This window comes from Tiliqua scincoides, chromosome 4 (assembly GCF_035046505.1).
Source record: "Tiliqua scincoides isolate rTilSci1 chromosome 4, rTilSci1.hap2, whole genome shotgun sequence".
Taxonomy (NCBI): Eukaryota; Metazoa; Chordata; class Lepidosauria; order Squamata; family Scincidae; genus Tiliqua; species Tiliqua scincoides.
In genome coordinates, this window is record NC_089824.1 from 9,391,362 (window position 1) to 9,459,378 (window position 68,017).

The 68,017-nt window shown below is 44.2% G+C and overlaps 1 long non-coding RNA gene across 3 annotated transcripts; it reads left to right on the forward strand.

Annotated features, from left to right (window-relative positions):
- Positions 1-31,296: 31,296 nt before the first annotated feature.
- LOC136649381 (uncharacterized) lies at positions 31,297-58,729 on the forward strand. 3 transcript variants are annotated; one of them, XR_010794392.1, is made up of 5 exons: positions 31,297-31,412; positions 42,012-42,090; positions 45,575-45,691; positions 51,101-51,189; positions 52,667-58,729. It is a non-coding gene; the product is annotated as an uncharacterized lncRNA (long non-coding RNA). The 3 variants fall into 3 exon arrangements; XR_010794391.1 differs by lacking the exon at positions 52,667-58,729 and having other exon boundaries at positions 31,301-31,412; positions 51,101-51,882; XR_010794390.1 differs by lacking the exons at positions 51,101-51,189; positions 52,667-58,729 and having other exon boundaries at positions 31,304-31,412; positions 45,575-45,831.
- The last annotated feature ends 9,288 nt before the right edge of the window (positions 58,730-68,017 follow it).

Genomic DNA, 68,017 nt, shown 5'->3' on the forward strand with positions numbered 1-68,017 from the left:
TTGCAGCAACATCTGTTTTGCAACTGCACCAAAAATCACACCAAGATACAAACATATTGTGATAGACTGTTGATTAATTTTCAGAGTCCTCTGATGTAACGGTTATTGTGCATGAGACTCCACAGCTCTAATTCCTATATTAATTCAAAGCTTTGTAGCACACTTTACAGTAACCTTTGCATTTGTCTCCAGCAACTGGTAATCGCCATGGAAGGAAGTCAGGATGAAGTTTGAAATCCAGCCACTGCATACTAAAAACTGTCCTCTTGGAAGCCATCTTCAAAATGTGGTTTCAGATACAGCCTTACACAGAACCGCCTGCCTGACACCAAGATGTGAGCAGATTTGCTTTCTGGCAAGTAGGAACTTTCCAAAGGTGGGAAAGCATCACTTTCTGGTTCCAGAAAGTGCAAGGAGCAGATGAGCAGCAAGAGTTTCTGCAATCTAGAGAAGAGACAACCCTCATCTGCAGCTTTTATGCATGGGAGAAGTCAGGAAGGAGGGTGAGAGACCCAGCACTCTGTACATCCAGCAGGAACAAGCAATCACACTTGCAAAATTTACACAAGCATGACCCAAAAACATGCTTGTCTTGATATGTGTTAAATGCAATAGTAGCAGGTAGGGATGAAAACAGATGTTTCAAGTTTGTACGTATATTGCTCAACATCTCAATGAGCCTTGCTTTGCAAACGCCACTGGCAGACCTTGGAAATCATGCAGGGACATTAGGCTGGTTGCTGGGGTGGAGCTGAGAAAAAGGTGGAGCTGGGAAAGGGCATAAGGAAGTTTTCCTTGTCTTCTGCTTCTTCTCTACTCCAGTGGCCACAAGAACAGATCGTGCTCTTGCAGCAGCAGGTCAAAAATCCACTGCTTGAATATATTTTAATCACAGTTTCCCTGACTTTCCAGAAAGTGGCAACCCTGAAGGTGGTTCCTGGGCAGAAAAGCACATGGATGCAGTGGGGGGGGGGGGGGAATCATTCCTAGCATCTCTCTCTCTGGCTCAGCCCTCCTGATTCCCCCCTTTTTCCAAGCCGCTAGCTGGGCCTTCTCCTCCTCCCCCTTCGGGGTCAGAGTCCCTGCAAGGACCTGTTGGGAAATGTGGTCCCTGCACCCTGCAGGTGCATTTCACATCATTCACAACCCTGTATCTGCCATTCGTCTCCTCTCCCCCTTTTCTCCATCTCTCCTGCACAGAGTGTCCTTCTCATTGCTCAGACCAGAAGTTTTCTCTCCTGGGATTGGGTGCCCCAGCACAGCCCTGCTCCATGACCTCTGCCAGCAAAGTCCTTCAGCCTGACTCACTGCTTGCTGCCTGCCTGCCTGCTCTTCCACTTTCAGACTTCAATTTCTGGCTGCTGCTGCAAATCCCCTATGCCCTACTGGGTCTCCAAGAGAAGTTTTATGGGGAGGGGGGGAGTACAATGTCAGGATGATCAGGTGTCCTCTTTCTCCAGGGCATGTCCTCTTTTTTAGCCTCGTGTCCTGGAAAAGAACTTCAATGTCTTCCATTCTCCTGCAGTCAGGCATTGCGTGCCTTCTTACAATTAAGAACATAAGAACAGCCCCACTGGATCAGGCCATAGGCCCATCTAGTCCAGCTTCCTGTATCTCACAGCGGCCCACCAAATGCCCCAGGGAGCACACCAGATAACAAGAGACCTCATCCTGGTGCCCTCCCTTGCATATGGCCTTCTGACATAGCCCATTTCTAAAATCAGGAGGTTGCGCATACACATCATGGCTTGTACCCCGTAATGGATTTTTCCTCCAGAAACTTGTCCAGTCCCCTTTTAAAGGCGTCTAGGCTAGACGCCAGCACCACATCCTGCGGCAAGGAGTTCCACAGACTCCTTACATTAATTACATAATTTTAAATTTGATAATATAGTGTTTACGTTAACCCCATGGAATCAATATATGAGTGTTCTTAGCTTTTATTTTGTCATGTCCTGCATTTTTCACGGATGTACAACATTTTGGGGTGCCTGGTCCTCTTCTGCTGTTATGTCATCTGGTTGCCCTGTACAAAGTTTCTTTCAGGCCCCTTCCCAAAGAAACAGGGAGAAACAAGGCAGGTGGGTTGGAGACAGGGAAGGGGTGAAACAGGGAACAGGAAAGGTGGAGCCGGAAAAGTCTCTGGGGCCTGGATCTACCTGCCCAGTAAACCCGGCCTCTCGGCTGCACACAGTTTTGCTCTCCTTGAGGCCAGCTGAGATCCTAGGAAATGTCCAGGTATCAAAACTTACTTCTGCAGCAGCTGTAGTCCCACCGCTGTCTCTGAGCTCATGCACACTCCTTCATGTTAAGTAGATCCCCAAGCCAAATAGCTTCTGTAGCAGTGTCTGCCATGTGTGGCCTGCAGTAGCCCCCAGCATGACTTGCAGCAGTCAGGATCACAGACGGCATGGTGTTGCCAGTAGTCACACAGCGAAAGCTGAAGGTATCATGTGTGTGCTACATGTTTGGGTGAGATCAGAAAATACAAGATCCCAGGAAATTTCTTTTGCCCCCCCTTTGGTTCCTAGGCCCCCACTTTGACCATGGGCTCAAGTACAATTTACCCACTATATCCCCTCTCACATGGACCTTGCCATGCCAAGGTCCCTTATCTGAGCATCAGGGCATCACCACACGTATACAGATCATGCTGTCAATGCATGGATGTTCCACACTGAGAACCTTGAAGAACAGGGACTAGTGTGCATCCTGAGGTTAGCCGATGGTTTAAAGGGGACCCATGACCGATCCCAGAAGTATTTGCAGGTTGGAATGCTGGATGCAGCCCCTCTGGGCAAAGATTGCAGAGTCAGGCCCAAAGGCTTTGCTGCTTGGTCTGTATCTGCAATCTATAGCTTCTTTCATCCCCTCCCTTTGTCATGGGGCGAAGACACTGAGAAGCTGGGGATGGTCATTCAGCGATCCTTGGCTTTGAGATATGGTGTGAATACCCTAGACCAGAGGTGCCCAAACCCCGGCCCTGGGGCCACTTGTGGCCCTCGAGGCCTCTCAATGCGGCCCTCAGGGAGCCCCCAGTCTCCAATGAGCCTCTGGCCCTCTGGAGATTTGTTGGAGCCCACACTGGCCCACCACAACTGCTCTCAGCTTGAGGGGGATTGTTTGACCTCTCGCGTGAGCTGTGGCATGAGGGCTCCCTCCACTGCTTGTTTTTTCACATCTGTGATGCAGTAGCGGCAGCAAAGGAAAGGCCAGCCTTGCTTTGTGCAAAGCCTTTTATAGACCTTGAGCTATTGCAAGACCTTCATTCATTCATATAAGTTCATCTTTAATATATTCATTTATGTAAACTTATGTAAATTTATTCAAATTTTAAATGTAAATTAATTCTTTTTTCCCCCCAACACAGTGTTTGAGACACTGTGCCCCCAACACAGTGTCTGAGAGACGATGTGGCCCTCCTGCCAAAAACTTTGGACACCCCTGCTCTAGACAAACATAGACAAATTTCGCGGGGGGGGGGGTTATGGAATTAACAGTGCGATAAGGCAAGCAGCAGACCAGAGAGAATAAGGAAAACAAATCAGACCAGAGAAAGAGAAGGTGCAAACTTGTAAAAGGAAATCATGTTGGCATCCTTCAGTCTCGGAAGACCATGGTGTCATGCTCTGAATGGTGGCTCTAGAACAGAGTGTCCTCTCCAGTGCGCGAAGCCTGGGTAAAGTAGGTATGGAGGATAGGCTGTTACCCATGCAGCAAATCCCCCCTCTCCACGTCGCTGAAATGGTCCAGTGGAAAGGCAGAGGCCAATACGGTTGGTTCCAGTGGTGTCGCAGGAGTTGCCAGAACGTGACTGTGTTCAGCCATGAACTGCCTCAGGGACTCCGGCTCCGGATTTTGCCTCGAGGTTGACTCCTGAAGCCTTTTCCACAACTGGATGTAGCCACAAGGCAGTGGAGGTTTGGGATCAGAATTTTCCTTCTCTCAGATGAGCTGCCTTCCCAGGCTGACGAGTCCCATCTACCCGGTGGCTGTTCAGTCGCCTCTTACGACAAGTAAAAGGAAAACAGGTCTTCTTAACTCTCCGAGAAGGGGGGGAATAAAGATGTACATTGGCGAGCATACAGAACTGGGAAAACCATAACAAGTTCCAACTTTGGAGAGCAGCAATTAATAACCAAAAAGTCAAAATGAGTGGTAGAAGCTTAAATAAGAAGATAGGAAAGCTGTGGCTGTGTCCAGGGTTGCTACAGCTTCTGTTGTATGAGCCCAGTTCTGCTGCTGTGCTGATCGCTGCTGCTGTTGTGATGTTGATACTGATACTACTTGCCCCTTTTCTTTCTTCTCTTCCCGTTTCCCTTGTTGTTCTTTTCCCAATCTTCTTAGTGACTATTCCCCTTCCATCACCAATTTGGTGGTGGAATTTTTAGCGGTAGTTTCTATGGCAAAGGCCAGAAGCTAATGTTTGGTAAAGTTGCATCTATTTGCTATGTTATATTCGTTATTGTCTGTGGATTCCAATAAAGGTTTACCAAAGTAAGTACTGATGCTCCTGAGTGAACCAGGCGGTGCTGCAGCAGGTAGAATCAGCGCTCCTTTAAGGTCTCGGTCCTTGCTGGTGACAGCAGTGTGGCAGTGAGAGAAGGAGTGCGCTGGGTTTGTGAATAATGCATACGACAGATGCTTATCCACAGCTATTAGCTATGATATTCAAAGGAAGCTTCCACAGTCGAAGACCTCTGATTGCCAGTTGATGGGCACAAGCAACCAGTAAAGACCATTGCCTTGGTGCCCTTTTTGTGAGCTTCCCGGAGTCATCCAAATGGCCACAGCTGGATTCAGAATTCTTGAGCAACTAATCCTTTGGTCTGGTCCAGCAGAGCTCTTATTACATAACATTAGTCTCTTGAAGACGTTGGTGATTCATACACAGTAGTTGTTTCTTGTCCAGAAGAGATGGCAGGTCTAGGCAGTTAAAATGTAAAGGTTATCTGCACATTGGCTCCAGATCATACCCCAAGGATCACACCCCCAGCAACCTGTCCTATTTAAAACCGTCAACGCAGGCTTATAATGAATGACCTTTCACTGGCTGGAGCCATGTGAGCCTTTTGAATGCATGTAGACAATGAGCTGTAAAAGGACGGTGCTATTTTCAGGAGAGTAGGAGACAGTTCCAGCTCCTCCACTACAACTAATCACTAGTAGCTCGCTTTTGTTCTGTCGGCCTTTTTGAATGGAGTCACACCCAGTCATAATGGACTCATTCATTCCGTCATGTGAAGCACATTCACAGGCCTGCTAATTGCAAGTTACTCTGTCTCTCTGGCTTCCTTCTACAGGTAGGAATCAAAGCTAAAATTGTTCTCAACTGAGCCAAAATAGCATGCACCAATATCATTGTAAGCCGCATTGCATGTACAATGGCCCTATTTTACACCACCACATGGAGTGTAAAATGCATGTGGAGTTTAGAGAGTGCTCTGAATCACACCCAGGGCGGCCGACTTCCTGTCCATGGTGGATTGTTCATATTTCGGAAGCTCTTTTCAGCATAAGGGAAAAGCCAATTAGGGACAAAGTTTATTTGTGCTTTTATATTTATTTTTGTCAAGGCTGGCTTGTGTGTTTAAGCCAGTAATTCCCAAACCGATTGCCAAGAGAGATCTACTACAGTGCATCATGAGATAAATACTAATTAGAAACTTCAGTGAGCCCAAAGTCTCCACCCACAGAATGCTGCTTGGATTCTTCAGCTCCCTTCAGGTCTTGGTGACCGGGGCAGGGGATGGCGTTGAGTCTGGCAGAAGGACATGAAATCAGCTTGCTGCATCATTGAGCCAACATTCATGCCATGGGCAAGTCACAGGTGGCAGTGTGGCATTGTTTAAGGTGGTGGCGGCTGATCATCTTTGGACCCCATTCGACACCCATTCTCCTGTCCTCTTTCAATATGAGATCTTCCTGTCACCTTTGGGCCAAGTAGGAATTTTCTTCAGACATTATTAGAGGCTGCTCCACACTGATACAGGCATTTATAGTGCATGATTTTCCAGACTCACAAAGAGAGTCTGGTCCAACAAGAAGCTGACGGAACGTACCAAGATCCAGGTCTACAGAGCTTGCGTCCTGAGTACACTTCTGTACTGCAGCGAGTCATGGACTCTTTGCTCACAACAGGAGAGGAAACTGAACGCTTTCCACATGCGCTGCCTCCGACGCATTCTCAGCATCACCTGGCAGGACAAAGTTCCAAACAACACAGTCCTGGAACGAGGTGGAATCCCTAGCATGTATGCACTGCTGAAACAGAGACGCCTGCGTTGGTTCGGTCATGTCGTGAGAATGGATGATGGCTAGATCCCAAAGGATCTCCTCTATGGAGAACTCGTGCAAGGAAAGTGCCCTACAGGTAGACCACAGCTGCGATACAAGGACATCTGCAAGAGGGATCTGAAGGCCTTAGGAGTGGACCTCAACAAGTGGGAAACCCTGGCCTCTGAGCGGCCCGCTTGGAGGCAGGCTGTGCAGCATGGCCTTTCCCAGTTTGAAGAGACACTTGGCCAACAGTCTGAGGCTAAGAGGCAAAAACTAAGAGGCATAGCCAGGGAGACAGACCAGGGACAGGCTGCATTTGCTCCCAGTGTGGAAGGGATTGTCACTCCCAAATCGGTCTTTTCAGCCACACTAGACGCTGTTCCAGAACCACCTTTCAGAGTGTGATACCAGAGTCTTTCAAGACTGAAGGTTGCCAACCAGTACATGGTGCTTTAATTAGTATAGTCTCTGATCACAACAGCATGTGAATGTGGGTGGAGGGGAATACAAGAAGACAAAGTTAGAACCCCATTGCTGTGCATCGGAAGACACTGTTGGGGTGAAAGGGAGATTTCATGAAACAGCCCCTCGGGACTGAAACCACTTGAGGGAATTGCCTGTCCCACCCCCTCAAGGCTTGGAGGGATTGTTTTTCAGGCAGTTGTCTCCCTCAACACAATTGTCTGGGCAGCTTTGAGGAGGTGGAAGCGGTTGTGTGACGGTTCCTGGTCTCTGAGCCTGGGTGCCTCAGCCAAGGGGAGGGGGGCAGGCTTCACAGGGATGGAATTGCATAGCCTCCAGGATTTGTTCCAAAACTGGAGGTGAGCAATAATTGGGTTATTATGCTGCAAATCTTTGTTACATTTAATTCATAAGTCATGGTCTGAGTTTAACCCAACATAGGGCCCAATCCTATCCAACTTTCCAGCACCAGTGCTGCCATAATGGAGCCCTGAGATAAGGGAACGAATATTCCCATACCTTGAGGAGGCCTCTATGACTGTCTCCCCACCACAGGATGCAGCATATGCCCTATTGGCATGGCTGCACCAGCACTGGAAAATTGGATAGGATTGGGCCCATAGTTGTCTCCACTCTTATTAAGAACATAAGAACAGCCCCACTGGATCAGGCCATAGGCCCATCTAGTCCAGCTTCCTGTATCTCACAGCAGCCCACCAAATGCCCCAGGGAGCACACCAGATATTTCTGCTTGTGGTTGTAATGGATCCTGAAACCTATACCACCATCACCAACCAGCAGGCAGAACTCTGAACTCTGAGGATGCTGTCTAGGCTGCAGTAGCAGTTTACCTGAGCACTCAATCTGCTGACATCCAAGAGCCAATCCCTGTTTACCAGACCCTGTAAAGCTGTAGCTTCAGCACTCACACCTCAGTCTGTGTGTGGGTGCAGCTTAAATATGCATTCCCTTCCCTACCCTTGGAGAAGAAGGGCCATAGCTTGGGATATGACTTTGACCAAAGAGATAAATGCATTTGATTTGACAACAGAAGAATGTCATTGCTGAAAGAGTCATTTATTTTCAAATGCCTGCCTTTGGGAGTTCAGGGTATGCAAAATACCATAATAAATAAATGGCTAGAAATGCTTTTAACTGGGGGGGGGGGGGTCATTGAAAACAGCAGTTTAGATTTTGCTTCTTAAGTACTGCAATATTGTGCTAGCGGCTAAAAGCCCAAAGGCAAAACATGCCTGTAAACAAAACTCTCACACAGCATGGTCTCGTTGTGTAGCCTATGCAAAAAGTCAGACCATGTGAAATGACTCTTTAGGTGCATAGGTAATCCTGGCCATGTTGCCAGTTCTACCCACTGCATGATAATTGTTTTACGTTCTATAATTAAAAGAGCCTATGATCTAGACATGCATGCCAAAGGCACATTCCATGCTTCCAGGTTGCCCTGTGCAACCTAGTTATCAGAGTTGGCAGTGGCAAGAGTGGAGGGCAACCTGGTAGCGGTTGCTGCTTGGGCAATGAGTTGTACAGGCTTTGAAGCCAGATACAGCAGTACAGCAGGGGTGGGCAGATAGCAGATCATGACCCATTAGTGAATCACTGACCAATTTCTGGCAAACACATGTCTGCTGATTGCTGAGGTTCTTGTAAGGAAGCTGGACCAAGCACTCAGGAGTGCATGCTCAGGGTCACCTATCAGTTGAAGAGATCTTGAATGTGAGCACTCTTGCTTCGTAATTTTAACACACCCCAGAAGATTTTAGTTTTGGGAAAAATGGTCCACACGCATCTGAAGTTGGCCCACACCTTCTCTAGAAGACCAGCTGGAACATTGTGGGCTGTGTGTGCCATCAGCTAAGCTGGTAGTTGCCATTTGTGGTAGAGGATTGCAGGGAGCAAAGGTTGAGGAACAGCCCCAGGTGAGACACTACTTCCACCAGCTAATGGACAGACCGGAGGCAGGGGAATTTACTGTGATCATCATCAGGGATCCGGCCTCATGACTGATTGAAACTGGAGATCAAGTTAGGCCTTACCAGTTGTGATGCCAGGTTATGGAACTTTTCCCCTTCAAAGATCTGACTGACGTCCCTCTTGATTGGCGTTCTAGTGTCTTGCCAAACCCTTTTTGTTTCAGCCTGACCTTCATTTGTTTTAGTTTCCTTCTACCCCTTCTATGACTGGGCTTCTGGTTCTTAGTTCAGCTCCTTGTTTAATGTTGTTGTCTGATGGATGGCATATTGCTTAACTTTTAGTGGATATTCATGAGCCATCTCACAGGCCCTCTGAGGGTCCACAAGGTCTGATATACATACTTTAATGCACGGCACAAGGGCTCAGCAAGCCCAGACGAGCAGCTCTGCCATTCCCCATCCAGCGCATGGCAAACTGGGTAGGAGGCTTTGCATCCCAGGCTGAGCTCCGTGCAGCCATTTCTGGGTGCTCAGCAACTTGGACGTTTAGTGGTGATGTCACAGCCAAACATTCTACCCCTGTAAACAAAAAGGGTTTGGCAAGGGTTGCTGATCCCTGGTCTAGCCCAATATTCTCTACATTGATTATAGCCCTCTAGGGTTTCAAACCTTCTTGGAGATGGCAGGGATTGAACAGAGAAACCTTCTACATACAAAACATTGCGTCTGCATTGAGTTATACCCTGAGCTACAGATGTTTTCCTCTGTGGAGGGGGGGGTAGCAGTGAGTGCTTGCCATCTTTCACAAAGCCTGTGACATCCTTTTGTTGTCCTTCAAAGCTGTTTTGATCATGGCATCCTTTATGCATGTATTACAATGCATAAGCTTGTTAAGAAACATCCAAGTAATTAATTTAAAAGCCTGTAATATATAAAATGCTATCTATTTTTAAAATTGGCAGGCAGCCAATTTGCAAGGGAAATAAAAAGCAACTTCTAAATCAAATAATATCAGTTGCTTAAGAGGGAGGGAAAGAGATTAAAATCATACATGAAGCAGATGACGTTTCTATATAACGATGATCATTCTATATCCATAACATTTTAGTTTCTACAGCTGCATTCATTCAAACAAAGGCAAACAGGTACTCCTGCAAAGGTTATTGAGAGGGTTGTGCCTTATTGCTGCTTATAGCCATGGTACAAAACAACCATAATACTAGATTCATGTAATTCCAGTGGTTTAAGAAACCTGGGAACTGTAGTTTTGGTGTGGATTATGAGAAAGTCTGTTATTTTATTAATTCTCTTATGTGCAGTAGTTAGCTATACAGCACCATCAGTGAACATGATACTCTGCATTGAATAAAAAGACAGGTCCCTAATAATATTGTATTTAGCCACCTTTCTACAGAATGTACCCAGGGCACAGTGGAAAACCAGCACTGGATACAGTATACTGTATAAAACCATCCTGCTGTTAAGAAAATCAAGCCCCATCAGATAATTACAATTCCCACAATTTTCTGGGGCAAACCTTAACAGTTAAACCCATGGAAAACCAGTATTTTTATAATGTAGGCATATCTTTTAAGCAAAGGTGTTCAGGTGTTTCATCTCCATCTCTAAGGAGGCTCATTTTTTTGTGAAGTCAGGGCAAGGGTATCTCAGTGCCCTTGTCTGCGCTCTCTCTCTCTCTCTCTCTCTCTCTCTCTCTCTCTCTCTCTCTCTCTCTGTGTGTGTGTGTGTGTGTGTATGTGTGTCAAAGAAGTAGACTTTTTGAGAACAGGAATTACTCTGAGCTAAGATCAGATCTATTAATGAGACTTTAGATCTACCTATTCATGTTTAGCAAAATTCATTTCAGCCAAGCTGAGGTCTTCAAGGAGTTCTACCATAGTCGAACAGGACAGTTTTCACAACACTTAGGTACCATTTCAGAGCATGGGATGCTGCTTTATGTCCCCTTTGCTGGGGTTTCATCTCACAGTGCTGTTGTAACTAGGCTCACCATGTTACAGGCCCACCATCCCATAGGCAGGACCAATCACAAAGGTCGTTATCGCCACCAAGTCATTGCTCTCAGTCCCAGTTAGGTGCCAATTGCATTGTGCAGACCTCTGTCATTGGTCCTGGCTGAATGGTGACAGATCTTCCAATATTATAACTACAGGATGAACCCATGCAGAAGCGGCTCCTACATTTGTGAGCAAGTAGGAGGGAGCTGGTGAGCTTTTTTCTAGTTTGGATTAAAGTTTGAGATGAAGAAGAACTTAAGGGGCTGCAATGCTCACCTCAGCTTAAGGTCAGAACTACAGGTTGCAAATGCTCTCATTCCAAGCCAAGGAATATGAGTTCCAGGCCACATCTCTATACTTGGTATAAATAAATTAAAATTGAGCTGAATGGATGTATTTATCCACCTTGGGACCATGTGACATGACAGACAGGATATAAATGGACTAAATAAAGAAAGAAATTTAGATTTATTTAAAGCTAGTCTTTTTCAGTCTGAGAGGTTAAGGTGTTATAAATAGATCTCCAGGATTTATATACTGAAAACAAAAGGTAAAACTGGAGTTGGAATTAACCACCTTTTGTGAATCTGTTTGTGTGTGTGTGTGTGTGTGTGTGTGTGTGTGTGTGTGTGTGTGTGTGTGTAAGAGTGAGTGAGTAAAGTTTTCAAGCTTCTAGATAAAGAAAGTTGCCACTGAAATGAAACTCAGATAGTTACCTTGGCATTAATTATTGAGCATTTTCTTATGACATTGTACAGCTTCCACCTCGCCTAAGCCGTGTTCATTCCGCTGAATAATGTATCATGATACAGTCTCTGAGCAATAAGCACATGGAATACGTGGAGTAATAGCACAGCCCAGTGGCAAATTGAATGCATAAATCCCCAAAGCTGGACAGATGAAGCTGTCGATTGGCAGAGGAAAAACAAGGCTGGGTGACCACAGCATATAAGTCTAAATAGGGCCTACAGAACTTGTGACTCCCCACAGTGAATGCAGCCCACCTGCCAGCCAGGTGCTGTGACCTGCCAGGACAGTACTTGACATCCATCCCTTCCATAACCTGCCCTCCATTTTGCAGTGTTAGGGAAAGTTGCTTCTCTTCTTTTGGTAGCAGTTTTCATCAGGAGATGCAGGGGCAACAGCAGTGGCATAGCTAGAGGGGGTGCAAAGCACTGAGTTTTGCAGGGAGCCTCATCACAGCATGCAAGCGGCCCCTCCCCTTTGGAGCCATTCCAGGCAGTGGGAGCAAAATGCCTTTGGGGTGGGAAGGGGCAAAACAGCTGGATAAGACTTTGTAGCAGAGGGGCTTCCCAATGTGGAGCCCAGGTCTACCTGCCTGCATGCTGTTGGCAGCTAGATACATTAATACAAAAAATCCAACACACTCTTAAGTCTCTCTAAAATCTTTAAAATATAGACAATCATTGCAGAAAATTAGCATCATCATATTTAGGCTCACACAAGAATGGAAAGTGTCCTATGCATACCAAAACTTACTTCTGCAGCAGCTGCAGTCCTGCAGCTGTGTCCCTGAGCTCCTGTACACTCCTTTGTGGTGAGTGAACCCACAAGCCAAAGAGCTACTGTAGCAGGCCAGTTTCCTCCCAGATCTGACACCATGCTGAGGACTGGCATGTATGCATTCCTCTGTCTGGTGCGTATGGCGTGCAAAAGTGGCCAGCACTGTGCACTTGCAGTAGTGCCCCTAGCATCCGCATAGGCAGTGAGTTTGGATGAGATAGGAAAATGTAAGATCCCAGGAAATTCTGTGGCCTTCTCCTTTGGCTCATGGACCCCCCTTTTTGACCCTGAGCCTGGGTAAAAATTACCCTCTGTACCACCCACTCCGTACCCCTCTCTGAAGGGCTCTGAGTTTCTCAGTTGAGGGCGCAATCCTAACCCCTTATGTCAGTACTTTCCAGCACTGGCAAAGCCATCCCAATGGGACATGTGCTGCATCCTGCAGTTGGGTGTCACTCACTGAGGCCTCCTCAAAGTAAGGGAATGTTTGTTCCCTTACCTCAGAGCTGCATTGCCCTTATGTCAGTGCTGGAAAGCACTGATATAAGGGGTTAGGATTGCACCCTGAGTGTAGCAAGGGAGTGAACTGTTTGTGGTGGTGCTTACTTCCTCATCACTTCCCCTCTGGTTCTTTCTGCTTCCACACAATCAACTTCACGTCTTCTATAAAAGAGGACCAACACAATGCGAAACAATTGCTAACTGTGCTCATGAGAGAGAGAACTAGCATTTCTCCAGCAATTCAAGTATGCTGGAGATCGGAACAGTTGTCAAGATCAGCAGGGAAGTTATGAAGGACAGTGGATATGTCCCGGCAGACAGATCTAATTGGATTGATCTCTGTGAGCATCTAATAAGATACCTGGAATTTTGCCTGTTTCTTCACACATTGCATTTTTAGGTTCATACCTAAAGAAATTTAAGGACCTGACATAGTTGCAAACAGGTCGGACACTTAATGGAGAGCCAGGACGGCATAACTGGTTATTTTGAGGTGCTTTTTTTAAAATTGTGAATAGGTGTTAGATGAGTTTCTATGTATATTTTTCTGCAAAAAATAAAAATAAAAAAAAAATGGCAGAAGCAGACTGAGAGATTCTGACATGGATGAAGTTGATCTGAGAATGTCCACCTTCAGGCAAAGTATAAGACTTCAAACTGACCTTGCTTGGCCTTCATGTATCCCCTGTCCATCAGTTGTACCCTAACATCAATCGTACCATAACATCATGGCACCAAGGCTGACCAGAGACTAGAGAGGGTAAGGTCATAGTAGATGACCAGTCAGGTTGGAGGGTCATCAAACTATCCAAGGAAGAAGGAAATGATTACACTGGATTGCAGATTGATGGCATCCAGGAAGAGGAGAGAATGATGCAAGGAGTAAGAAAACAAGAATTGGCCCAAAGGGGCAAAACAGAATCCATGAGGACAATTCATGAGAGACAGCTAACCAAAGGAATGAGGTGACTCATGGATGTCAGGAACTCCCACCTCAGAGACTGAGCTGGCTACTCTGGTCATGTGCTTGTCTAAGTGTGCTTGGATAAGGATGAGATTAGCAAATTAATATGGGGACTAATTAGTAAAGCCAACATAATTAGTTATATGCCTTTTGCAATCAAAACAAAGCTTTCAGAACCTCTGTATTTATGTCTCAAGCCTCATTCTGGAGCACTGACCAAAACCCCCTTAGAAAAGAAGGCTGTGCTGTGCTGTGCTGTGCTGTGCTGTGCTGTGCTGCCCTGGAGTTTGACCACCAATGGACCAGTACCAGCAGCAGAACCAGGTTTGACCTGTGCCATGTTATCACTATTGGTTCTTCATTGGATATTGTTGTCACCCCTGCACAGGCCTTGACTTCAATGTCAGGTGGAAGCCAATGGGCTCCTTGGGTGGGCATTGTTAGCATGGAACCAAAGGTTCACTGGAGTCCAGGAAAAATTCATTCATTTAAAGAATTTATATCCCATCTTTCTCCCAGTGAGGGCAATCTAGGCGGCTTACAACATTAAAACAAAATAATAAAACATTAAAAACAGTTAAGACAATAAAAATGAAACAAAACCCAATGGATCACATAAACTGTTAAAATTACATTTATTTAAAATGAAGTCCCATCTACTGGATCTGGTAACTTGCCACCGAAGGTAGAGTCCAGAAGTCCCGAGTTCCAGACCCAGCAGCTCTTGTAAGTATATAAAACATCTCCCAAATATAGCATCCCAATTTTCAAAGAAGCACAAAACACCTTTTTAGAAGACGAGGTGAGCGCAAGCATTTCTTTTTATCCTCAGTATAAAAATGGAGTGTCTAATGGCCATGCTGATAGATGGTTATCTCTAAACTACATGAACAGAGCACTTTAGTAACGTAGAGCCCCACAAAAATGACAGAAAGGGGTACCAAAGTGAACTGGGAAAATCTCTGCACTTATTCTCCTTTTTAGTGTAACATCAATGGACCAAAAATTCTATTTTTCTTTTTCCTTTTTTCCCCCCTTTTCATACTGCCTGAAAATGGCAGCAGGTTTTATCTAAGAGTTTTTAATTTTTATATTTTCCCTGGCCTGTCAAGCCAAAAGCACAATCTAAATACCAGTTTTATAACACCTGTAACAGAGTGGAGGGAGACCCATAACTTTGTTTTCTTGAGCTCAGATTCTCTCACAAAGGGAGCACATACCCTTGTGAAGCAAATGTCTACTTTATGCAATGAAATCAGCTGAACATCAGAAACTCATGTTATGAGACACATCAAAGGCTAGCAGTGTGGGCCAGGACCTGGATCTTAAAGGAGGCTCTGTGTTCTTGTTTCCAGTGGTGTAGCTAGAGGGGGTGCAAAGCACCAAGTTTTGCAGGGAGCCTTGCCGCAGTGTGCAAGGGATCCCTCCCCCTCCCATTCATTCTGGGCAGGGGGAGCAAAACAGAGGCATGGCTCTGAAGGGGAGAGGGAGGGGCCCCTTGCACGCGGCAGTGAGGCTCCCTGCAAAACTTTGTGCTTTGCACCCCCTCCAGCTATGCCACTGCTTGTTTCTGCTTATTAGGGTGCATTTCTCTCCCTCTTCTCCCTTCCCATGGAGCCAGTTAGAAACAGGAAAAGCAGGGGACACTGCCAGCATAGCTCCACTGCAGCCTCAGTGAACTGAAGAGAGGAGGATGGCCCATACCTTGCCTGGTGCTGCCATGGGGCAGTAGAGAAAGGAGGAAGGATACAATGGAGCGATACAATGCTGATGCCCTGAGCAATGTTTATGCACTGAACATTGTCCAGCACTCTAGTCCAGTGGTTCCCAAACTTTTTCAACTTGCAGCTCCCTAGACCTACTAGGCCACTGTCCGCAGCTCCTCATAAGGGCTACAATCCTATACATTGTATAGGGTGGCGGGTTTTTCACAAGGATTCCGCGGCTCCCCTGGCTGGGAGACCTCCAGCCTGCTTCAAAGCAGAGACCATGCAGCACAGAGACCATGTGGCCCTGCTGCGCAAGAGTAGTTTAGGATTGGGCTGTATCATGGACTACAATCCACTGGCAATTTTTCCTGCACCAGCTTCCTTGCAATGAGTTAGAGCTATGTAAAGAGCCCCTTTCACATCGCTGGTTCCTCTGTTTTTGTGCTGTGGATTTCATTTCTGTGGGGCTGGCTGTGCTTATGCATCCAGGGGTCCTTGATTCTTCTGCATGTATAAAAATTCTTGAACATCTGGTGGTGCTGCTGCTAAAAATCAGGGGCTTGGATGTCACAAGCTGAAAGTTGCAGTCTGAGGTCACGTGATGTAGCCCCTTTGCTGAGCAAACCTGGGTTTGATCCGTGTCTGAATGCCTGCTTGACTGCCCAGGAATCCCATGTAATCCCCCTGGAGTTCCATGGAAGTAATGTGGGCTGTAAGTTAAAAGTCAAGAAATAAATGACAAGCAAGTGGAGGAACTGCCAAAGTGATAGGCCGTGATTAGTGACCATGGTGGGTGCAGAGTCACAACTTTGTGGTACAGTCCAGCTAAAGGATTGTGTGCTACCCACTCAGGTCATTTTCAGAGGCCCTCTTCAAGTGTCTCTGCCTAAGTCAGGGGTGCTCAAACTTTCAACTTTAGGGATGCTGGACCTTTAACAAGTGTATAGAAGAGAGAATTGCAGCAGGTGCAACTTGTCATCCCACAGATGACAAGCTGCACCTGCTGAAATTCTCTCTTCTATACACTTGTTAAAGGTCCAGCATCCCTAAAGTTGAAAGTTTGAGTACCACTGACCTAAGTATTGGTACCAGATTGCTGGGGGCCTTGGAGCAAAGTCCTGCATGTTCTCTAACAGTAATGGACCTGCCCTTGAGGCACCTTGGGGCAAACTTCCACAATGCTGCCCCCCCACACCACGCTGCCCCCCATGCTTACCAACGAAATGCAGCCTCGGATGACTTCAGGCCCGACTGGGGAAGTGTTCTGAGGCTTTCCCACAGTCTTAAACCTTACTTCCAGAAAACCAGAAGGCTTCCTGTGCAGTCCTGGAGTTGGGCACACTTAGCATCTGGGGCATTTGCCCCATTTGCATTGCCCCAAGTCCACTGCTGCCCTCTAATAGTGCATTTGGCAGTTCTGCCACCAGTACTGAGGGCTCAGGGGTTGTTAAGAATATAACACAAGAAGAGACTTTTTGGATCAGGCTCTTTCGAAAGTGAACTCAGTCCAAATCAATAGTGCTTATTTCAGAGAAAATATATTCAGGATGGGAGAGTTAATGTAAAATATACTGTTACTCTTATTTCAGACTTCATTGCATGTGGCTAAGTTTGCCCCACCCCTAAAATGTGCTTTGATTGGGGCTCCCGATTTGTGCTTATCCTGCTTACCTCAGTGACTGGGGAACTGCCTGTGAGTGGACGTAATAATAATAATAATAATAATAATAATAATAATAATAATAATAATAATAATAAACTTTATTTATATCCCGCCCTTCTCCCTAATTAGCCCTAGGCTGGCCTCAACTCTCCCTATGTTGGTAGGAAAGCAGGGAGAGGGGATTGTTTGTCCACTTGCAATGCCAAGGTGCCCAGAACCTTGGTGATCCCTGTATCTTGCTTTCCTGCTATTAATAGGAAAGGGAGGACAGTTCCTGCTTCCTGTTAATGTTCAGTTAGTGCCCCCTCTAGCGTGTAGGCTAGTTGCCTGCATGTCATGTTCTTTAGGGAAGCAAGAATGTGCTTGATTAAGCACGAAACACCCATGTTTCAAGCTCTACTAAATGAAAATGAAAGTTGGCCCTTGGTATCTGAGAGATCGAGTAAACTGTGGATAATTGAATCAGCAGGTGGGGGCATCTACCCACATCAGGAAGATGTTTGAGGCCCAGGTGAAAGCCTCTGAAGGCCTTAGAAAGGCACTTCAGGTTTTGGGGAAAGAAGACTCTTCTGGACGCGTCCAGGAGATACAGTGAAGATCTCTCGATGTGGGCCAGGATCTGCACTGGGTTAAATCTGCAGTCCTGAACTCACCAATAAGGAAGGTGCACTGTACTGTTGATGGAAGGTGACAGAATAACCAGGGTAATATGCCATTGGGGCAAAAGCTTAAAAGCCACACTGCTAAAGCATGAAAGGCACACAGAATAGTAAAAGCTGCTTGAAAGAATCATTTTGGAAGCTGTTTGTTAGTTTCACAGAAGCTGGGACTTTGGGGCCTCAAAGGCTGTGTTAATACACTTTGGAATGTAGAAAAGATAGTGCCACTAAGGCAACGAAGAGATAGGCTTCATCTTGGCAGAAGTACACGTCTTGCCAAGGACATCATTATGCTTGCTTGCTAGTGCTCACTTATTTTATTCTTTCAGGCTTTCAGAGCAAAAGGCACATATATATGTATAGGCAAAAGCTAGGGCAAAATAGTCTTTGCCCTAATTGTACATAAGAACATAAGAACAGCCCCACTGGATCAGGCCATAGGCCCATCTAGTTCAGCTTCCTGTATCTCACAGCGGCCCACCAAATGCCCCAGGGAGCACACCAGATAACAAGAGACCTCATCCTGGTGCCCTCCCCTACATCTGGCATTCTGACTTAACCCATTCCTAAAATCAGGAGGTTGCGCATACACATCATGGCTTGTACCCCATAATGGATTTTTCCTCCAGAAACTCGTCCAATCCCCTTTTAAAGGCTTCTAGGCTAGACGCCAGCACCACATCCTGTGGCAAGGAGTTCCACAGACCGACCACGCGCTGAGTAAAGAAATATTTTCTTTTGTCTGTCCTAACCCGCCCAACACTCAATTTTAGTGGATGCCCCCTGGTTCTGGTATTATGTGAGAGTGTAAAGAGCATCTCCCTATCCACTCTGTCCATCCCCTGCATAATTTTGTATGTCTCAATCATGTCCCCCCTCAGATGTCTCTTTTCTAGGCTGAAGAGGCCCAAACGCCATAGCCTTTCCTCATAAGGAAGGTGCCCCAGCCCCGTAATCATCTTAGTCGCTCTCTTTTGCACCTTTTCCATTTCCACTATGTCTTTTTTGAGATGCGGCGACCAGAACTGGACACAATACTCCAGGTGTGGCCTTACCATAGATTTGTACAACGGCATTATAATACTAGCCGTTTTGTTCTCAATACCCTTCCTAATGATCCCAAGCATAGAATTGGCCTTCTTCACTGCCGCCGCACATTGGGTCGACACTTTCATCGACCTGTCCACCACCACCCCAAGATCTCTCTCCTGATCTGTCACAGACAGCTCAGAACCCATCAGCCTATATTGAAAGTTTTGATTTTTTGCCCCAATGTGCATGACTTTACACTTACTGACATTGAAGCGCATCTGCCATTTTGCTGCCCATTCTGCCAGTCTGGAGAGATCCTTCTGGAGCTCCTCACAATCACTTCTGGTCTTCACCACTCGGAAAAGTTTGGTGTCGTCTGCAAACTTAGCCACTTCACTGCTCAACCCTGTCTCCAGGTCATTTATGAAGAGGTTGAAAAGCACCGGTCCCAGGACAGATCCTTGGGGCACACCGCTTTTCACCTCTCTCCATTGTGAAAATTGCCCATTGACACCCACTCTCTGCTTCCTGGCCTCCAACCAGTTCTCAATCCACGAGAGGACCTGTCCTCTAATTCCCTGACTGTGGAGTTTTTTCAGTAGCCTTTGGTGAGGGACCGTGTCAAACGCCTTCTGAAAGTCCAGATATATAATGTCCACGGGTTCTCCCGCATCCACATGCCTGTTGACCTTTTCAAAGAATTCTATAAGGTTCGTGAGGCAAGACTTACCCTTACAGAAGCCATGCTGACTCTCCCTCAGCAAGGCCTGTTCGTCTGTGTGTCTTGAGATCCTATCTTTGATGAGGCATTCCACCATCTTACCCGGTATGGATGTTAGGCTGACCGGCCTATAGTTTCCCGGGTCCCCCCTCTTTCCCTTTTTAAAAATAGGCATGACATTTGCTATCCTCCAATCTTCTGACACCGTGGCCGTTTTGAGAGACAAGTTGCATACCTTAGTCAAGAGATCTGCAACTTCATTCTTAAATTCCTTAATAACCCTTGGGTGTATGCCATCAGGGCCCGGTGACTTATTGATCTTTAATTTATCAATGAGGTCTGAAACATCTTCTCTTTTAACCTCTATCTGACTTAACTCCTTGGTTAGGAGGGGCCGTTCGGGCAGCGGTATCTGCCCGAGGTCTTCTGCCGTGAAGACAGATGCAAAGAACTCATTTAATTTCTCTGCCATCTCTAAGTCTCCTTTTATCTCCCCTTTCCCTCCCTCACCATCCAGAGGGCCAACCGCTTCTCTGGCGGGTTTCCTGCTTCTAACATATTTGAAGAAGCTTTTATTATTCCCCTTAATGTTGCTGGCCATGCGTTCCTCATAGTCTCGCTTGGCCTCCCATATCACCTTCTTACATTTCTTTTGCCACAGTTTATGTTCCTTTTTATTCTCCTCATTAGGGCAAGACTTCCATTTACGGAAGAAAGCTTCCTTGCCCTTCACAGCCTCTCTAACTTGGCTGGTTAGCCATGCGGGCACCCTCCTGGATTTAGTGGAACCCTTCTTTCTTTGCGGTATACACCTCTGCTGGGCCTCTATTACTGTTGTTTTAAGCAGCCTCCATGCACTCTGGAGAGATTAGACTCTTTTTTCCCTCCCTTTCAACCTCCTTCTAACCAGCCTCCTCATTTGAGGGAAGTCCGCCCGTCGGAAGTCAAGGGTTTTTGTTAGAGATTTGCCTGGTATTCTTCCCCCAACGTGCACGTCAAAACGGATCGCAGCATGATCACTGTTCCCCAATGGCTCAGTAACGTTTACATCTCTAACCAGGTCCTGCGTACCGCACAAAATTAAATCCAGAGTCACCTGTCCTCTGGTGGGCTCCTTGACTAGCTGATCTAAGCCACAGTCATTTAGCACGTCAAGAAATCCGGTTTCCTTATCGTGACCAGAACACAAATTGACCCAGTCAATATGAGGATAATTGAAGTCCCCCATGATTACAACCCTGTCCCAGTGTGTCCCTGTCCCAGTGTGGTGAATTGTAATTCACATATGGGAACATATTAGGCATAAAAGTAGTTCTTATGGAACCAAAGGTTTGCTTGATTTTAGAAAAGTCTTAAGAACAGACAAAAGCTTTAACATTGCAGGAAAGCTTCACAGGTGTTTCTATGTTGACATTAGCATAGGAGAAAGGCATGCAGGGAAGAGATAACAGTGCCAGTGGAAGTACATTGTGTCATCGCCTTAATGAGGATGGTACGGAGACCTGTCAAGGAAGTCCCTAATTGGATTGTTGGATGCGAGTAAGGGTCAGTACTGGATAAAATGATATTATAGCAACCCCTGCTGGTTCTTGAAAACTTTGTAATTCAATATGTTTAACTTCACCTTTTTTGGAAACCTGTAACTTGAAGCTCACCTATCAGGTGTCTCTAAGGTTATCTACAGCCTATTAAAAGTTAGCCCCATCTATGATGTCAAACTTTAGCCAATGAGAAGTTCAGATTTTCAAACAAAGAACCCAGAATGCTATAAAGGGTCCAGTTAACATTGACAATTGCTCTCAATGCTTTGAACATTAGTCCCATGAGATGCCCGTTGCTAGCAACGAAATAAAGCCTGCAAACGATCACCCTGGAGTACTGAGTCTTGCTTTCTTGCACCTTGCAACACTGTAATGGTCCCTCCCCCCGAGATCCGCAGAAAACTGAATCCATGGATATGGGGGATGCCTGTATTAGGCATTGGATGAAACTTTCCACTATTGGAGAGGTCCAGGGAAAGAGAGGTCCTCTCTTTCAACAGGGGAGAACAACTTACAGTTGTTGGAACCTGCTCCTCGCTCAGCAAAGCATTCATCACCTCCGCTGTCCACATTTGTGGTATATCTACACTGGCCAGCCAGCACATCTAACAGAAGATTTGCTCTGCACATGTCAACGTGCTTGTTTATTGTATTATTAATGAATGCAAGCCCTGTACTCTTTGCAGGCAGCAAAAGAGAAACTGCATTTGAATGTCTTTGATTTGAGAATGGGCAGCTACACAAGAAAAAGCATAAACTGTGCATCATTTATGAGGAAGGAATTGCTATGTGGGCTCTGTAGTTGCAGTGGGTAGGAAAGGGGGGAAGCTTGGTATATCTGATGATTGATCTTAACCCATCAAATTTATGCATTATCAAAACCAACACAGCATTCAGGCAAAGGGTAGATCCCACCTGACTTGCACTGATCGGGAAAATCTCCATGTTTAGAATTACTACAGAAACTAGATAAACATTATTAGCATTGCCACTTCCCAAATCCAGGCTGCATTCCTATCCGTGCTTACTTGGGAGTAAGCTCCATTGACAATAATGGGACTTCTAAGTAGACTTGCAGAGAAGTGAGCTCCCAGTGGCTTCTCCTGCAGTATTTTGCACTTAGATATAGATAACCATATCTATAGAGAGGGAGGGTGCTTGCATAGTGAGTAACAAGTGTCTTGATGCACACACATGCTCATATATCCTCAGAGGAGAGTCTCTCTACCTTATTACCTGGCGAGAAAGAGCTAAACTACCTATACAGAGCCTCCTTTCCAGATTTGTTCTCTCCTTTGTGGCCCTCAGAACGTCTTCGGAGGCTCGGAGAGGCCACATGTAGTCTCCCTGAGCCTCAGAAAGTCACTTTTTCACCTCTGGTCTGCCATCAGCGATTCAGGTTGGCACTCTTTCAAGGTGTGGTGTCCAGCGCAATGTACCACTATGCCCTCCTTAGCTACGCCACTGATGCTGCTTTCCTCTGGAGACCACTAGAAAGAAAGGGAGTTACTGATTAGGAAAGGTGATAATTAGCAGGCTGAAATTCTTTCCTTCGTACCTTATTGCTTACCTATCTGCCAAAGCGGCACAGGGTGTTTAAGGGGAAGTGTTTATTGAAACTTACCATTTCCATCTTGCATTTGTTGATTCTTATAGTTCTTTAATAAATTCCTTAACTGTTCACTCTGTGTCTGTCTGTTTTGATGGGTGAATCACTGGAGGGTAGTCTCACCATTGTGACAAGGTCCTGGGGACAAGGATTCTTCCAACAGTGGCACTAGACCAGGTACATCTTATAATACCACCTGAAGTTTGGTGCTGTGTAACAGACTGCCTAACCTGAAGTTAGCTACTCAGGGCCCAATCCTATTCAACATTCCAGCACCAATGCAGCCCCTAGGTAAGATAACAAATGTTCCCAGACTTTGAGGAGTCCTCCATGACTGCCCCCCCATTGCACGATGCGGCGCATGCCTTGTTGGCATGGCTGCATCAGTGCTGGAAAGTTGGATAGGATTGGGCCCTCAGTTGTCTGAGAATTTTCTATCAATCACAAGTCCCCTGTGAGAAGCCTTGACCTCATGGGAATGGTCACGTTGTAGGGAAGAGGGAGAAACCATCCCAACTCCCAAGAGGGATGAGCCCAGTCAACCTGTTCTTGAATGCTCTTTTAGGGCTGATGGTTGGTGCCAGAAAAAGCCTTCCCTTGTGAGAGGATAGTAGAAGTGGGGATGTGGGGGCCTCAAGTCCAACTCCACCTGAAACCACTGGACCCCAGACAACCCCAGGGGAGGGGAATGATTTGGCATTTCACTTGTTTCACTTGTGCACAAATATACTGGCTCCCAGCTGTCGCAAACGTACTGAAAAACATGTTAGTGCAGAGTTGAGATGCGTGCTGACCTCACATAGCTGACTCCATGACCAGCGGAGGTAGGTTTATGCCGGCCAGTGCAGGACAGACTGGAACAGGGGGTGGGAAAGGGCAGTAGGAGGGAGGAATGGAGGTGGGAAAGGGGCATTTTTGGGTGGGGTGAGAGTGCTGCTGTGCAGGCCAGATCTCACCCCTCGAGCTGTGTTACATGGGTCGCTCAGATTTGCAACCCAGAAATTGTGGGCACAGATCTGAGTAGCCCCATAGGACTGCCTGAAGAGTTGCTCAGGTTAAAGGGAAGGAAATCCCCTTACACCAAGTTGAGCCCCAGCCTGCACCAAATCTGTGCTGGTTATACGGCAGGCCAGGAGGCCTGCCTGTTCTAGCACTGGTTGGGATTGCACCCTTATAATCACAAAGACAGGAGTATAGGAAGATCCCTTCTATGGAGTCAAACTATTGGTCCACCTAGCTCACAGTCTACCCTGACTGGCATTGGCTCTCCAATGTTTCCAACACAGGTCTTTCCCAGCCTTACCTTAAAATGCCAGGGACTGAGTGAAAGCAGGTGGTCTGTCACTGAGCTATGCCCCAAGACTGGGGGCCCAATCTTATCTGACTTTGTGATGCTGTAAAGGCATGTACGAGGGTCGCCCAGAAAGTAATGCACCACATTTTTTTTCTCAGCCTACAGTAATGGTACGAATGCGAAACTTTAGATATACATTATTTGAATTTTCAGGAGTGCGCACACAAATTTTTGGTTTCTTCAGACAGATAGCGTAGCTGCAGCAGTGTTTCAAAATGGAATCTGTAGTGATGTACGTTACAAGCAGCGTGTCGTCATTGAATTTCTCACTGCGGAGAAAGATACTGTTGGGAACATTCACAAACGTTTGTGTACAGTTTATGGAGAATCTGCAGTCGACAGAAGTACGGTTAGTCGCTGGGCACAGAGGGTGAGGCCATTAGAAGGTGGTTCGGCAGAGCTCCAAGATTTGCAGTGTTCGGGGCGGCCATCCACGGCTGTCACACCTGACAAGATGCAGCTTGCTGATGTGCTCATTCGCGAGGACCGACGCATAACAACTAGGCAGTTGGCGCTGAAGCTGTCAATCAGCAAAGGAAGTGTGGATGCAATCATCCGTGCTCTTGATTACTCAAAAGTGTGTGCACGATGGGTTCCGTGCTGTCTTATGGTGGACCACAAATCTCTCAGAAAAAACATTTCTTCTGAGTTGCTGAAACGTTTTGAAGATGAGGGGGAAGCATTCTTGTCCAGGATTGTGACAGGTGATGAAACCTGGGTTCACCATTTTGAGCCTGAAACAAAATGACAGTCGATGGAATGGCGTCATCCTCAATCTCCACAGAAGAAAAAATTCAAAGCAACTGCTTCCACCGGTAAGGTCATGATCACTGTGTTTTGGGACTGTGAGGGCGTCATTCTCATTGATGTGATGCCAAGAGGCAGCACCATTAATTCTGAAGCTTATGTGAAGACATTAACCAAACTCAAGAACTGCTTCCAGCGACTTCGGCGCCATAACAACCCAGGTGAATGTTTGATTCAACATGATAACGCTCGGCCTCACACAAGTTTGAGGACTTCGGAACACATCACTAAACAGGGTTGGACTGTGTTACCCCATCCACCCTACAGCCCTGACCTAGCTCCCTCAGACTTCCACTTGTTTGGGCCATTAAAGGATGCCATTCGCGGAAGACGTTTTGAGGATGACGAAGAGGTGATTTGCACAGTGCAGAAATGGCTTCGTGACCAGAACAAGGAGTGGTACCGACAGGGCATACATGCCCTTGTGTCTCGCTGGAGGAAGGCCATAGAACTGGACGGAGATTACGTGGAGAAATAGGGAGTGTAGAAGAAACATCATTCTTTCTTGTGTGCAAGTTTCATTGTGTTCAATAAATAATTGTTGAAGAAAAAAAATGTGGTGCATTACTTTCTGGGTGACCCTCGTATGAAAGTGCTCATGTCTTCTGACCTTAGCAGCCGTTGGCGCTGCAGCAGTGAGCAACACTGAGGCAGGCAAGCTGTCACTGGAGGAGGGTGGGGGTAGAACAGGGGAAGAAGAGGAACAGGAGAGTTTCTCTGTGGGGAGGAGGTGGAACAGCAGAGGAGAGGGTGGGAGAAGGGGGGGGTGGATCCTAACAGCACTGACATGCGCCAGGATCCTATCCCTTTCCCTTCTCCCATTCCCTCTCCTTTACCCTCCTCAGTTGTGAGCCAGTGAAATGGCTTGTGCAGATCTAAGGAAACCCAATGGGGCAGTGGAGGGAACGAAAGTTCCCTTACCATGAGAAGGCCTCAGGGACTGTCGTCCCCCCCCCGCCCCACGATGTTGCATGAGCTCCAATGGCATGACTTGATTGGCAGAGGGAGGGGGAGTTAGGATTAGGCTGTAAATCAAGGAGCCCCACCAGCACCCAAAGTATTGGGGCATTTCACGTGGAAGTATATCAACCCTAAAAAAAAAAATCAGTGGCGGTTTATTTTGCATTAGAGGTTACCTTAGAATCAAGACCTAGATCTGAAAGGCTACACCTCCGTTTTGCTCCCACCTCTTGGAACGGCGCCAAAGGGGCGGGGAAGGGGCTATTTGCATGCTGCAGTGAGGCTCCCTGCAAAATGTAGTGCTTTGCACCCCCTCTGCCTACACCACTGGGTTACCCACATGGCTTTGATTGGTAGGCAGAAGGCACTGTGATCAAAACTGTGATACAGGCACTGCTTGGAAGCCAGTTCATGGCATCTGGGTGTATGGATCTCAGGTTGGAAACTCAGCCCAGGCCAGTGGCATTGCTAGAAGGGGGAGGCAAAGCACTAAGTTTTGCAGGGAGCCTCACTACAGCATGCAAACAGCCCCTCCCCCTTGGATCCAGGAGAATGCCTGTTTTGCTCTCTGCCCCCAACCCCATTAGGAATGGCTTCAAAGGGGAGGGGAAGGAGCTGCTTGCACACTGCAGTGAGGCTCCCTGCAAAACTTAGTGCAGTGGTTCTTGTTCCTTTAGCACTGGGACCCACTTTTTAGAATAAGAATCTGTCAGGACCCAGTGATGTCATGACTGGAAGTGACATCATCAAGCAGGAAAATTTTTAACAATCCTAGGCTGCAATCCTACCCACTCACCCAGGAGTAAGCCCCATCTACTCTCATTGTTAAAAGCATATACACAGTAGCCTGTTAAAGTACAGATCTGTGATATTCCCCCAAATGCAGTCACATACCATGGCAGCATCAAGTCTAATATATTAAAAATAAAATATTGAAATGAATGGGGACCCACCTGAAATTGGCTTGCAACTAACCTAGTGGGGCCCAACCCACAGTATGAGAAACACTGACTTAGTGCTTTGGCCCCCTCTAGCTATGCCACTGGCCTGGCCAGGCCAGGCCCAGGTGGACACACACCTGTGCGGTAATAGAGAGATTTCTGGGATTCGGTCTCTGAGTCAATGCTAAACAGGCAAAAACTCCTTTAAAAGCATATAGAATGTTTATTTACAGGCTATTTACAGATTAGGAATAGATTAGGATGGATACAGGTTCGAAGTTACCCCATGGTGGATCTTGGTTTCTCAGAGAACCACACCCAAATCTTCTTACTTGTACTCTGTCACAAACAACTGACCCATGTGATATTGCATGTCATTTCCCTTTCCTTATTTGGCATACTGGTGCATGGTTCCAGCCCTAACTGGGAAGTCTGTTAGCCATGTATGGAGAAGTTTCTGGCCTGCAACTTTGATTACATAAGACGCTGGAATTTTCCTTTTGGGAAAGCTATGACGCACATGTTTTTCTCTGCAGGTCATCTTGACATAATGACCTTTTCTATCCTGTTTTTAACAGAAAAACTAGTCACTACTTTGGCTCCTAATTTCAGGTGTTTTTCTTATCTGAGAGAAGTTAGGTTAACCCTTAAAATATCCATCAGCGGCAGATAGACAAAAAAAGGGGGTGGCGGACTCCCAAGATCCTCACTCTGGTGGCACTTATTGTCTGGTAGTTCAGTGGTTCCCTCCTACAACACATTCTCCAGAGGGGGATGGAGACCTGCTTGGATGGCTAAGAGCCCAGTCCTATGTATGTCTACTCAGAAGTAAGTCCCATTATACTCAATGGGGCTTACTCCCAGGTAAGTGTGGATAGGATTGCAGCCTAGGAAAGGGAACGTGCTTGATCCAGAACGCAGGTCAACCGGGTCGGAACCAGAAGATTTTGCAACAGATCCACCCGTCAATCACTATTCTCCTTGTGTCTTTAGATGCCTTTTACAGCAAGCCACTCTGGGAGCCAACCTGGTGGTAAGGGCGATAACAGGAACACCAGAACATAAGAAGAGCCCTTCTGGATCAGGCCATAGGCACATCTAGTCCAGCTTCCTGTATCTCACAGCGGCCCACCAAACGCCTCAGGGAGCACACAAGACAACAAGAGACCTCATCCTGGTGCCCTCCCTTTCATCTGGCATTCTGATGTAGCCCATTTCTAAAATCAAGAGGTTGCACATACACATTATGGCTTGTAACCCGTAATGGATTTTTCTTCTAGAAACTTGTCCAATTCCCTTTTAAAGGCATCTAGGCCAGACGCCATCACCACATCCTGTTGAGACAAGGCCATGAAAACAAGTCATTTATGCTAAAACAAATGAACCAAATGTTAATGCTATGTTATGGGTGTTTATAGTTAAATTAGTTTAAAACAAATTATTGGTTTATATGTTCAGGAAATAGGGAAAAGTGTTTATTATTAACAGTATTTATATACCGCTTTTCAACTAAAAGTAAAAGTTTATATGTTTAGCATGCTTATATGTTCAATACCAAAAAAGCAATTTTGGTTTCTGTCTGCAAATTGCAAGCTGGCTGTAAATTAGCAAAGGAATGTTTCTTGGCAAACTGCCAAAGCATCAGATAAGGAAAATGCTTCATGAAAAAAGGGAGTATGAAGCTGGAATTTACATCTGAAGCTTAATTGCTAGTATGGCAAATGAAAACAAGTGGTAAATCAAAAATACAGTCTAGTAAGCACTGAGAGAGTTATTTACACCAGAGCATCACAGAAGTGTCAAATAAATTACTAAGTTTGCATGCATTCTTCAATATTTAATAGTTATTGTTTAAAAGTGTAAATTAATGTTAGTAGCAATATATGCTAGCTTAAAGTGAATTTTAGCTGTTAAAATAATTTGATCAAAGCATATAATACACAGAAAGGTGAAAAAACTATTAAAAGAGGCTTAAAGTCACAAGTTTGAAAAAGTAATTCAAATGCAACCTTAAAAAGCAGATATCTGGCAAAAGTTAATTAACAAGGAAACTCTGGAATGTGGTATAAAGTTACTCCTCACAGATAAGACTCTTATCTCCTGTAGACTCAAGGTCCTGCCTGACACTTTAATTGGAACTAAAGAGTTACAACTCAAAGAGAGACAGATTTAGATAGCAAATAGGGAGGAAGCAGGATGCACTTGCAACAGTTAATTGGGAAGAGTTATATCTCTTGGCACCAAGAAGCAACTAAAGGTTATACACAGGTTAGAAACATTTTAATGAGGAAAACTAGCAACATTAGATAAGAAAGGCCTTGGCAAGGTCGGTTTATCTGTTGCCAATTAAAATAGCATTTTCTGAGATACAGACACCTGCAGAAACTAGCTAGACTGGAACAGATAAGCAAGAACATTCCTAAGAAAGTCACCTAATTAAGCCAAAACATAATGGGAGCCTCTGTCTGAGCTGAAAGCTGACAGAAAAAGCTGAATTTAGTTAGAAAGAGTTCTTAAAATTCTTTTTACAATAAGAAGTTAGTTTGTCTTGTATTAAATATATGTTTATACCACTATACATCACAGTAACAGGTCACATATAGAGAATCACACATGGAATCAAGAGAAGACCAAAAAGGCCTAGTTTAAACAGAGGTTGGCAGAAAGCCCACAGTGATTGATGAGACCGGACAGAAAGGAATTTAGAAAGATAACACTGGTGGCTCTGTCAGGGTCAGAAATAAGCACAAAACATACCAAAAGCCAGTAGATGAGTAAAGAGTGCCATCTAGTGGTTGTTAGAAACAATGTTTTCTATATGTCTAATGTATGTTTTTGCCTTTTTTGGAACTTGTAACTTGAAACCAACAAATCAAATGCTTGTAAAGTTATCTGTGGCCAACCCTGAGAAAGCCCCCATTTCTGATGTCACACATCAGCCAATGAGAAGTGTAAGACTCCTCAAACAAAGGAGCCAGAATCAAATATAAGTGAGAGGCTCACACTGGAAAATCACTTTCTCTGAGGGCTCTGAGAGTTCCCACATAGCTCTCATTGCTCTGAGTTTGCTTTTGACCTTTACTCTTGACCTTGCAACAGTGTGGCAAGGAGTTCCACAGACCAACTACGTGTTGAGTAGAGAAATATTTTGTTTGTCCTAACTCTCCCAACACTCAATTTTAGTGGATGTCCCCTGGTTCTGATGTTGTGTGAGAGGGTACAGAGCATCTCTCTATCCACTCTGTACCATCCAGGCATAATTTTGTATGTCTCAATCATGTCTCCCCTCAGGTGCCTCTTTTGGAGGCTGAAGAGGCCCAAATGCTGTAGCCTTTGGAAGGTGCCCCAGCCCAGTAATCATTTTAGTCGCTGTCTTTTGCAGCAGGAAACATTTCAAGTCTCTGCTCCAGGGCCTTTTATTTTTCCAGCCACCAGCAGTCACTTCGCTTTTGTTCTCCTTAGGGCACAATCCTAACCAGGTCTACTCAGAAGTAAGTCCTATTTTGTTCAATGGGGCTTACTCTCAGGAAAGTGTGTTTAGGATTGCAACCTTAGTATTATAACTGGGCTGCTACTATGCAATAGATATAGATACTTTTGATGTCAAATAAATGGTTTCTTCTTGGCTGGGGCAGGAGGAAGGGGAAACAAACTCAAAAGTTGCGTGCTGCACTGGAGCAGAAAAGGGGGCGTGTAAGGCTGCAATCCTATTCACAACTGGGTCTAAGCCTCATTGACTAAAATGGGACTTACATCTGAGTAGATATGGCTATGCCTTTCTACTCAGAAGTAAGTTTCATTATAGTCAATGGGGCTTACTCCCTGGTAAGTGTGAATAGGATTGCAGTCTAACCCAGTTTAGCAAAGCATCTCAATAACACAGAAGAGCATTGCATATTAACTCGTTAAAATTTTTAAAAAATGTATTTATATATATATGTTGGTATATTTTAACCAGGGCTGCAGAGATGTGTGCGATGCTCTTCTGTGTGTTATTGCAAGCAATACATTTGCAAACTCCAAATTATTTGCAATATGTAACACCTGCACAACTTAGGGCCCAATCCTGTCCAACTTTCCAGCACTGGTGCAGATGCAATGCAGCCCCAAGGTAAGCGAACAAATGTTCCCATACCTTAAGGGGGCCCCTGTGACTGCCCTCCTCCCACTACAGGATGCAGTGTACACCCCACTGGCACAATTGCACCAGCACTGGAAAATTGGATAGGATTGGGTCCTTAAACACTTGTGCATACATTGCAATCCTATATATATCTATAGTAGTGTGTGTGTGTTGTGTATATATAGGACAGTTGTGCAAAGATGGCAATGCATGCACAAGCGCTCGCTTTGTGCACGCACTGCCATCTTTGCACAAGCGTTCACTTGTGCACGCACTGCCCTCAGGCACGCCTCCTCCGTCCCGACCTGGCCCCTGTGAGTTCTGAGCGGCGCGCGCGCGCCCAAAGTCCTCCTTTTCCCCCCTCCCCTCGGCGCCTTGCGCGCGTGCTGCTGCTCGGCGCTTCTGATTGGCTGGGCTTGCCAGGTCTTGGCCCCGCCTCTTTCTTCCCATCCGGCGTGCGAGCTGGGGAAGGAGGAAGGAAGGGGCGGAAGGGGATTGGTTGCTAGGGCGGTGACGTCAGAGCCAGGGACGAGGGGGAGCGGAGACACGGAAAAGGTCAAACTAAAGGCGAGGAGAAGAAGCGGCGGGGGCGAGACCCCTCCCCTTGGATGCAGGTAGGGGCTCAGGGTGGCTGAGAGGGACCCCCGCTGCCCTCCCTGGAGAAAGGAGAGGGCCTGGCGAGGCTGAGGGGGCCCAGCCTGGGTCCTTTGCTGGGGGAGGGGATGAGTGGGCACCCCTCCCCCCACTCTGGCTTGCAGGGGGTGCCCCGGGGGCCCATCTTCCCTGTGCCTGCCTCTGGGGGGCTCACAGTGGGGAGCCCCGCATAAGCTCCCCCATCCCTAGAGCAGACAAATGCTGTCCCCACACACCAGGCCCTTGCTTAGTGGGGGGGCTGCAGATGCTTCCCTCCATCCACCCCCGAATGACCCTTTCCTGTGCCTCTCTCTGGTTGCCCCATAGTGGAGAGTCCCATATATGCTCCCCCCATAAGCTCCCCCACCCCTTGAGCAGACAAATGGTGTCCCCCCCACACCAGGCCCTTGCATAGTGGGGGGGGGGTTGCAGATGCTTCACTCCATTCACCCCCCAAATGTTCCTTTCCTGTGCCTCTCTCTGGGTGCCCCATAGTGGAGAATCCTACATATGCTCCTCCCATAAGCTCCCACCCTTGGAGGAGACAATTGGTAACCCCCACCCATCAGGCCCTTGCATGGTGGGGGAGGCTGCAAATGCTTCCCCCATCCACTCCCCCAAATGTTCCTTCCCTGTGCCTCTCTCTGGGTGCCCCATAGTTGAGAGCCCCAGATATGCTTCCCCACTCCTAGAGAAGACAATTGGTAACCCCCCCCCCCACATACACCAGGCCCTTGCATGGTGGGGGGCTACAAATGCTTCCCTCCACCCCCCCAACGGGAATTCCCTGTTTCTCTATGTGCCCCATAGTGGAGTATCCCACATATGCTCTCCCTGCCCCTAGAGGGGATAAGTGGTAACCTCCCCACACACACCAGTTCTTTTGCCCTTCGCTTGGTAGGGGGGCTGCAAATGCTTCCTCCCATCCAGCCCCCCCAAATGTCCCTCCCCTGTGTATCTTTCTGGGTGCACCATAGTGGAGAGTCCCACATATGCTCCCTCATAAACTCCCTCCTGCCCTTGGGGGACACACACAAGCCCTCACGCACCAGTTCTTCTGGTGTTTGTAGGGTGGGTGGCCTGCAAATTCCTTCCCCCATCCACCTCCCCCAAAATGTCCCCCATCTGTGTGCCTGTGTTGATGTGCTGCCCCCCATTCTTCCTGCCCTGTGATATTGTTCTGTGTCAGTGTGACCAAGTGTCGCAATTAGGGTGGAGCCTGAGGGGCACCTGTCCCAGTCGCAACACTGGGGGGTGCAGTGGCACAAGGCAGGCACTTCTGGGTTCTCCGTGGAGGAGGAGGTGTTGGTGGCTTTACGTCCCGCAAGAAGACGTAGAAGAGAAGAAATGGCGGGGGAGGGGGCGTAGAAGAGAAGAAACGGCCGCCAGCACCTCCTCCTCCAGGGAGAATTCAGAAGTGACATCAAGATGTCATGTGACTGCCTTGGATGCCAGGGCCTCTAGTTACACCTCTACCTCTAGAATACTGTGCCTCTGGGTATACCCCGTCCCCTGTGCTTCTGGTCCTCCCATATCTAGCTGTGCGTGTATATATGTGTGTACACATATATGTGTGTGTGTGTACACACACACAGAGATCTTGGCTTGCCTTGCAGGATCCTTGGAGGATCCTTTTCTGATAATATTGGGTGATAATGGTATGGAGGGAAAGACGTGATGTGATCAAAGCTCACCCCCTTGAACTGTTGTTTTTCAAGGAGTGGGGTGCCTGTTACCAGCTTTGCCCCCCCCCCGCTACTTTAGATTAACAGAGGGCCTTGCCATCACCTTCCACTTTTTGCCAAGGGAGGGAGAGCAGAGCCGCAGCAGCAGATTGATAGTGGCAGAGGCAGAGGAATCACTCGCCCCTTTGGGCTGTCATCTTTCTGGGCAGCATGCTTGGTTCCAACATGACCTGCTGATGAGCTACACAGGGTCCACCCCTGCCCCAGCTGCTTAACACTGGTAGAGAGCCTTGTCATCACTCTCTGCCTTTTGCTGGGCGAAGGAGATGAGAGTGGCAGCAGCATGGCAGCGGTGGCAGCAGCAGAGGAACCATGGGTATGTGCATGTGATAGAGAGGCAGAGGAATTTGTTGCTTTCCCCAGGGAAGCATTCACCTGTATGGAAACGGATGCTGCTCCAAGCCCCTATGTCTTCTGTAGAGTCCTTGCATTCAGAATTTGGACATGGACTTCTGTTCTCCTCCCATGCTCTTTCAATCTGTCCTCCATCTTCCCCCCCATTCTTTGTAGAGGATGAGCTGAAGGAATGGGGTTCCTCTTTGACATGTTCATCTTATTGTGTAACCAAGGTTAACAGTAGGCTGTTGTTTGATTCTCTTATGTACTTAAGGGCAAATAGGTACTTGTGAAGATAGAATACAACCCTTCAGATTGTATTGTTTTCCTTTTCTATCTAGTATCTTGCCTTTAAGGAAGTGGCAAACTGTTTGGAGCAAGGGACACAGGAAGCATTTCCCTCAAATTGCCCAGGAGAACTGACATGATGAATGGCAGACAACAAATAGGAGTTTTGTATAGCTCTCTTGTCTATTCTTTCCCTGCTTATCTACTTGAGAGTTCCTGGTAAGATCGAAAGCGAAGTTCATGATTCTGGGAGATTGTTGGTGGAAGACAGTGTATGAGATGAGATTTTTTTTAAAGTCCATGATGTCTAAGGATGAGGGACTAGAACTCAAACAGCAGCTTTATTTCCTCAGGGGATTGCAAAACTGGCTGGATTGAAGGCAAGCATGTTAATATGCTAGAAAGTGAGAGTGAGGCAGGAGAAGAGAAGTCTTAGGCTATCATGCATAGCAACAGGAGGTTTGCAAACTGAATTGGAAACTTGGGTTCTGCTTTCAGAAACTTCCTGCTGACAGCAAAGTTTTCCTGGGGAATCTGAGTTTTGATACAGCCTTACTGCTCAGAATTAAAAAATAAATAAATATGTAGTAAATGTATTTACTAATGTAGTAAATGTATTTAAATGTACATTACAATGTATTGTACCTAGGCATTGTGTAATTGACATACTGCATTTAAGAAGGAGGTGATGCCACCAGTATATGTGCATCTATTGTTTTGTAACAAGAAACCATACTGGTAACCTGTTTGCTAGAACTTGTTTCTTTCTTCCTGCTGGAGAGTCTGGGGGGCTTAATGAAGAAAGCATACGTGTACTTAAGTAGATAACTGTTTGGAAAAGTGTGAAACTTCCAGAATGAGAACAGCAGTCAGCTGCAGTTGACAAAGATGGGATTTTTTTTTCTCTGTAATTGGCTGATAACTTCTTGCAGTGCAGACTTATTTGTATCTGCTAGAGATATCAGTATGCTACTCCATACTACCCCACTTGCATGACAGCAATAAAGAATGCTAGTGACAGCAACATTTTCTCCTACTAATGAAAAATAAACATCTTAGTATTTTTACTACAGGGCAAATAATTCTTCCTCCCAGTTGGGTTTCCTGGGGAGACTTCTGCAATTTGTTGATTTGAGTAAGGATCAACACCTGATGAACTAATTCAGTTTCTGCATAAAGTAAGAAAACCTCATTAGTTTGCTGGCGCGACTGCTTATTCCTAAAGGCTTTGTTTCTGTCAGTTCTGCTGAAACCTGATTACCTCTTTGCAAGCAGTTTTTTGCGGGGGATGATCTATTTGTGAGGATAGATAAGCATAGGGAGTGGCTACATTTACCCTTAAAGCTTTGGTTTGTTGTGGTGTTATATACAGCAGCAGTTCTTAAACTTTCTAGCATTGGGACCAACCTAAAAAAAGTTCCACTTTATCAGCTTTCCAAGCCTCTGTGGCTATAATGGTGATTGGACAGCAGTGCTCCCTCCAAAGTAGCAGACTGTTTAATCCTTGGTGCACATAGTCTAACCTACCCTGTCAGTTTCATAAACCACCAAAAATTGTGTCTTGATCCTCTGGTGGGCTATGAATCCACAGTCTGAGAACCACTGAACAGTATTCTGATTACAACTCAGATGATGAAGGCATAGTTTCAAAAAGGGCAGTGAAAACAAAAGTGGGGATGCCACTGACTTAACAAATTGGATTGAAAATGAAACATAAGGGTTCTTTAATGTGCTTCAGGAAAACACGGTTCAAGTTTCTTAGCTACCGTCAGCATCTCAAAGTGTATGCAAGCAGCACTTAGTCAGCAGATCATTTCAGATCTTAATGACCTCGGTGGAATTGCAGAGGTCACTTTAGCACACAACAGTTCCCGACCTCATGGGATCTGTACTTTGTATATGAAGTGTTGCAATTAATTTTTTGAAACTAAGCAGGTATCATGGTTCTTGAGAGTAAAGGTAGCAGTGCTCTGATTTGATGATTTTCACCAGGGGTACTAATGCATTTGCACAGGTTCCTGCTGTTGATGCTTCTGGGAAAGCTGTGCAGTCATCAGGCGCCTGAATAGTGGGATGTGCCTCAAAGATTCTACAGTGGGGTGCACGTTTCTCTGACTTTGCTGACAGAATAAACTGGGGTGAAAGCAGGTTCCAGCAGCTAAAGTTGGAGCCATGTGAAGTTGGGAGCTGAGGTACGTCTGAGATTATTGGCATAGCTAAATGTAACTGTAAAAAGTTTGGGAGCCTTTGGCCAACTTTGTTGTACCGTGTTGTTGGCTTGTTTGTGGTGTGTATCTTGTAGATCTCATGCAGTTTTCCACTTGTGTTGCATATTTTAATTGCATTTACATACATCATCCTAAAAAAAAACACAGCTGTTGTACTGCAGTGAAATATTTCATGGTGTGAACAGTATCTTAGGGAGAGTAAAAGTGCTTCTGTACAGAGACAGGAAGAGGGATGAATACCTAGAATCCCTCTCATCCACTGTTGCTTGTTCCGGTTGCCAGGAGAAGGCAGTGTGTATACTCATAGAATGAAAAGAGTAGTGTGTAGCTATGTGGGCTGCCCTTCCCATGTGGATAGCACAAGCAGTTAGCAGGGGATCTGTTCCAACAACCGTTTTCTCTCTGGAGAGGGGAAAGGACTTTCTCTTTTCTTTCTGCTCCCTCAGGTGCTTCCGGCTAATTGCAAGAAATGTGTTTGTACATGTTCCATGGTAAAACATTCACAGCACTTCAAAGTCCTGTGTGGGATGTCCTCCTGCAACTCCAACTGTTCTGGGGAAACCTTGACTGCTTGTAGAACTTCCATGGCAAAGTTCCAAGTACTTTTTTCCCATTTTCCTCTGGAAGTTCTCATGTGAATGCATCTGAAAAATGTGCTTTCTTCAAACCAGTTCTTTGGGGATGTGTCCAGAAGCTAAAAGTGTTTTGGGAGCTGCACTGTGGTTCTAGCTCATGGCTTTCTGTATGTCTGATCAAAACCTGGCCTGTGAATGGACACTTGCATCCTTTTGAAGCCAACCTGAGATACTTTATTCCTAAGCCATAAGAAAGGCGGGACAGGGTGGGATGTTAACCTGGGAAGCAAGTTGAAGTGGTCTCAAAGAGCAACAGAAGGACTAAAAAGCCCTTGAAAGAAATCCCTTGGAACGAAGTTCGACAAATTTCAGGTTGTCCAGAAACATCCCAAAACATCCTTGTGGTGCCTGTGGAATGGTTGCAAAGCTGGTTGGGGCGGAGCCTTTGTTGTGAAGTGTGACAGCTGCTGCCTCCTCATCACTGAAGACTTGCTGGCAAGGAGGAGTAGGTCTCACTAGTAGTGAGAACAGCATGGCTGGGGAAGGAGGAGACAGAGAGAGAGGGGACTTTTAACTTGCATGCTGAAGTGGGGGAGCATCACAGAGGACACATGTCCTCCTCTCCAGTAGATACTCAAGATGTGTGTGTGTGTGTGTGTCTGCAGCAGCCCCTCACTGACCCAGAAAGGAAAAGGGGGAGTTTGTGAAAGCAGGTGAACATGCTAGTTTTTCAGCCATGTCTACTTGGAAGTAATCCTACTGAATTCAGTGGGATATACAGCCAGGTAAGTGTGTTTGGGATTCCAGCCTTGTTGTCATTAATTTTGAGAAAGAGAAAGCAAAGAGGAGAAGAGAAAGGAGGGGTGCATAATGGTGCCATAATGGGGGGGGGGGAAGGATGTAGAGAAATTATGTGGGTTTTGCAGAGAGACCTGGGGTTGAAATTTGGGGTTTTAGGGTTTAGGGAAGGAAAGTGGAAATTTGGAAGGTCAGAGGAAAAAGAAAGGAGAGAGTTTTTTGGGGTTTGTGCTGGAGACTGTGGCTGAGGTGTAGTTAACTGTAGCCTGAGTCATGTGGGGTTTAAGGCAGAAAGAGGGCTTTGAAGTAGACCCCCCAAATTTAGGCAGCAATCTTAATTAGTTTGAGATAGGGAAGCAGGGCAGGAGAGCCATTGCTACTTTCCTAGGGAGAAGAGGCATGCTGTGAGGTGGCCACAAGAATTGCTGTCCAGCCCATTCTGGCACTGTGGCTTTGGTTGTGCTTGAGGAGAGGAGGGAGAAAGGGAGGGTTACCAGTCCTGGGTGACAGCTTTGCAGGGTCATTCTTGGGATTGTGGCTGGAATGGAGGTGACTTAACATAGCACCAGCAGGTCAGTGAACAGCAAACCAACAGCAAGGCAGGATGCAGCAGAGGAATGAAGGCAAAAGGGGTTCTGTAACCCAACTTGTTATACCTTTGGGGTCTTGGGGAACCTTCCTTGTTATTTCATGGCTTACCTCTGATCCTAAATGGGTGCTGCTTTCCCCCTTGCATTTGGCAGAGTGTGCAGGAGCTAGATCAGGAGGCCAGTTGTCTCATTAGCATGCCTCCTTGATTGAGTTTGGCCATGGAGTTGTTAAAGACAGCCAGAACTGGGAATCCTTCTTTTGTTTTGCTGACAACTTGTTTTTCCCAAGTTGGGAAGTTCCAGGGAGGTGGCTTTTGTTCACAGGGTCAAATGTGCTGTGCAAGCAAAATGTGGTCATCCATGGAATTTTCTTTGGAACAGGCAAGGCTCCATCAAAGGGAGCAGGGAAGTGATTGCCCTGATCAAAAGTGGATTCCTCTTGGTTTGTTGAGCTGAGGTTTCTTGTCATCAGTCTTAAATCATGTTACTTACCTGGGCTATACTTTCCTAGCAGCATGTATACATGTTCACGCACATGTTCCCTGGCATGTATGAAGGTAAAAGACTAGTCGGGTAACAAGACATGTTCAGAAGTTAACATGAGGGAAGAACTGGAGTGTGTATTTTAGACGCAAACTTTTCCTCTGTTTCTGATTTGTGGCAACTTACGGTGTATGATTTTTTTGTGCATATTCCAAGAGTTTTTGACTACCATAGAGAGAATGGCTACTTCTGTTTCTAGGGAGCAATGCTTTATTATGGTTCTTGAAATCTTGGTAAGTGCATTCTGGGAAGGCTTGTAAAATTTGTAGAAAAGCAGCAGAGTGGAACTCTAGAGCAGGGGTGTCCAAACCCTGGCCCTGGGGCCACTTGCGGCCCTCGAGGCCTCTCAATGCGGCCCTCAGGGAGCCCCCAGTCTCCAATGAGCCTCTGGTCCTCTGGAGATTTGTTGGAGCCTGCACTAGCCCGATGCATCTGCTCTCAGCATAAGGGCAACTGTTTGACCTCTCACATGATCTGTAGGATGAGGGCTTCCTCCACTGCTTGCTGTTTCACTCTGTGATGCAGTAGCGGCAGCAAAGGAAAGGCCAGTCTTGCTTTGTGCAAGGCCTTTTATAGGCCTCGAGCTATTTCAAGAACTTCAATCATTCATATAAGTTCTTCTTTAATATAGTCATTTATGTAAACTTATGTAAATTTATTCAAATTTTAAATGTAAATTATTTATTTCCCCCCCCGGCCCCCGACACAGTGTCAGAGAGATGATGTGGCCCTCCTGCCAAAAACTTGGGACACCCCTGCTCTAGAGTATTCCCAGGTGAATCAACTCAGGTTCTTGGAGTGTAGGTCATGAACAGGTTTGGAAGGGGAGTCACAAATCTCTGAAGAACTAGCTTCAGGTAGGGCTGGAGAAGATGCCTGCTTGAAACCACAGAAAGCCACTGCCTGTAAGTGTAGGTAACACTGAACTACAAGGGCCAGTTGTCTTACACCAGGTGTTTTCAGAGTGTGGGTTGCAACTAGTTTTAATAGGGAGGGTCACAGAAATGTATATACAGGTGTACCCCCTGTATCTGTGGGGTTCCTTTCCGGAATTCCTCATGGTTTTGTGAAACCATGGATATGAGGGGATGCTCCCTCACTCTCCAGAGGCAAGAGGAGCTGGGTTCTCCTCACCTTCTGAGGGTCGTCTGAGGCCCATAGAAGTTGCTTGTGTGTCTAGAGGGAGCACACAGGGGCATGTGCTTGGGTCCCCTGCAGATCTGATCTGTGGATACCTGAAACTGTGGATATGGAATCTGTGAATGTGGGGGCCCCCTGTATTTTGGAGAAGTTGCAGTGGCAGAGTTTGAGAACTCGATTTATCTGTTCTCCTTGAGAAAGAACTGAAGAATGCAGTGTGATGCAAACAGTACAGAAGAAAAGCACTTATTCTTATTGAAACCTTTCCAGTGTCTTGGTTGTGTGAATGCTGTCTAGGCCACTAGATTTTGGTGAGTCATGGAGGTAGACCTGTTCTTTGTTTCATCTTTTCTCCCTCTTTCCCTTTCTGCAAATGAGCTTCTTGCCTGAAATGTCATTTGTAGCATCTCTTCCCTTAGCAGAATGTTTCTGGAAAACTTTAAAAGGGTTCAACAGAGTGACTTCATTCCTTGAGTATTTTTCAAGTCTGTGTGAGTCCCCAATAGCTTGGCTCACACGTACTGTAATCTTTTGCTCTTGGTGGAGCGAATAACTTCTAGCCAACCCTTATGTGGAGGTTGGCAAGTTCCAGTTTATTTGACGGATTTATGTATATGTTATGTTCTAATTTCTCTCTTTCAAATGATGGGAGAGATTGTGTGGGCAGAAGCTTGTACCTTTAGGTGGATGTAGGAGGAGTGGTAAACCTGTTCAGTCTGTGCAACAACTTCTTACAGATTCTGTGGTGGTATCTACCACCTTCTGTGCTTGCTATTGTGATTTGTGCTTCTGTTGTGCGCACCTGCCTTTGTTGTGCCAACCCTGCTTTTGTGGGACTAGCTGCAGAGTCAGTGGTGCCTTGTTTAACCAGACACTCACACAGTGTCAAATGTGCAGTGTGTGCTCATTCTTCCATCTACATGCCCATAGCTTTTGATAGAAAGAAGATGAAGACTGCCTTGTGTTCACTCTTCATAGTACAACACTGGTGGTATTCTTTCTCTCTCTCTCTCCCCCTGTTAATGTTAAAACTGTCTTGAAGGACAGAACGGGGTGTTGAAGAAAGATGCATAGTTATTGCAGAGGAACCTGCTGGCAGGGCTCAATGAAGCCAGATTGCTGTGATGACTGCATGGGTCCTTGTGGCAGTTCTAAGAAATTGTCTTCTCTCTCTCCCCCCCCCCCCCGAATATTAAACTGAAAAGTTGGGTCTGGTGATTTTAGTATTTGGGAATATAATGAGGCCTGTGTTTTAACAATAAATTTGAAACTTGACCTCATTCTAGTACTAAATAAACCTAAGCAGGTTTTTTGTGCAGGAGGGACAACACAAACCATAATGGGTGCTTTATACAGAATTTCTGCTGTGCAAAGTGCTTGAAATGTATTAACAGATTTTTGCCCTGTCCTTCCCCCTGCATTGGGAAGATCAAGGCCACTCACTCACTCACTCACGCACGCACTCACTCACGCACTCACGCACTCACTCACGCACTCACGCACTCACTCACGCACTCACGCACTCACTCAAAACAGTAAATATAATAAAACATGTATGTATAAGTTTATAAGAAGTCCCTGCATCTCTTAGAAATTTCTGTGTATTCCTACATGTACTGCTCTTGATTGCAGTCTAGGTGGGAGGACAGCTATCTCAGGTGGTCTTGGGATAGGCTGGTATGTATGGAAGGAGGTCGTCACAAAGGACTTTAAAGTAAAGTAAAGGTCACTAGGCCACAAAGGACTTTAAAGTAAAGTCAGTCTTTCACCTTGAATTGTGCCTGGAAATAAACTGGCAACCAATGTAAGTGCAGGCGTAATGGCTGAGGTCAACTGTATTTTGCACTAATTGCAGTTTCTAGACAGTCTTCAAGGGCAACCCCTTCTAAAGCACTTTTCGGTAATCAAAGTGAGACATCAACAAGGCATGACTGCTGTGGTTAGATCTGAATGTATGGTTGCAGCTGGTGTGCCATCTGAAGCTGGGCAAATTCTTATCATTAATAATCAGAGCAAACACAGTAGAGGTTGCTCCATTTACAGATGGAAATTGAGGAACTGTGTGACTTGCCTGAGATCTCCTTTAGTGATCATGACAGCTAGAGATAGACTTCGAGGCTAGGACTTGGACTTCTCCAATTTTTAAACTACTTTGCATCACTGGCTCTGTGAAATCTGGAAATGTTTCTGAGATCCAGGGAGAGCACTGTTGGGGATGCAGGATGATCCACAGGGGGAAAAACAGTGGGAAGGAGGCAAGACCCAAAATTATGATCATGCCACTCTTCAACAGAACCTACTTCATATTCTAAAATTCTCCTGTGTTTTGTTCCCAAGGTTAATCAGGAAGGATGCTGATGACCCTAATTGTTGACCAGGAGGCTGACTGAAAGTGGGAGATAGCAGCTGGTTCAAGGTGAGTATCCTCTTTACCGATGAGAAGGCCAGGAACCAGATGGGCAGGTTAGTACCAATAACACTGCCAAATATAGGGTGTGCCATGCTTGTTTCCTTGCAAAACAAGGCTGAGTTCAAACTGGGACTTGTTCAGTCAGTGTATGTTTATGGGTAAACAAGATTTCTGTGTCTTGCTGGAACCCACTCAGGGCCCACACCATATAGCAGTGAAACGCAAGGTGAGATGAGGCCAAGTGAAGTTCTTATCCTGTTACCTCACCTAGACATTTCTTTTTACTCCCTGTTGTGTATCAGAGGGCTGAGTCTAAACCTTCAAGGATCTCACATCTAGATTTTTTCGCATCTCCTTATTTCATGTACCAGAATTGATAAGCTCATGTGTGCACATGCTTGTATGTTCCTGTTCTGCACAACAGGAACCACATTGTGAAGGAAATGTATACAAGAAAAAATATGCAAGCTATTTATATCAGCTATTTATATTAAGGTTGGCATGCCTATCTAGGTTGAAGGCTATGGTTTACCATTATTGTATTTACAATTACAACACATTTTAGTATCTAAAGTTGCTCCAGCATCCTTATCAGCTTCTGAATCTCCTACACGTTTAAAAATATTTATTGAATAAGTGGAGAGAGAAGCCTACAATATTAGTTTATAGATTCTTGATATCTTAGTAAGTGTGATATTCAAAGCCTTGGAGAGAGTTGTACAGAGTTGGATTACCTTGTATAATAAATAGAAATGACTCTACCTACTGTAATAGCAAAAATGTTTTAGAGTTTACTGGACTCCACAGCACCTTTATAGGAAGTGATTGACCAAAGAATCCAATTACTAGTGTTGCAATTTGCCTGAAGTATCATTTAGGCACGTATAATGATACAATTCTTTTGGAGAGAAGTTACTAGCTGTATAACTTTTCATTATAAAACATTGATATTTGTAGACACTTTTGAATTATCGCCTATTTCATGGAAGTTAATTGCAGGACAGCGTAAATTTGCTCTTTGTGCCATTACTGTTCTAAAAGACTTGTAGTGAAGCGTTGGAAGGATAAACTATTATTCAATGGATTGAGAACCTTTCAACTATCAGCATTTAAATATAAGGCTTATAGATGGCGACTACATATGGATTTATTTTGGACATTAATTATTATTATTATTATTATTATTATTATTATTATTATTATTATTATTATTATTATTAACAACAGTATTTATATACCGCTTTTCAACAAAAAGTTCACAAAGCAGTTTACAGAGAAAATCAAATAACTAATGGCTCCCTGTCCCAGTAGGGCTCACAATCTAAAAGATGCAAAAGAGCACCAGCATACATCCACTAGAAAAGACACTGCTGGGATGAGGAGGGCCAGTTACTCTCCCCCTGCTAAAAAAAGAGGAGCACCCACTTGAAGAAGTGCCTCTTACTCAGTTAGCAGAGGTTCTAGAAGGTCTTTAGCGGTCTTTAGAAGACTTTTTTTTAGAGATTTATGCATAGATTACTTATTCAGATATTCATCTGCAAGAGGGATCTGAAGGCCTTAGAAGTGGACCGCAACAAGTCGGAAACCCTGGCCTCTGAGCGGCCCGCTTGGAGGCAGGCCGTGCAGCATGGCCTTTCCCAGTTTGAAGAGACACTTGGCCAACAGTCTGAGGCTAAGAGGCAAAGAAGGAAGGCCCACAGCCAGGGAGACAGACCAGGGACAGACTGCACTTGCTCCCAGTGTGGAAGGGACTATCACTCCCGAATCGGCCTTTTCAACCACACTAGACGCTGTGCCAGAACCACCTTTCAGAGCGCGATACCATAGTCTTTCGAGACTGAAGGTTGCCAACGACTTATTCATATGTTAAACAATTAAGATTGCTTATACATCTTTATGTGTTTATTCATTTTATGTATTCCCCCTTTTTCCTTGTTTGTTTTTGTATTTTTTTAAAAGTTTTTATTCACTAATAAAGGGGATGGGTGAAAAATGATTGACATGCCTGTCATTTGGCAACTCTTAACTCATTTCTGTCCAGCCCACAGGTGTACACATTTGATCCCTGTAGCATATATGCAACATTGGCAGAAATAACTTAAACAGGCAGTCGGATATTCCAGAATGCCACTGTATTGGTGACAGCTTATGCTTTTACATAGCATGGTGATGTGATTTGTTAGCAAGGGCGGGAACAAACACTACTTGTCCATTAGCCCTACTAGTAGAGGGGCAAACCTCATGGCAGAAGAAAGCTTGTCCTCCTGGCCACCAAAGAACCCGTTGTTTCACAACAGTTAGTTCATTTTGGTTTTGACTTGGCATAAGAGCATAAACTATGGACTAAATCAGCAGTTCCCAGGCCCACTTTTTAAAATGACACTCCTATCAGGACCCACCTAGGTTTATGACACTTTTAAAAAAAGGAGATCTAGAAAGAAAAATGTTTTTATTTATTACTTAAAGTAGTAATATTTTTATTTGTATATTTATTTACAAAAAACTTGGTCCATTTCTCATAATGAAGCAGCCCTAATGAACTTCAGTGAATACTCTCCTTCCTTTCCCACATTTTTTCCCAGAAAAATAATAATAATAAATTCTTTATTGGGGGCTTCAGCTAAGACACATTTCTCTGCCTATATTTATACATGCTTGCAAACCCCAAGAGTTGAGCTCTTTGCAGGGGAAGAAGCTGCTATCTGATTTTTGAATAGCTTCAGGGCCTGAGGCAATTGGTTATCTATTCTTGCCATTACCTGTGTTTATGTTGGAGGCTCTGCTCAGCCCTTCACAACCCACCAAAAATCAGGTTGTGACCCACCAATGGGTCCTGACCCACAGTTTGGGAACCATTAGAGTAAATGATCTTTTTGTTCTGAAAGAATGTTCTTTCAACCTAGTCTGTTCTTAATCCACAGAACACGGTGTTAGCACCACCCAGGCATCCAACCCAGTCCCCTGACTTCCTTGAGGGAATAGCACTGTCAAGGGCAGGAGGGAACCCCTGCAACAAGTTAAGAAACAGTATTCTGGGGGGATATATTACATTATCAGTCTCCCTTCAACACACCTAAGCCTTGCTGTTCAAAACCGAAAAATGCTACTTGGGAGTCCCTCCAAACTGGATCCCTTCTTCTTGGCACCAGCTTCAAAAAGGAGAGTAAATCAGGGAAACCTCCAACGAAACTCACAAAGCATGTGTAATGCTCTATTATTCCACACACACACACATCTGAAAGGGAAGTTTAAACAGACTACCCAAGTTAACCATATGTGACCAAGGTAGCAATTCTACACATATTTCTAGTAATAAAGACACCTGAAAATTGTGGGACTCCTGAACAAACATGCATAGGATGGCACTATAGTAAATATTGCTTTAACTGTGGTATTTTATGTGCATGCATGCACTCACACATACAAATATTGAACTGTGGATGGGCCATTCAGCTGTACACATGCTAACTTTGCTTTGTTTCTCCAACAGATCAGTCTTCTGAAAGGGAGGTGAGAAGACTGCACAGGGAACAGACATGCTACTGTCTAGGCACCAGTGGATAAGCTGACTAGGGTCGTGTGGAAAGGCACAAGGATCTGAACTTAAGTACTTGTGTTTTGAATGATACACTGTTTCTTTGCATGTTTGATATATGTCCAAGAAAACTGTGTATGGTGTGTTTGTAAAATTGATGCTCTAACATTTATTTTTTGAAAAAATAAATTATTTTTTAAACAGCAGAATAATCTCTCTCCTTGCATATTGTCAATGGCCATGTTCTAAAATAAGTTCCCGTTGAGGCAATATACCAGCATTCTTGATTATATTAAGCCATTTTGTGCAGTCTTGACAAAGTTGTGTGGCAGTTGGTAAACCTCATTTTGCATATTTCAAGTCCTCTAGGATGTTGTTAAGCCAGCTTTGGTGGTAGTACTTTTGGCATCATATACTTGCTTGACTAGACGGGAGTTGTTCATATGCCTGTATGTGGCCAAACCAGTGCAACCTAGATCTTAAAACCTGCACTGAAGGTGGTTTCTCATCTGCTTGAGTCCGTACATCTTTATTTCTCCATCGTTGCCACCACCTAACTTTCCTTAGTTTACATAGACAGTGGGTGGCAAAACTATCTATTTGCTGTTGATCATGTTTCTTTAGAGTCCAGGTCTTGCAGTCATATATTAAAGTAAGAATAATTGTCTTAAAAACTAATTTTCATGCTTCTTGAAAGGTGTTCTAATTATTTCCGGGCTGCATATGTTTCAGATACCTCCTAAGTAAGATAAAACTACCTACTTCTGTAATGGGTTCTCCACTAATTGTAATTTTACTACTGGTATTAGGTAGTTTTTTGTTTCGTTTTTTAACTGCCATGATCAGGAGAACAATAACACTTTCCATCTGCAATAGCACCTTATAAAATCTTGTTACTTCACAGTCCTGTGTATAGGTCTTTGTGGAGTTTGTCTAGGTTTCATTTTGTTCCTCCTGAAATGTTGGGTCCAATGTCTTTGAAATAGCAATTGTCAGAAAGTTGTTCCTCTTGAAAACAGTACCCTCCCTCAGGACTTGGGTAATATGGTTATCAGAATTATGCATATTGGTATAAAGATAAAATAACACATTCTTCTAGAACTGAGAGAACCAGTCAGTAGTCCATATCTGGCCCTGATTGTGCTTTTGTCTAACTCCAGATGGCCCTGACAAATTTTACTAGACATGAACATATATTTAAAATCATAAGAAATTGAGTTGCACATTGTTGCATCTTTCTGATTTTGTGTTTTGTAGAGCTTTATTTTTCCTTGCTAACAGTTTTCAAGAGTGTCTTATAAAAATTCAGTAAAACAAAGCATCATATAGATACAGTTAATTAAACCACTAAGTTAGAGCAGTAGTAAAAGTTACTTTCAGATTAAAATCTGGTTAAATGCATGTAAAATATTTTATAGTTGCATAACATTCAGACTTGCTAAAGAACACATATATTTAAAATCCACCATATCAAAATTAATATACAACTGTGTGGTATTTATGTAATCTCTAGATCTTCCTGTACCGATTTAACCATTCTAGTTCATTCTGGCATATTGAGAAAACATTCTGCAAAATAGCACTACTGGAGGCCAAAAGTCCCTCAGTTTTCTAAGACTGTAAAATAAACTGCATATCTTGAAAGCAGAGCCTAGGAGAGGGGGGTAAAGGGGATAATTTGTACCCAGACCCAGGGTCAGAAAGGGGGCCCAGGAGTCAAAAGAGGGGGCCCAGAAAGTTCCTGGGACCTGACATTTTCCTATCTTACCTGAACTCACTGCCAGGGCATAATGCTGGGGCACAACCATGTGCATGCAGTGTTAACTGCTGCTACAAGTCATACACACCAGGCCCAGGAAAGCATCCATGACCCTCCTTAACACAGTGTCAAATCTGGGAGGAATATGGCCTGCTACGGTAGCTCTTTGGCTTGTGGATCATGAAGGAGTGTATAGAAGCTCAGGGACCCAGCTGTGGAGCTACAGCTGCTGCAGAAGTTCATTTTGATCCGTTCTAGTGTGAGCCTAAATAAGATAATGCTAATATTCCGCAGTTCATTTTCTATATTTCAAAAATTTTGGAGAGACTTGGGAGTGTGTTTGGTTTTCCATATTACTTTATCTAGCTGCTAATGCTGCATGGTCGGGTAGACCTGGACTCGGCATCAAGAAGCCTAGTAGACCTGAGTTCTAAAGACTATTGTGGCTGTCAGCACCATCCCCCACCCTATTTCCCCCTCCCCATTCTGCCTGCCCCCATTGCCCCCCTTCCTCTTTGGGAAGGGGCCCAGAAGAAACTTTGTACCCCTTGCTAAAATTCTTCTCATAGGCCCTGCTTGAAAGTTCCCCACAACTTCTCCATCCGTTCTTGGGGTATGGGCCTGTTTTGGCTTTCTAGTGTCTGGCAAATGCTCTCCTTCAAGTAATGAGAGTTTAAGCCATGCCGTAGCATCTAACTGGAACAGTAATTGGTATGTAGGCAGAACCAATGGTTCCACTGTTGTGTTGACAGGCAAAAAAGTTGACATTACTATTAACTGCTCTCCCAAAATTTTGCGACTCTAATGCAGAACTACCTTATGTAACAAAAGACAGCTACAGCAAAACCAGCAGCTATCATCCCTGACCTTGTATATGTTAACTCTTTAGAGAGTATTATACCCTTGTATGGCCATTGTTATACGACTTCCCCTAAGTGGTAAGCTGACAGTAAGTTGAGAGCCTTCTCTAAACAGAAAAGGTGAGACCCTCATATGGCAGTACTATGCCATTTTTAAAATATATTGGCAGAACTTGATATTATGGTTAAAAAAAAATCTAATTAATGGCATAGTTGTCATAGTCCCTCAAGTAGGATTCGTGTGTGTCTGGGGTAGAGGCAAATGTAGTTTGTCCTTAATGTATAAAACATTCCAGGTAGTTTGCATTTGGTTTGTTTTATTCTGTTTTTATATTTATTTTATTGGAATTGTCATGAAACTGTTGTTCTGCTGTTATTTCATGTGGGTTCTTATTTTCTTACATTGGTATTAGAGTTCCTGGGGCTCCTTGGGTGTAAAAGCTTAAGGTGAGAATGATTGGGTTCATTACAGGATAAAAACCTTTAGAAAAGTGAACTTTGTTGTCTTCCTGGTGAATGAGACATAAGGGAGAGTTAGCCTCACTCTGGTGGTGTGAGTAAATGAGAGGAGCTAAATTAAATCTCACTAGTCAGCAAAAGAGTTAGAAGTTAGGTTTTTATCTCTTCTTGGTAGTTGTTTTTAGCAGGTTCACAAAAGGGTTTGCCTTGGGGGAGACCTACAGGTTTGGGAACTTCCTATAACTGTTGTACCTTTAGCCAACTGCATCTGGATTGTGCAGAAGCCCCTTTTATTAGTTGTAATAATTAATAAATCTTAATAAACTCTGTGTTTCTTATTCCTTTTCGTTTGGGTCTCATTGAGGTATCTGGGAATCATTACTCTCTTCCCTTCTAGGGTGCAAAAGAGGGGAATTAAAGAGAACCCATTAATTCAGCGTTTCTCAAACTTTGAGGGAGCTTTACTCCCACAGTAAGTTCTTGCAGGAGAGGGGCTAGGGCAGCGATGCGATCCCCAGGATCACGTTGCTAAGGTGGGCAAGGGGGGGTGCTTTGCACTTCAAGAAGGCAGGGTTGCAGCAGGCTGCAGGAGGTTCAGGGAACCCTTAGCAGCTCTGCACAGTGCTCCCCAAGGCTTGGAACTTCCACTAAGAGCAGGTGCAAAGCACCTCCTGCAAAACAGAAGTGCTGTGGGACTGATTTTAGTGAAAGTTCCAAGCCTCGGGGAGGGGTGCGCAGGGCTCCCCGCACCTCCTCAGCCTGCTACAGTCCTGCCTTCTGAAAGTAAGTGCAAAGCACCCCCCACACCCCCTCTTAGCGATACGATCCTGGAGATTGCGTCGCTGCCTCCCTCCCCTTCCCCCACCCTTTAAAGTGATGGGGGAAGCATTACATGGGTGGGTGGGTCATGACTACCAGTTGAGAACCTCTGCACTAATTAGTGTATGTAATAAGGAAGAGGAATTTAGACCAGAGAATCCCTCTAGTAATACTGGTTCTTGGGCTGGTGGCAGTGGGGTAGTTATTAAGGGGTCTTGCCCCCCAGGACCCTGACAGGAATACAGGTGCAGCCTATTTATCCACAGATTTTTTTTGTCTCAATACAGAATGGGGTGGGGGAACCAAAAGTCACACACACCTTTTCCTCCTTTGCTGGCACCTCCATCCATTGGCACCACTGGCATCCACTGGCATCCATTGGCATCCACTGGCACCTCCATCCATTTCTAGGCAGCCCAAAACACTGCAAAAAGGCTCTGCCTTGCCCAGGCAGGGAAATAGCCCTGGAAGAGGTTCCCCTTGCAAAGGAACAGTAACACTCCTGGAGCCCCTGAGCCGGCAAAGAGGCTGAAGAGGGGAAGGGGGGGGGCGAAAATCTCTGTAGGTAGAACAGGTGCAGCAAGGTGGAGCTCTCTCACTCACTCGCACAGGGGCAGGTGTGGTAGCAACAGAGGGGATTGCTTTAAAAAACCCAGAGAGAGTTTGCCAAATCCCCCCCCCCCATTGAGATGGTGCAGGCAATCACCGACACAAGCAAACCCCCCCCATGGTGGAGGCTATCATGGACACAAGCAAGCCTTCCCACCAAGCAAAGCATGAGATTTAGCCTACAATCCTCTCCACACTTTCCTGGGAGTAAGCCCCATTGACTGCAGTTGACTACAATGGGGCTTACTTCTGAGTAGAAACGTATAGGGCTGGACTCTTAAAAGATCAACATCTCATGTGAAAGAAGCCAGGCAGCTGGCAATGGGGAGGAGAGGGCTGAGTACTGAGGGGAGGGGATTATTAACAGCTGCCTTAGTTTCCTTCCATCTGGAAGTGTCAGGCTGCAGTGTATTTGTGAAACTCTATGGAATTTAGCACAACACGTTTTTGTTAATCGTGCCGAGTCATGGAACGGAACTAACGCAGATAAATAGGCTCCACCTGTATTACTTTTTTCTTGTGAGCTGATTTGAGGGCCATTCCAGGGTGGAACAGTAGGATATGAATCCCTAGGTAAATAAAACAAGTATGCATTTCATATGTGTATTTTTCTTGCTGGATAAAAGGATTGTGTGCATACGCAAGATCTTTATATGTTGTAGTGTATGTTTGCAGAGTATAGTATATGTTTGTAGTGATTGTAGTGTATGCTTGCAGAGATTTTTTTTTTATATGTGTCAGTGACATGATACTTCTTGGGATTCATTTGGGTTGAGTGGATATTCTCAACAGCTTTGTGGTGGCTTAAGCAACTTTGGAATGATGTCTGATGCAACAATGAGACAAAGCTGCTGGGTAAACTGTATTGTGAAAATGTTGTATGTAGCTTTGCCACAATTAGATTCACATGGAAGCCCCTTAAAGACAGGCAAATAGCACTTAATGCATATTTTTCCTCCTCTCATCTATTTGCAGGATGCTGACTTGATGGATACCTTGAATGTCCTTTTTGGCAATTTCCGAAAGAAGATCTAAGTCTCAAGACTAATCCTCCCAGAATGTTGGTAGGCTGAGAGGGTTGTTGCATATTTTTGATGAGTTGCCCTGAATTATCTGGACAAATGTTATTGGGTTCTTTTCTCTGTAAGTAATCTAGAAATTGTAGGTGTAGGGCAAAACCTCTGAAATTTACTGAATAGGGTCAGAATCTCTCAACTCAAACCAACATGTAGCTGTCTTTGTGAGAACCTCTCCAGTGGTAACTCAGAGACAGGAGAACAATGAAGCAGAATTTATGGACATAAGACTACTTTTTGCTGAATCAGGTCTATGTAGCTTGATACTGTGTTATCCAAGTGGCAGTGGCTCTGCAGAATCTCCTGTTGAGGTCATTCCTGGCTTACCTTTTTTTTTTAACTGGAGATGCCAGGAATTAAACCTGGGACCTCTCACAAACAAAGCAGAGTGATTCTCCTTCCTCTTTCTTCTTCCAATAATGAGTCCTTCCATGATTGAACCTTCAGCTATCTGTTGAAGTAGCTATCTTTCTTTTAGTGTCCAGTGTTCAACTCCCTACCTAGCCATAAGAACGTCCAGCAATATCAGCCCAGGGCTCTGATGTTCTTATGTGCATCTGGTCCTGCTCTGTGTTTTCTACAGCAGCTAGCAATATAGCTTGAGCTCTACATCTCAAGGTTTTACGAACAGTGTAAACATGAATGTATTTTAATAAATAGTTGACCAGGAGTGGTCAAACAACTTCTTAAAACTGATATATCGGTATTTTTTCAGTTTTCATAACAGAGATAGATATTTGCATGTGTTTGAAAAGCTGGCAAAAAAAAAGCATTGAGGCAACCTCTTTCCTTATCAGGTTTGACATAATTAGTGGTACTCAAGGACTTTTGAAGCAAAATACTCTCAACAGAGGGTAATTGAATAACCTACCTCAATTCCTCTGATTACAATTTATAATCTAGGACAGTGTTCTTCAACCTGTGGATTGTAACCTTGAGGGGATTGCAAAGCCTTATTTGAGGGGGTTGTGGCTACCTTTCAAAACCTGCCTCTTACAGGAACAAAAATGGCTCAAACTCCACTCTCTGTTATTTAACACCATTATCCACATCCAGGATGGGAGCGGGGTTGGGCTGGGATAAGCGGTTGGTTCCCAGCCTCATATTTTCTTGATTGATTGGTGCATGGCATGAAAAAGGCTGAAGACCAGTGATCTAGGATATTAGCAGGTTTTTCAGCACTGTTTGTGCTCCTTTAAGAAAATGCAGGAAGTACCTGTGTGCTTTTCTCCCCCCATGTCTTTGAATTACACACTTCTTAGACATTTTAATTTTTGTCTGGTAGCTGACAGAATAGAGCCTTGATTGAAATTTTGCCTGCTGTGGAAAGCAAGAAATAGATGAACGTGCCTTGCGCCCCTCTTTGAATGTAGCTGCCTTAATTGAAGCCAGCAAGATTTTAATTGGTGTGTTTGGGTATAATGACATTTCCAGCATCTTTTTATCATGTTAATGTCTCTCACAGATGCATATGTGTTGATCTCTTCAGAACTTCCATTCAAGTAGTCTTTGATGCTGAATTACCGGAACTCGGCACTTGAGCACTGCCTCAGTTCTGCTGCTGCTGAAGGGCTGCTTCCTTCTGTTACAACAGAGATGCATTTCAGCTGCAATTCAGATCAGTATCCCTGGCCGGAACATAGTTGACTCATCTCCTGGAACAGTTTATTTACAAGTGCATGTGGGCTGCGTCAGAATGGGTACTGATTGAGCCCCTGCATGCTATTTTTTCCTTCTAGCAAACCATTGGACCTATAAAGGGAAAGGTAAGTAAGTGAGGTGCACTACACTGAAAAAACCTGTTCTTTAGTGTCACAAAGCATGAGTGCCTGGACTGTTGAAACACAGGTAGTACAAAGAAATACACAGGTTAAGAGCTTACCAAGATGATCATCCTTGATCAAGATTCATCATCCCAGCCTGATCGCTAATATCAGAAGCAGGTTGTAACCATTTTTAAAAAATAGAATGTTGATGACTAACAAATGAGACCATTAGTAATCTGCCATGGGACATGGTGGTGCGGCGGGTTAAACTGCTGAGCTGATGAGCCTGTTGACCGTAAGCTTGGCAGTTCAAATCCGCGCTCCTAGGTGAGCGTCTGTTGCTTGTCCCAGCTCCTGCCAACCTGGCAGTTCGAAAGCATGTAAATGTTGAGTAGGTAAATAGGTACCACCTCAGTGGGAAGGTAATGGCGTTCCGTGCGCTTAGGCGTCTAATCATGTGGGCCACATGTCCACAGAAACTGTCTATGGACAAACGCCAGCTCTTTGGCTTAGAAATGAAGATGAGCACCGCCCCTAGACATGACTAGGCTTTACAGTTACCTAATCTGCCATGAGGTCCAAACAGCACGCATGCTACGTGACGATAACCAAGGAGAAATTCTGAAAAAAATCATTCTCCAGCAGTGTGTTGGGACCAGGGGTATAGTCTGCTGTACAAACAAATGGGTTTGTGAGTAGTTGGGCATCATTATAAAGCTGAAGGCATCTAGCCAGTAGAGGCTTCCCAGCCTAGGAGTGCATGCAGCCAGGAGAAGCACCTTATACAAATATGAACACTTTAAATCTAAGAGATACAACATTAAAGTATGGAGTATCTCTGTTTTACAACTTGGGAACATTAATTATTTTCTTTAGAAGTGGAACCCTGCAACTATAGCATTTGCCACACATAGCTGAAATTTGGCAGGGCTTCCAAATATTGTATAAAATTGCTTTTAAGGGCCACCTGTTGGCCATTTCTTAACAACGCTTGGACAGAAAACCTTGCTCTTTAGGTAAACTTTGCACAGATTGCGTAAACAGTGTCAGACAGTATTCACATAACACGTTCAGCTCTTTTCCCAAGAAAATCTATGAACCTTTCCATCTAAACTGTTTTGTGAACTTTTTGTTGAAAAAGTGATATATAAGTAATCAAAATTAATATTTAAGCCTCTCTGTGATCCAAAGCCTATTTGACACAAACTTTATCCTTTAGTGTGGCCAATTCCCATATCACTTTCAGAGTGTGAGAGTGCTCTTAACAAGCAATTTCAGTGAACATGGATTGCTTAGTGGGTCGTTTCTGTAGCAGCACCTATTTGCAATTTCCTGCCCTAGGAGATCCATGATCCACCCACCGCACTGTGAAACCTTTTTTGTTTTGTCAAGATTTTGGTCTGAGTTCTGGTCTTTGTGTGTTTATTTTTATAGTTTGTTTGCTATTGTTTCTCATTTTTAAAGTTGTTTACTTTGTTCTTATTCTGTTAACCATCTTGGGACCTTAAGAGAAGGAACATAGCTCAGTGATAGAGCACCTGCTTTGCATACAGAAGGTTCCAATGTCAGTTTCTGGCATTATTATTATTAAGCATATTTATGTAGTGGTTTTCAACAAAAAAAGTTCATGAAGTGGTGTACAGAGAAAATCCAATACGAAATGGCTCCCTGTCCCAAAAGGGCTCACAATTTAGAAGAGGCAGAAGAACACCAGCAAAAGTCATTAGAAAAGCTACTGTGCTGGGGTGGAAAGAGAGAGTTATTCTCTTCTTGCTAAATAATAGAGGAACACTGCTTGAAAAATTACCTCTTTCTCCAGCTAGCAGGGTATATGCCAGTAGAGTCTGGCATCCCTAGACAAAAATTCCCTACAGTCTTGGAAAGCTGCTGCTGGTCAGAGTCGACATTACTGAGCTTGATGGACCGACTCCATATTAGGCAGCTTCCTATATGCCCATGTTAAATGGTCCCGTTTCTGAACTAGAAAGGTGGGTTGTAAATATAACATGCAGATGAATGCCTTGTGGTGTTTCCTTCTGAAGTGTTGCATTTGCAGTGACATGACATGAAAGTTACGTCTGCGATGTTTAGACTATGACTGCTTCAGGCATGTAAGTCATCACTTGATTGTTGCAGCAATCAAGCAACACCTTACATGCATGTGTAGGAACTGCCTGTTCCAGAAATTTGTGATGCAGACAAGTTGCAAAAAAAAAAACAACACAATTGGGTACAACAGCTATCTTCTACCCTGACACAATGAATGCTGAGCAGAGAGGGGAGGCAATCTAAACATTAAAAATTCTGTATTGTTGGATTTACACGCACATGATTCATCATTATAATTATTAGAATATTTATATACTGCTTTTCAACAAAAATGTTCTCAAAGCAACATATACAACAAAGTAAATGAAAATATGGTTCCCTGTCCCCTGATTATACCACGAGAAGCCTGCTAATCTGAAGCAAAGTGCTGCAAGTTCAAACCCCTGAAAAAAAATTACTAAGATTTTGCATCACTGTGTAAATGTTACCTGAAGCACTTCTATCTGTGAAGCATCTTTCACGTTACGAGTGTTCTGCAAACATCCTTTCATGTGAAAGGAACTTGCTTTCTTCGAGGGTAAAATTCTTAGCAGGAGAGGGCTTCAAGAACTCTTTGGCCATTGAGGAGGAAGTTCAGCCTACAGAATGTTTTGCAAGGCTTTTGTGCATCTGGCAAAAGATGATCTCCATACTTGAAATATAAAACATGCCGAAATGACAGAAAATTCTTTTTCTGTTGTGATTGAGCCAAGAAATACTGTTGTAGAGGGACTGTGCTACTCCTCTTCAATGTTAGTGTTGGGTAGTGCTCTTTGAACCACAGCACCTTCTGAATCACAAATCTTAACACTAATCCTTGATTCAGATTTGAGTACTTCATTTTACAGCATGTATATTCTGAATCACTTCCTGAGAAATGCTGAAATTACAGAATCAGTATTTAATTTATGACTTCATTTCTGCTTTTCTGAGCATACATTAAGCATGGCCTGAACCATACATGACATTAAGCATATGATTTGCCCTTTTATGTTTTTTCTCCCAAAATAGTCACTCTTGTGGGAACAGAAGCTGAACTGGATTGGCTCTGGGGATGGTGGGGCATTTGTCCTGTGCCTGTGTTATAATCTCAATCTGGATTTTGCATCTCCTTCTGGTGATTGCTTTTCAGTAGGAGGAACGAGTTTATAAGGATGAATCACACATGTGACATAGTGTGGAAAGGAGTCCCTTGTCTTGCACCCTGCCTCATTGCACAGAGTTGTGTACCAAAGCCAGAGATATCACAAGGTTCTATAGCATGCCCTCCATAGTTTCCTGCAGCTGCTTGTGGCGACAGTGTCTTATAGCAGCCCAGCACGAGGAACCAGCAGTCTCAACTTTTTGTCAGTAGCCCTTTATGACTAGCTAAGGCTGCAATCCTCTGTACAGTTACCATTTAAGAAAAACCTATTGAAACACAGTGGAACTTGCTCAGGGTTGTGTTTGGAGGTTGTTTACTAAACTGTGAACAGGAAAACAAAAATCTGCCTAACGATTTAATTGATTTTCCTCTAACTTATTTTATAACATAGGAAGAAGAAAGCTCTGTCATGTGCATTTTTATAAGTAAACCCACTGCATTCAATAGAGCATCATTTGAAATAAGTATGCCAAGGATTGCTGTTGTGGACTGTTGGTAGTAGAACCTGTAAATATTTTTAATTGATGTTGTAGTTGCAGAAGAACTGCATATTCTAATAGCGATATTTTATGTGCACAGTGCTGGTACAGAGACCTGGTATTCAGGTGTATAGTGCAGTTCTGTTCACACAAACTTGGAATAAGTCCCATTCTGTTTGATTGGGGTTGTGCATAGGACTGCAGCCTTAACAAAAGGAAAGGATTATAAGAGTGGTGGCAACTGCTTCTTCCATCAGATTTAGGCGTTCTCATTGTTCATGTTAAAGGAGAAAGCTATTATAATGTCTCTCTCTAGCTTCATTCTCAGCAGCTTAATTAGTCAAATACCATTCCAGTTCTAGAATTGCCCATGGAGTGTCTAGTTGCAAATAACTACTTAACAATTTGTCCTGGCCGGGGGAGGGTATGTGTGTGTGTGTGTGTGAAGGTCAGTGTGTTCATAGAGATTGCATGAAGTTTCCTCATTCAAACAAAGATAGTGCTCCAATAAGAACTCCTTGCAGGAAATGTTTTTAAACAGAATATTTGTTAAAATGAGAAACGACTGTTCCATTTCATAACTTGTGCATCTCATCTCTTTATTCCATGTTTTTTTTTAAAAGCACAACCCCCATCTTTGTTCCTTAGTGAGCTTGCTCTTAATGCCAGTATGATCACTTGCCAGAAAAATCCTTGGTCTCTGAGTGTTTTTTTTTTTTTTTTTTTTTGTTCTCTGTAGATAAATCATGCAGGACTTGTAAACTTCTTAGTAGGTTACTGTTGAAGAAATGATTCATCTGTTCTATGACTCAGAGCTGTGATACCCTCATAACATTATTGGTGAACACTTCCGTTTCTGCCAATTATTATAATGAAGCCCTACTGCCAAAGTTTCCATGTACTGGGAACTGTGTAAAAAAAAAAAAAAAAAGATTCAGAGGGGCTGTTAAGGTGCAGACTTGGAATGGACCAAGCCCATCTTCATTCCCACAGCCCACTTTGAAGATCACATAACCTTCTGTGCAGATATAGTCGGCACACTGTTGGGCAGCATTATGATCGAATGATTTTTGAAGTCAATCAGATTATATTTGCTCACTTGATAACATCTGCTGGTGAGTTTCTCAGGCCTTCTACTGTGCTGCCAATGGGGGGGGGCTCACATCCCCCAATGACCCAACCAAATAATAAATGACCCTCTACCAAATTCCTGCGGCCCACCTGGAGACCATGGCATACCAATGCGCCATGGCAGAGTGGTTGAAAATGGCTGGGTGAGATGATATTTTGGATCTTGACTGGTTTTCTTCCTATCTGTGTGAGGATTCCAAACAACCACTGAGTTGTAACTTGGGAAGAGATTTCACTGTGAGCGGCCACTATGAATCTCTGTTTCATTTCCCCCTCCACCCTTTTTTGTGATAGAAAGATAATCTTGCCTAACTAGTTAATGCCATTTTTTTAAAGTTACAGGATATTAAAATAACACTGCCATTCAAAAGCAAGCCAAACTAGTTCCATTTTCAATGACTAAAGCCTTGTTCGAATAGGAGATACAGTATAGTGCTTCCAGAAGATACTGTTTCTGGCTTGCACCTGGACTTGGTCATGCTTGATTGCCCTTACCTGATCCTTTTACAAATCCTTTTCTCTTGAATCTTGCTGACTTGTTCAACTATGTTATAGCCAGTGCCTGTGAGTCGAGATTCAGCTGATTTTGGTCTCTTAATTGTCATTCCCCCCCCCCATCTGACTTTTTCTTTTTAGTGCTTCTGAAAGTTTTTGTGTGTCAACTTTTTGTTTTGATTTTGGGATTCAAGATAAACAGTTTACTATTGCTGCTTTTGCATGGTGCATGTATGGATAACAATTTGGATAACAATTTTGGATTGGGAAGATTTCTGAAACTTAAAATTGTTTGGGAACTGATTTAGCATATATATTTAGCACACATACTTGATTTAGTAAATAAAACTTTAACAAGTCACATGCTTTATAAATATGTGAAGTTTTTCCAGTGATTAAAATGGGGGTCAATAAAATATACTTAATGTGGCTATATCTCAGATTCAACTTTGCTTTTACTTTCAACCTGTCAGGTAAAATCAGAATTTTTGCTTTGATTTTACTTAAGAACAGCCCCACTAGATCAGGCCATAGGCCCATCTAGTCCAGCTTCCTGTATCTCACAGCGGCCCCACCAAATGCCCCAGGGAGCACACCTGACAACAAGAGACCTGCATCCTGGTGCCCTCCCTTGCACCTGGCATTCTGAGGTAGCCTACTTCTGATAACAGGAGGTTGCACATACACATCATGACTTGTAACCCATAATGGATTTTTCCTCCAGAAACTTGTCCAATCCCCTTTTAAAGGCACCCAGGCCAGATGCCATCACCGCATCCTGTGGCAAGGAGTTCCACAGACCAACCACACGCTGAGTAAAGAAATATTTTCTTTTGTCTGTTCTAACTCTCCCAACACTCGATTTTAGTGGATGTCCCCTGGTTCTGATGTTATGTGAGAGTGAAAAGAGCATCTCTCTATCCACTTTATCCTTCCCATGTATAATTTTGTATGTCTCAGTCAGCTGCCAATTGGCAGCTACTTGCTGCCAATCAGGTGAATTTGCAGCTTTATTTTTGGTTTCATTTTGTGTTCTTTGCTTAAATTTTACTCTTATGTTCCTGTCTCCCTCCAGTTTATTTATTGCTTGATTTATATCTTGCCTTTAGGGCACACAAGGTGGCTCACAAAGACATAACTATAAAATACATCAATACATCATATTAAAAGCCAACCAGCAATAAGCAACAGCAGTAAAAACATTAAATATTTAATTAAAAATCCAGCACACACCAGTTGCAGCCAGTGAGCATGCCCTTAAAAGCCATCTGAAGGCTTTTTTTAAATAGAAAGTTCTTCAGGCCTTGCCAGAAGGCTTCTCAACTCAAAAGGGAGAAAATTCCATAAAATGCGCCGCTACTGAGAAGGCCCTATTTTTGGCCAGTACCCTTCTAACCTCTTTCAATGGCAGCACATCCAAAAAGGCCCTCTCAGATGATTGAACCAGCTGGATTATATGGAAGGAGGTGGTTTCTCAAATCCGCCGGCCCCCAGCTGTTTACCAATAACTATTCTGGATGATAGATGGAAAAGAAGGCATGTGTGCATACTTCCTAGGGATATTGTCTGAAAATAATTGTGTAACTTTGAAGCTAGCTAATTCAACTGGTGTGATAGCAGTTCATTATGTTACTCATTAATGTTATGAAACTGTGTTTTTAGAAATGGAAAAATACAGAAGTGGGGAATTTTTCCACTCCGCAGTGCTCGTTTTGTCATCATAAGACTCACGGGGTCTAGTTCCAGCTAGTGTCACAGGAGTCTGCTGCCTGATTAACTGGGGGCATATTTTTAATTAACTAATCAGCCAAAAATTGCAGTCATGGCACGAAGTGTGATTTCTACTTGGTTCCTACTTGTTTCTTTTCATCTGCTCGAAGACCTGCCTCTACATATTGCAGGCAGGGCTTGATGTGGGCCAGTGAGAGCCATGGTTCAGCATCTTTCCAGGGACTCTGGCATGATCTTGCTTTCTTCTCCTCTTCCACCTGAGGGAGGGCTGAGCTGTTTCTGTGGTGGTCTATTTCAGAACATTATGCATCTTGCATTAAAGCACATTACCTGATGTTGGAAGCTGAATCCTTATTTTTAAAAAGACCTTTCCTTACGCAAATGTTTTGAGTAAACCTTTCTTAGTCTTTGTGATCAACTGCTGTGTTTTGTAACATGACAGCTGTATTATCAAGAGTGATGGGTTGCAGTGTTTTCCTAATTGGTGCCATAAAATGGTTCAGAGGATATATGAAAATGTTTCATTGGGTTTTTTAATATTCTTCCTTCAAAGGTGACTTTCTTGCTCCAGATGCACAGTAGTCTGTTGTTGTAAACATCCCCGACTGGAAGCTGTAAACCGTAGCTTTCAGTCAGATGTTTGCTGCCACCGGCTATTCATTAACAACTTTGGAAGAAAAAAAGATCCATTATCAAGATACCTTATTTTAAAGCTGTTAGGATGTTTGTCTCTGTTGCTTTTACCATCTGTACTAAAGGTTTCATGAAAAATAAGTTACAGAAATAAGGGTTTCTAAGCTCCTGGTTTCAACAATGTAAGCAAAGTCTGTTTTCTCTGGGTATGCACAGGAAATATTAGTCTCTGGTGGGGATTTAACTTTTTCTAGAGTTGCCAGTGTAAATTGATGGTTGCCTTATATGGAGTCCAACCATTGGTCCATTTAGGCCAGTATTGTCTGCACTGACCAACAGCAGCACTTCAGACCCTTGGGCAGAGTTCTTTCCTTAACGTGCTTTAAATGGCAATGCTGGGGATTTGAACCCATGGCCTTCTGAATGCAACAAACATGGACTCTACAACTGAGCTATGGGCCCTTCCTGTTTTCTGCTCTCTTACAGCCATTGAACTGTCATCTGTATTTTTATTAAATTGTTCAATTTTCTTGTGTTCTCCACTGTTTCAAGAGAAAGTATATGGAGAGATGTAAATACTTTGAAAAGCCATTGTAGTATTCTCCAATTGGTTGCTCCAATGCCCTGTCTAGACAAGCAGTCAGATCTATCATATTTCTCTCTTTGTATGGTAAAATGTTTCTGTCTGCAGACTCTCCATTTAGTACCTGAAAATTTAGTTTAGAACTGTACAAAGAATGTAAAATTCTAGAAAAGGGGGGATCCTTTTCCTTGCATGTCCCCAAAAGTGTCCTTTTCATGTAGATTTTCAGTGCTTCTGCTGCTAATAAGCCATATTATTAAATGCCAGCTGTAAATATCTGTTATAGAGACTAAGCCCTACCCCAAAAGATTGAGCAAGTTGGCCTTCTGCTACTATAGCTTCTTTTACCTAGTTTGCCCCATTACTTAGGACTTTACTCTTCCCATCACAGTAACTAAATATAGCAAGCCAGAAACTTGGCTTTATTGTAATTACAATTGTAGGGATTGTGTTCCTTGTCTGATAATCAAGTTCCTTAACTTTTGAACAATTGTTGGTATAAGAATGCCTAATGGGTCTGATTTTTATCTTCACTTATGATTAAAAAATGGGTGTACAATGTTGCTTACTTTGTTAAGGACTGTGTTGAATTGCTACTAAAGTATTCTAACACTGAGATTTCTCAGAATCAAAATGCTACTTACCTTTAGATATTCTTGTTTTTGGTATCTGTTCTTCCATATGTTCTTCACAGTGAAGTGACCCATCTTCTTCTTGTTAAGATTATTTATATACTGCTTTACAACCAAAGTTTACAAAGCAGTTTACAGAGAAAATCAAATAAATGGTTCACTGTCCCCAAGGCCTCTCACTCTAAAAAGATGCAGAAAAAAACACCAGAAAACAGCCACTAGCAAAGATAATGTGCTTGTTGCATTGTCCCTTCTTCCTCCTATTCACCCTCTGGCATTAGTAATGAGGTGTGCATTTTGTGGTCTGGTTTACTCCACTGCATCTAATTCTGAAAACTTCTTTATAAACTGGTGTGTCATCTGGCCAATTCTTAAGCAATTACTATAAATCTAAAACAAGCTGGTGGGAGTCTACAAAACAAGGCACTGCATGTGGGCCTTATACTCCAAAGAGCCATTAAAACAAATGTGTTGCTCGAAGAGGCATGATGCAGTGATCAGGGTCTGAATGTGATATAAATATAATAATAAACAGCAACTGTTTAGTAGCCAGTTGACAGGATAATTGTTCCTTGCTGAACAAACATTTCTAATAAAATTGTGGGAGAGAGACCTGAAGGTCACTCTGTTCAACCTCTCCCACACTGATGTAAGCACATGACCAAACATTCTAGAGAGAACATGTCTAATAAGTAGAGTGTCCCTCTACTTATGAGAATGACCTAAGACCTGTCGCTCTTGGGGCAGATATAATAAGACTGCCTCAGCTGATACAGGCAAGTGAAATAGTCCGTGTGCTAATGGGGAAGGCTTGGAGGACAGAATTGCTGATTATTCTCAGGATGGAGGAAGGGAGAATTCTTTGCCAACCTCAAGCATAAGTATTTAAAAAGGCAGGAGTGGACAAGACTGACATGAAAAGTTCATTAGGCACCCAGTGGAGTGTTCCTAAGCATTTTGCTTCTAGAGTCTTGAAAACACATTAGTGTTTGTGATAAACTTCTTTGTCAGAAACTATTTATACATGAACAAACTGGCTGGGATCTAAAGATCCAAGCAGTGTGTTTTGTGTGGCCAAGGGATCTTTGAGTTTCTGTTGCTTGACAGAAACAGCCCCCCAGTCAAGCTACTTTTTTGGTTTGTAGTTTTACCCAAGAATTTAATATTTAAAAAGTAATGTCCCACTGGGCATGCCAAAGCTTTTTGGATGGATCTGAAGTAACTCTTTTAAAACCTGGCTACTGTGTGTAACTAAACTGTTTTTAAAACTGGGGTGGAATGGAAATCAAGCTTCAGGGGGATGGGAAGGTTAAGGGGATATATAAAAGCATTATTTTTATTATTTTGTCTATTATCAAAATAGACAACTGCAGCTTCTGTTTTTATTGCTGCTTATGTTATGTTGTGTCCAAAGAACGTTAACCATGGCTATGCACTAGTGTATCAATGCAACAAATTACTTTTGACTTACTTTGAACCCAGTCCTATCCCATACCAGCCCATAGCATGCAGCAGCACTGCTGGTGGAGTGATGAGGAGGGTAGGAGAGGCAAGTAAAACTTCTTTGTATTTTACTTAGGCCACCTGGCTTCCATTGGATCTCCTTGGACCTATTCCAAGAACGTATTTTGCTGGCATAAGTCCAAGGAGCTGGGGGCAATTCTGCGTGGGAAAGAAGGGATAGGATCTTGGCATCCACCACTGTTGCTGAGATCAACTCCAGAATCACCTCCTTTGAACCACCCTGCTCTCCACCTCAAACTGCCCACTATCCTCCTTTGAACTGCCCCCCCCCCCGCGCCAACCTTCCTTCTCCAGTGTGGCATCTAGGAGCAGATGTTTGTGTCAATGGCCCCAAAGTGCACAACAGGGGTGTAGCTGTTGCATCTCCAGTCCGTGGCTTACAGTGGTGGATCTTGCGGTCTGCCACCACAAGCCCTGTATAGGATTGGGCTGACGGTTCCATTAATTTCAGTGGGGCTTAGTCATGACTAACTTTCTTTGGATGCAACATTTATTTGTGGCTTCCATTCCTTTGCTTCTGGTGAGTTATTCAGTCAACCCAAAAAACCAGTAATGGAAAGAGAGAAGTGTTGTACAGGTCTGTTCGTTCTTTAAAAAGGATGTTCTTACTTAGTTATTCTGATGTATTTAGATATCTCACTAGTGGGAGCTTTCAGGCTTGAGCCGTGAAAAAACATAGAAATGAACAATAAGGACTCTCCTTTGGCTGGTATCTCAATATTGAGATATGGGCATCTTTATTGAAGCTGTATTGATATTGTTGACACTGATTCTTAGTTTATGTAAACATCCTACACTCAGCTCTAACACATGCAATGGCTGGGAGGTGGATGTTTACTTCAACTGATTTGGAAAGGCAGCCTTCCTGAAAAATCGAATAACTACTGGTGTGAGAGGCTGCTCTGCTGCTTTGATTCCATCCCGATAAATTTAACCTCCTGCAAGTACCATTCTGCCTTTGTGGTGATTTGTGGCATAGTTTGTCTAATTTTATAATTGCATCAGACTTGTGTCTATTTGTCCTAGCAACTTTGCATGAATAGTTTGCTTGGGAGATCCTTACTGATAGTGGGTGGAGTCCTGACTACTGCAGGAGGGTTTTAAACTAAGCTGCGTGGATGAGGGAGATGGCTCCACAGTTGATGTGTCACTGAAGGGAATGTGGGGGGTTTAGAGGCCGCTGGGAATATGGTGATGGGAGACACCAATGCACGGATCAAAATGGGGAAGCAGAATGGGTGTTCTGCCCATGGCTTCAGGTGTCGCTACACCAGTATGCAAACAATGGGGAACAAACAAGATGAGCTAGAACTGTTGCTTTAGGAAGGTGAATTCTTCTAGTAGGCATTACTGAAAGATGGTGGGATTGAGAGACATAAGAAGGATGCAGTAATTGGGGGTATAACTTATTCAAGAAGAAAAGGCAGAACAGAAAGGGCAGGAAATTTAAATCTTTGAGGAAACCCATGGAGGTGTATGAAGGGTTAGAGGCTGGGTGAGTGCTTTTGTGTAAAATTTAAAAGGGAAATAAAGCAATGATGAGATAACTGGGAGTCAGCTGCAGACTGCCTGGCCACCTGCTTCCACAAGGAGGTCTGTGAAGAATTGTCATGCGAGAGGAACATGCATAGGAAGTAGAAGGAGGAAGAAATAACAAAGGCAAAGATGAATGCAAGAATATATCTGTTAAAAAGGGTCAGGGCGGCTAAAGCTCAATTAGTGAAGGAAGCAGGAAAAGGGGGGGGGTTATGAAGCAGTGCAGAAGAGAGTGGAATGTGAACCAGTAATGAAGAGAATGTGGGACTACTCAACTCTTACTTTACCTCTGTCCTCTCCTGGGATAGAAATCTATTAAGTAAATATTGTTGTGTTTATGGCAACTGCTATAGTCATTCCATCATCTCACAATGTGTTGCTTGTCCTGTTTTCATTATCACCACTACCCCAAACGTTACCTTGCAGGGGTGTTGAACAAACAAACTACAGCACTTGACACATTAAAAAGTTCCACATAAATGATGATTTGATCTACTTTCATTCCTTCTCTCTGGATTTTGGTTTATTGCCACTCATGTTTTTAAAAACACCAGCATTTCCGGCAGGAGTTGCTCAGGGGGCACCTCAGAAGCATATTATATTGTTACCCTTCCTTAAGATGGACAGGCCTCTTAGTCTGAAGGAACTTGAGCCATAAATATTCTGAGATCCTTGCAAAATACAAATGTGAGTAGTGTAATTTAAGCTGCCTTCCAACTCTAAACTGTGACTTCCCCAGTAGGTTCATAAACTTGCAAAACAAGTTTGGCTGCTCTCAACATAAAACTCAGATGTGTACAAGGAAGGTCAGAAAGGACCCAACTGGTCACAGTGCAATGGAGCAGTTATTCTTCCCTTTGCTGCAGAATTGCTGACCTAAAATATTCAAGCAGGGGCCCCTTTTGGATGATACCTTTTGGAAATCTACTGGGTTCTCTTGCTAGGCCATTTTAGGATTTATGGGAATTTCAAGAGCCGTTTAGCTGCCCAAGATCCTTGCTTGAGCTGAAAATGTGGCCACCTCTGGTTCAAATCTCACCTCTCTCTTGAACTTGCTATGTGGTCTTGAGCCTTGCCCCCCCCCCACACTGAAAGATAGGGATGATAAAACTCACCTTCCAGGATTATGTAAAACCTACACCAAGCTAATCTATGTGAAATGCTCCATTCAAAAAGCACAACTTAAATTTATTATAATTAAGCATTGATGCAGAGGAAATGGGGGAGCACTCTGAGGTTAGTGAGAAGAGGAGCTGTGTAAAATATACTCTGGCTGGGAAAAGGGTAGCTTTCAGGATGAGCGAAATTGTTTTACAATATGTTCTGTGGCAAGTATGGTTCATTACTTGGAAGACCTAACAGTGTTAATATTTACATACTGTTTTTCAACAAAAAGTAGTTCACAAAGTGGTTTATGTTGCAAAGTCAATCGATGGTTCCCTGTCCCCAAAGGGGCCACAATTTTAAAGAAAATATAATAATACAAGTACCAGAAAGAGCCACTGGAAAAGACGCCATGCTGGATGAAAAGAGACAGTTGCTGTCTTTCCTGCTAATAGGACGCCACTTCAAAAGATGCCACTTTGCCCCACTTAGCAGGGGTAACAATTATGTTGCAGCTCAGCCACCTTTTGTCTGGACAGTGTTGAGCAACTGGGCCTAATTGACTTGCCCAACTATAAAGTATGTATAATAGTGATACTCTATAATAGTACTGTATAAACTACCCAAATAGGGTAGTTTGTGGCCCAACAAGTTCAGAACTGTGAAACTTTTGCACACTTAAGAGCACAGTCCTAACCAACTTCTCAGTGCTGGCATAGCTGTGCCAGTGGGGTGTGTGCTGCATCCTGCAGTTGGGGGGGGGGCACTCCTTAAGGTAAGGGAATGTTTGTTCCCTTACCTTGGAGTTGCATTGCCCTTACCTCTGGAAAGTTGGTTAGGATTGTGCCCAAAGAGCATAACATAAATATGCAGGGTTCAAATTGTCAGCTGAGAATTAAACAGGAGTCTTTGAAACCCTGTGCTTATGTTCATTTCCTTATTTTGCTGATACCAACTGATGGTTTCCTTTTTCCCATCCCCAGTCAAGCACATCATGCCACTTAAGGAAGTAACTGGTTCTAATTTTGCAAGGCAGTCTTTGACGGGATGATCTCATTCTGTTTTATGTAACTTATTACATATGCAGAAATCATAATTATGCTCCTGCAAGTTGTTCACTAAGCTGGCCAAACAAGTTAAGACTAGGTCCTGGAGAGCTCTTCTCTGACATGTGAGGTTTATATCTTAAAGTTGACAAAGATTAATTAGAGCACTTTAAGCAGTTTCTTCCCAGCATTGCATGTACACAACTGGAACCAAATGTGTACACCTGTGGGCGGGGCAAAAATGGGTTAACCTGGTTAAGAAAAAGCAAATCAGTCTAAGGCAGCAATCTTATACTTACTTCCCTGAGAGTAAACTCCACTGAATGCAAGGACAGAGGGCACCTTGGGGACCCAGAACAGGGCTGTCAATAACATGCTGCTGCAGTGGACATAGATGTGGGTATTGGCATGCACCCCTCAGCTTCTCGATGGAGGAAGAGTGGGATAAAAACAAACTGCAGAAACCAGGCTAATTTGGGGCACATTTGTTAATCACTCTGCTGCCTCTGTTTTGAAATGTGCAACAACTGCTCTAGTAGCTGTCTAACCAGACGCCACAGAGCAGTGTAATTGACACCTCCCAGCAGCAGCAGAGAAAATGTACTCTAAAATTTGTAATGCTTTTTCATTGTTGAATACATAAATATTGTAGTTAAAAAATTCCATTACATCTCAGTGTGAGCAGATAGTTTGACATAGCAAGGAAATGCAATCAAGGACACTACGTTGGCATCCTTCAGTCTTGGAAGACTGGTATCGCGCTCTGAATGGTGGTTCTGGAACAGAGTGTCCTCTCCAGTGTGTGAAGCCTGGGTAAAGTAGATATGGAGGATAGATTGTTTCCCATGCAGCAAATCCCCCCTCTCCACGTCGCTGAAATGGTCCAATGGAAAGGCAGAGGCCAATACGATTGGTTCCAGCGGC